The sequence below is a fragment of the Camellia sinensis genome, chromosome 6, assembly GCF_055761805.1.
Source record: "Camellia sinensis isolate YWXY chromosome 6, ASM5576180v1, whole genome shotgun sequence".
NCBI lineage: Eukaryota > Viridiplantae > Streptophyta > Magnoliopsida > Ericales > Theaceae > Camellia > Camellia sinensis.
The window spans coordinates 44,970,057-45,042,145 of NC_138966.1; the positions used below are offsets into that span (position 1 = coordinate 44,970,057).

The 72,089-nt window shown below is 40.3% G+C and overlaps 2 protein-coding genes and 1 long non-coding RNA gene across 3 annotated transcripts in view; all 3 read left to right on the forward strand.

Moving 5' to 3' along the window:
* LOC114317579 (GEM-like protein 4) overlaps positions 1-552 on the forward strand; it is a 2,140-nt gene extending 1,588 nt beyond the window's left edge. The window contains exon 3 of the mRNA XM_028264334.2: positions 54-552. Within this exon, the coding sequence (XP_028120135.2) occupies positions 54-475 (422 nt within the window). The 3' untranslated portion in view covers positions 476-552. The remainder of the gene's footprint in view (positions 1-53) is intronic.
* A 2,031-nt stretch (positions 553-2,583) lies between these two features.
* Positions 2,584-6,094, forward strand: LOC145793284 (putative GEM-like protein 8). Its single transcript, XM_082876073.1, has 4 exons — positions 2,584-3,065; positions 3,388-3,624; positions 5,604-5,668; positions 5,730-6,094. Exons 1-4 carry the CDS (start codon positions 2,780-2,782, stop codon positions 5,934-5,936), a joined length of 795 nt encoding a protein of 264 aa, XP_082732199.1. The 5' UTR covers positions 2,584-2,779; the 3' UTR covers positions 5,937-6,094.
* Positions 6,095-34,558: 28,464 nt separating this feature from the next.
* LOC145792644 (uncharacterized) lies at positions 34,559-39,675 on the forward strand. The gene is made up of 2 exons (XR_014332325.1): positions 34,559-34,894; positions 38,982-39,675. It is a non-coding gene; the product is annotated as an uncharacterized LOC145792644 (long non-coding RNA).
* Positions 39,676-72,089: the final 32,414 nt, after the last annotated feature.

A 72,089-nucleotide genomic window follows, 5' to 3' on the forward strand; every position in this document is an offset into this window, starting at 1 on the left:
ATGATCATGATATGCCTCTTTGTGAGTCTTATATTATTTTGTGAAAATTGCAGTGAGATTAGGGCCCAAGATCACTGAAATTGTGAAGGGGAAACTGAGTTTGGGGGCTAAAATTATTAGAACAGGCGGTGTGGATAAGATTTTCAAGCACCACTTCAGCAGTAGAGAAGGAGAGAAGCTGCTAAAGGCTCCCCAATGCTATTTATCAACAACAGCTGGTCCAATAGCAGGCCTCCTCTTCATCTCCACCGACAAGGTTGCCTTCTGCAGTGACAGATCCATGAAATTGTCTTCTCCAACCGGCGAGTTTGTTAGAATTCGTTACAAGGTGTTGATCCCGGTAGGAAAGATATTGAGAGCCAATGGAAGCCAAAATGTGAAGAGACCATCAAAGAAGTACATAGAAATAGTTACCGTGGACAATTTTGATTTCTGGTTCATGGGATTCTTGAATTATCACAAAACTTTGAAATAACTTCAGCAGCACTTTCACAGGCTCAATACTTCCAACTTGATCAGAAGTGATTAAATAGATGTATTCCACCCCCCAGCCCCCCTACTTCATTAGATGTGTATGAATTAGGAGAACAAACTTGTATAAATATTGTAACAACTTTGTTACTTGGGCTTTTCTTCAATGGAAAAAAATTCTATCATCAGTAAATGGATCATTGATTGTGTCTGCTATATATCATTTCAGAATCGTTTGCATTATATATAAAGAATGCAAGGTGGAAAAGGAAACTGGTAAATTGCCATTAAAAATAATTTGAGAAGTACAAAATTCATAATCAACAAAGGATCAGTGGTTTTGCGTTGTGACATTTAGTTATTGCAGATAATCTTGACTGCTGGTTACAGGATTCCTGAATTATCATGACCAGCAATTTTCTTAGGTTTTGTTTGGATTTTGGATTTGAGGAGGAATTTCTGGAGGGGGAAAAATGGAAGAGAATGTGATAAAAATTTAAAATTTTTTCCCCTTTTTTTCCATTCACATTATTCTACTAAAATTGACAGAAACTCTCTTTCAATTTCAGTCCCTCATCGCTCATCTTCTCTCCTATTATTCAGTGATCTTCCTCTCAGAGCAATTCTGATTGATACTTTCAAAGAGTTGTGAGAAGTTTCCCCATTTTCCAGTCCATTTGGTTACAAAAACTTTCCAGTTCTTTCCAACAGAACATTGCTAATAGAATCCTTCTAGTATCCCTCATATTCTTACTCAATATTTGAAGTGCACTCAATTCAACAAAATCTTAATATTGATAAAGTGTTACTATAATTTTTACATTGAATTATATTGTCCAAGATACACAACACTATAAGGAGTCATCTAAATCCTTAAACCTTAAATGTGGTTCTTCTCTTTTAACATATTACATGTTTTGCTAGCTATCTTCACCTAGAACCATGTTTTCTTTCCATTTGACTATGTTTCAATTTATGTTAATTGAATCGAGTGAACTAGAAAACAAATTTTGAACCAAATCAAGACTCGTTAACCTAGAAAGTTCAAGAGCTGAAAAGTTGTTCAACTTGTGGGAAATTCATGCTGATAGGGATATGATGTGTAGATTCTCTTTCCCACTAACAATATAAGCATGAATATATATATATAATATATATAGTATTAAGACGTAGTAGTGTGCAAGGACGGCCTACAATCCAATCCATTCCACCTCAGGCTAAGATAAAAAGGAATGCCAAAATTGAGGATTGCAATCCAAATATAATGCATTTGAGTGGTTTGATCCTATCAGATTCTGATTTTCTGAACTGTCACTTTACCTCCCAAATTAAGTAACACATGATTGATTTCAAGAGTACTAATTTCATTTCAATTACCTTTGTTTTCCCTCAGTCTCACAATGCGATTGTACAAAAAACTTGAATTCTGGGGTTTCAATCTCAAAGTATGAAATTTACTTTGAATGATGAATAATTGCTTTGGAATTATAATTTGACAACTAAATTCTTATCCAAAATGGCCTGGATTGCACTTATTTCTGTTTTTTATTTTTTTATTTTTGCTTAGCAGATCAAGGCACCACCCACCATTATTAAGCATATATGAAGAAGGGAGAACTAATTGAAGGGTTTAATCGGAGACTTTCGATAGTGTTGTTAGCTAAGCGGTTATGGTATTTTTTGTAATCTCTCACAGATGACATGTTATTGTCCATCAAATCATTAAGATGACATACCACTGCATAATTTATATCTTTCGTAATGCTGTTTGGTTTACTTAACAAGTCTGGAGCCTATAGCCTTTGCTTTGTTTACCACTAACAGTCTAAGAAAAAGGAATGGTGTCGTCACAAAGCCAAATTGCCAGCTCAAAAAGCTTAATTCACACCCTCACACACAGTAGCAAGCAGAAAATGCAAGGTTGAATGATTGAAATGCTGACCCAACTGATTCTACTATTTTACTTGCATTAACCAATTTCGCAAACAGTATGATTTCTTTTTCTTTTTATTTCTTGTTTTTTTCCTCTTTTGTAAAAGGTTCCAAAGTTACTTCAAAAATGAAAAAAGATTGAATGCTTGAATAACTTGATAGTCTTGTGAAACCTTAAAAACAGAAGACTTGAACCTCTCTGCAATTGTTCTTTCTCAAAGAAACCAGTCACACCATCACCTTCCCAACACCAATCTTTCGTTATGGAATTGTGTGCTTTTTATTAATGTGGATGAGGCATGCCTGACTCATCCAACTAAAGTTTAAGATCCACCAACTTACCTTTCTCCCCCTTATAAATACATTTTCTGAATCCATGGCTAGAACCATCACTCTAAGCATCCAACAATCTCAAAATATTCTGGGAATAGAAAGCAAAGCAGAATCACATCGGAGCAATAGCAATTCATCAAATATGAAGAAACAGCGGCTGGCACATGTTATTGGAACCCTGGTCAGCTCACCGGTAGCATATCCAGATGAGAGGGCACCAAAAAGAATTTTACAGGACCCTTCTACTGCTAGTGCTAGTGCGTATAAAGTAGATAGGATGGAGAAACTTGAAAGAAAAGAAGACAATCTTGCAAGCATCCAAGAGCACGGTAACTATTTCCTTGCCTCAATTGAGTCTTTGAATAACTAAATTCAAGAATATTATTTATTTTCAAGAAAAAGTACATAGCATTTTCAAAGCTATGGAAACCTCCATTACCAAATAATAAAATAAAAATAAATAATAGATATTTAGCATTTACTGGTATATGTCATATTAAGCTCTCAATTCTTTAGCTGCCATGAAGATGGCACAAAAATAAACATAAGAAGTTTTGAAATAAACTTTGAAACAGCTGTATTAGTGTCAAGTTGTCAACCAATACACCTCTATGCGAATGCGAGTCTTATTTGATTTTGTGAAAATTGCAGTGAAATTGGGACGCAAGATCACTGAAACTGTGAAGGGGAAACTGAGTTTGGGGGCTAAAATTATTAGAGCAGGCGGTGTGGAGAAGATTTTCAAGCACAATTTCAGCATTAGAGAAGGAGAGAAGTTGCTAAAAGCTTCCCAATGCTATTTATCAACAACAGCTGGTCCTATAGCAGGCCTCCTCTTCATCTCCACTGACAAGGTTGCCTTCTTCAGCGACAGATATAGCGACCCCGGTCTTTTCCCATTTCATTATTGTATCCGGACTGTTCCATAGATTCTGTCATTGTATAATGGTTGTTGTTGTTGTTCCTTATTTTCTCTTTTGGAATTATAGGATGTGTTGGGCAGGTTTGTTCAGGTTGGTTGGGTTTAGAAACCAAGTGTTGCTGTCCAGAATTTTGGTTATTCGCTCGAGCGAGGAGTTTGTCGCTCGAGCGAGATGTTGTTTTGGTTCTTCGCTCGAGCCGGGGTTTGGTAGCTCGAGCGAGAGTTTGCGTCTGGGTTGGACCTGTAGCTTTGCATTCTTGGCTCGAGCGAGCTTTTCTTCGCTCGAGCGAGTTAGTTTGTTCTTCGCTCGAGCAATAGTTCCTTCGCTCGAGCGTGAGTCTGGTTTCAGACCTGAGGGTTTGAGTTCTTCGCTCGATCGAGCTTTTTTTCGCTCGAGCGAGCTTTTGGGTTGTTGGCTCGAGCAAGGCTTCCTTGGCTCGAGCGTAGATTCTCTGTGTCTGGTCGCTCGAGCGACCAAGTCTTCGCTCGAGCGAGCCTGTCCAGTTTAAATACACAGCAACGGGATTTGATCAGTCTTTTTCATATTCTTTTGATTCCAAACCCTAGGTTCGACCTCTCTCTCTCCCTACTCACCTTCTCTCTTAGGTTTGATCTGTTTAGAGAGTGTTTCAACCCTAGTTGCTTTATTAAAAAGATAGAGGGAGTCGAGAGCTTTCATTTAATCTGAACATTTGGCAATTTGGAGCATTTTGGTCTTTGGGCACTCATCTCTGTCTTCACCATTTGGGTTGTTTTCTCTGAGGTAGGGATTTCCTACTCCAATTTATAGGTTACGTTCTAAGTTTTGGTATTTTAATATGTTGGGAATACTTTGGTAAATTTTGGGAAAAACCCTAGTTGAATTATTGAATTGATTTGTATAAGTAATTCATGGAATTGGGAAAAGATGGTTAAATTCATGGAATTGGGGAATTCATTGATTAAATGGCATAATTGGATAATTTGTATCATTTGTCTATTGAATTGTGGACATAGTTATTTTCAGTTTAGAAATAACTGTTTTGGGCTATCGGTGGAGGATAGTCGTGATTGTTGTAGACATTGCATGTGGATTAGGATTAACTGAAACTAATCACATTGGTTAAGTCATAAATTTTGACTATTGCATTGATAGAGAATATGTGTATTGATTGAGCATTGCATTTGCATACATTGTTTTGTGTGTGGGAGGAGATAGGGGATGTACTCCACGGTTTAGGGGAAGATAGGTGATGGACCTCTAAACCGGATTTTGTTTGGGAGGAGATAGGGGATGGTCTCCATTAGCATCACTTTTATGTGTGCTTATTTATATAGAAGTGTTTTATTGATACAGCACTAAAATGTGTATCAATCTGGAAGTATGAAGTGTTTTGATTTATTTGAGCTTGAGTCTCATTTGTTTGTTGATATTGGAAGGATGTGAATACGATATATGTAATTCACTGTTGTAAGTTTGGCCAGGTTCTGTGCCATGTTGATAAAACTGGGAAGTAAAACGTATCTTAGACAATAGTGTCATGAGATTGTAAAATGAAGTAATTGATTATCCTGGTTAACCATCTGTTGAATGCTATTGCTTTATTCGTTACTTATATGTGGTTTAGTATATTTCTACTGGGCTGTGGCTCACCCTTTATGGGAACATCATTTTCAGGTTCAGGGGATAAGCTACCTCCAAGGACTTAGCTTGGAAGGACTTGGATTCTGAAGACTATTTTTCTGTTGTTTGCTTTTATTTGTTAGTACATGTAAACACTCAAGCCTAGGGCTTTTCTTGTATTGAGTTAGAACTCGTATTTTTTTGTATCCAAGTGTTGGCTTGGAAAGATGTAAGCCTGTAGGGCATTTTATTCGATTATTTAGTAATACTCTGATGAATGAATTAATAAAATGTCTTCTTTAAATAATGCATGTCAATGATATATAATGGGTTAATTTTTAGGGCATTACAACAGATCCATCAAATTATCTTCTCCAACTGGCAAGTTTATTAGAATTCGTTACAAGGTGAGTCAACACACATCTATATTTACAGCATTTCCATATTGTTAATTAGAAATCAAAGTAGCTAAGTAATGTGTATTGCATACAGGTCGTGATCCCAGTAGTAAAAATAAAGAGAGCCAATGAAAGCCAAAATATGAAGAGACCGTCACAGAAGTACATACAAATAGTTACCGTGGACAATTTTGATTTCTGGTTCATGGGATTCCTGAATTATCGTGGAACTTTCAAACATCTTCAACAGGCACTCTCTCAGGCTCAATACTTATAACTCGATCAGAAGTGATTAAACATATGTATTCCGCCTCCGCCCCTCCTGGTTCATTAGATGTGTGTATGAATTAGGAGAACAAAGTTGTACAATCACAACATTGTAAAAAAATTGTTACTTAGGCTTTTGGTTCAACGGAAAACGATTTTTATCCATCTCTTTATTTCTTTTTAACACATTTGGTGTGAGACTGAAACATGGCTGTTTGTTTCCTACTCTTTTGTTCTAAGCATTAAAAAGAGGTGGTGTGGTGTCAAGAAGCTAAAATGCCACATCAAAATTTTTAAATCACTCACACACACACTAGTTCAAATTCAACATGTGAAAAATTGTGATGCGCTGATGGGGCAATGATGTTGAGATTATCTTTCCAACTGACTATAAAATTGAGCATGGAATTGGATAATCTTATAACACATCAACACGTACCTACGAACGTAGTAGCATACAAGTCTGGCTTTAGATTCCGTCACCGATTCACTTGGTCATGTATAAATACATTGCTAAATACACAGTTTCACACATCATTCTACACATCTCCTTTGCTGCATACACCTCTGACAGTCGAAGAACGGAATCAAAACAACTATCAAAGCAAACGTGAACTCACAGTTTCAAAGAAAGGGATTGCGGTCTAGGGTTTCATACAATAGACATGGAGAAAGGGGGAGAGAAAAAAGTTGCAGAGAGAGAGAGAGAGAGACATACCTTCAGGCGAAGTCGATGGTGGGTCGTCTTCGCAGGGATGGCCTTCGAGGGATGGTCTTCGAGGGCGAAGAGGAGGGTCTGCGTGCTGTCTCAAAAACAGAGGGGTTTGGGAAAAAAACTGAAAAAATTTGAAAAAAAAAGTAACCGGTTGAAGGGGTTGCCAATATTCCTAATTAAATTATTCGGTGGCTGAGATTCATTTGTAAAAATCTAATGGCTTAAAATAAATGTGTATATGATGTGCACATCTTATTGAGGTGCACATCTTAACAGCTCCCTATTTTTAGTATTAACACTTTTAACCAACACATTAGCAATTCAGTAATGTTACAAATTTTTTTTTAAAAAAATTATTAATAGAAAAAAAAAACACAATGGCTTATAACAAGAGCAATACTACAATTCCAAACATAAAAACTTAGAAAATACTTAAAATTTTATGTTAATAGTTTTGATTTACTTTAGGTATGGGCCCACAACATCAATTTTAAATATCAACTACTCCCTCCATCCCAAAATATTAGTCATTTATTTCATTTTTCATTGTCTCAAAATATTAGTCCTTCTCCAAAAATCAAGTACAAAAATAATATAAATCTTCTATTTTGCCCTTCTTTTAAATTCATAAACAATATAAAAAGTACAATTATGATATTGATATTCTCCAAAAAATATACTATCAAAGGGTAATTTTGGAAAATTAATTGTTTTAAAGTACAATAATAGTACCACCAAAAAAAAAATAGTTTCCCCAAAATGAAACATTATTTTGGGATGGAGGGAGTATAAATTTATTTTTTTTTATTTTTCTTAGTTATATTTCTGGGACCATAAAATTACTGTTATATCAATTGTGAATGTAATTCATATCCTACCAACGTTAAATTTATATAATACACTCACTTTCAAAATAAAAATTCATAACACATAGTATTTTTGTTAGCTAAAAAACAGAAGATTCCGCCAAGCAAACACGCCCAAAGGGGGGAGTCCGGATCCCCTCCTTGATGCCTCTCATTTATTTCCTCCTTGCAACGACTGAGATCAGCCGTTGCAAATCCAATGGCCAAATTAAAAAAAAAAATTGAAAACAAATTCAATTCGTTTTCCCGCCCAAACCAGCAACAGCTTATACAGCTTTTTTACACTCACTCACTCTCACTCAGCCCCCTTCTCCTTCACTCCTCCACCCTCACCGGTGACCCACATTCACTGGCGACCCACTCCAATGACGGCGAGAAGCTCTTGAAACAGGACTAACCGACGTCTCCTTACAAAGGCAAACAGACTCTCTCACTCTCTCTGTTTCTTGATTGTGTTTTTGATTATGAATGCTTGTGTTTTTCGAAAACAAAATCAAAAAACAGAGACAAAGAGAGTTCACATTATTATATGTAAACTAATTAAGAAACTTATATGTTTTCCCCTCCTCTGTTTTAGGTTCACATTATTATATGAGTTTTCATGGGTTTTTGTTGTCAAGCTTTTTGTTTGATTATGCTCTGGTATGTTGCTGCTGGTGGTGGAAAGTGATGAATCTTGTTGTAGTTGCTGGAAAGTTGTTGAAATTGTTCATCTTGCTGCCCATCTGTTGCTGAAAGTGTTGTTGCCCATTTGTCCATATGAAACTGCTGTTGAAACTGTTTTTTATCTTGTTTTTTTTTTATGTTGCTTAAGTTCGTTTTTGTGTGAACATGTATGAGGTTGGTTGGTGTGAAACCAAAATGTTGCTAACATTGTTGAAGATTGGCTGTTTTTTATTTTTGCTTCTTAGTGGCAACGGGAAGAATGTTAATTCAGTTTTTTTTTTTTTTTGGTGCTTCTTATCCATTGTTCTATGTTCTTTATGGTATTTTTGCTATTTTTTTTTATGCCCTTTACAAATTAACTTCTCGAATATTTTGGTACTGGAGGTACCTTGGAAATCTTGATGGCATTAGTGCCAATTTTGAAGTGGGGTTCAGCCAAGGATTTGCTGATTCAATCTCTTCAAAGAGATTATAGTATTATATGCTGCTAGTTTTATGAATCTTATTGCACAAGAGAAATAGTTTAACTTACTGATGGTGAGAAGGGGCTTAGTATGTGACATGGGTAAGTCCATAAAGGTCATAACCCACCACTTAGGGCCCAATACATAATTCAAATAGTAAAGCCCAACGTTGCTGGAGCTCAACATGGCATTAAGAACCAATGACATCTAAACACGTGGCAAGAGAAGGACAAGCCACATAAGCAGACAAAGATCCGACAAAGTTATTGCACTGCACATTAGCCATTAATGAAGCCCCTTATAGCATTTATAGTGATTACCCCTCCCCGTCGAGATAGAACGGCCTCACCATGAACAAGGCAAGCTAAAGTATAGACTTTGAGCCAAGATGACAGGTCAGAAGAGACAACGAAATGATTACCAAAGGATATAAGCAGACGTCGAAGACAAGAAGAAGGTTAAGCTTTCTATCACTAATCTCTCTCTACACTCCATCTCTCTTTCTAACTTGCTCGTTGGAGGGTTCGCTGGAGGACTCCCCGTTCCCCGTTGAACTCGTGTGCAAGTTTCTCTGTGGGCTTGATACCTTGGACACTGGTTTGGGAAGCGTGTATCAGTCTGACCCGTTCCATCTGGAACACGCTATATCATCAGTTGGCGCCGTCTGTGGGAAACATTTTTGCTTCGCGCGCCAGTTGTGCTCATTGTCGCCGGAAACCCTTTCCCAATAACTCTTTCCTGCCACCCACCAAGACCACCAAGCCGACCCTCCCAATCCAAACAACCCACCGCAGTATTTCACCGAGCTCACCAACAGCATTAACCGCCTGGCCGAGCAAAACCAAGCCCTAATTAATGCTCTACTCCAAAGAAACCTTCCTATGCGCCCTCCACCACCCCCAAATATCCCACCCAATCAAGAACGAGACCCGAGCCACACTATCTAGCGGCCCCATCCACCCAACTTGGAAGGTTTGCGACCCCCTCCCCCGGATATGAACCTGCCACCCCGGGCCCCACATCCATCGGTTCCGGCACCAACCCCCGAGGGAGAGGCCAGTAGCGTCCAGCCTCCGTTACCTTCCAGTGGTGACAACATTCCTCTCTGGGATGCAGAACTCCGAGCCATGAAGCTCCAGCTCCAAGGAGTCATGCAGAACATACAGAATAAATCATCTACCACAGCCAACTCACCATTCGTTGCCTTCATCAGGGACAAACCCTTACCCCCTAAGTTTAAAATGCCCTCGATCGACTCTTTCGATGGTATAACGGACCCAGTTGATCACTTGGAGACCTACAGGACCCTCATGATCCTCTATGCATTCCTTGATGAAATCATGTGTCGAGCTTTCCCTGTAACACTTAAGGGGTCGGCCCGACTCTGGTTTAATCAGCTACCGACGGACTTTGTCTCTACCTTTCAGCACATGAGTGACTCCTTCCTCAGCCACTTCATTGGTGCCTAGCGCCAATGGCGTCCGGCAATTCAGCTCCTCAACATCCGTCAGACGGAAGGAGAGTCACTGCGCAGCTTCGTCACCCGTTTCAACACCGAGGCCTTACAAGTGGTAGAAAATGATGACAAGGTCATTCTCACAGCTTTCATGGCCGGCCTACGATCATCTGATTTCCTTTTTTCCCTCTCCAAAAATCCCCCGACCTTCATAGCAACCCTACTTTCCAAAGCCCAAAAATACATGAACACCGAAGACTCCCTAGCCACCCGACAAGATCCTATAGCCAAAAACCCGACCCCCAGAGAGAAGAAAAAGGACTCAGAAACTAGAAACACCCAATACCCTCACCAAACACCTCAGTATACCGACCGACCACCCCGAGCTGACCGGCCGGCGTCAACCCGACCTCCCAGTCGGTTCAAACGATACACACCCTTCAACTCCCCCACGGAACAAGTCTTGAACCAGATTCAACGAGATTATCCCCTAAAATGGCCCCAACCGTCACGGTTTTCTTCCAACCGGCGAAACCAATCCAAATACTGCCTCTTTCATTAGGACGACGACCATAACACAGAGGAGTGTGTTAACCTCAAAGACCAGGTTGAGGGCTTGATACGTCAAGGACACCTCAGTTGGTTTACAGAAGCCCGTCCTCAATAGAGGTAAAAGACTGAACCCACCAGAAACAACCGCTGGCGCACCCTCCCTCGACAACTCGCACAACCTAACCAAGGTCATGATCGCCCTCCACAGCAACCCCGGACACAAGGTAACCCCGCCCCCCCTATTGGAGAGATCAAAATTATTACTAGCGGGCTTGCTTGTGGGGGACCATCCCGCTCGGCTCAGCGGGCAAAACTCAGGAAAATAAGGCAGGGCTCAGACAAAGAAGTTGTCACATTGGACCGCCCTTCCAAACAGCCCAAGCAGTGGATGGAGCCTATCACCTTTACGGAGGTCGACTGCACAGGCATCCATTACCCCTATGACGACCCCCTCATCATCTCTGCCTTCCTCTCCAATTACAAAGTCAGACGGGTTCTCGTCGACAACGGCAGTTCTTCTAACATTATCTTCCTAAATGCCTTTCGCCAGCACAAGGTCGGGAAAGAAAGTCTGCCCCCTCTCTAAACCCCATTAGTCGATTTTACTGGAGATTGGGCGACCTCCATCGGCTCCATCGATCTTCCTATCACAATCGGAGAATATTCGCGGCAGACTACAAAGTTACTCACTTTCCTCGTCGTCGACTGTCCCTCTGCTTACAACATCATCCTCGGCCGCACCGCCCTATATGCTTTTCAAGCTATCACAACCACTTTCCATCTTGCCATCAAATTCCCCACCGACCTTGGGGTCGGTACGGTGAGGGGAGAACAACCCGTAGCCTGAGAATGTTACGTCGCATCACTTAAAGAGGTCAAGCTAAAGGAGGCTATGATCATTGAAGGGCTCGACGTCAGAGACGAGGATGAGCTGGTCAGAGAGGAACCAATGGAAGAGCTTGTCGAGGTCCTCATCGACCCCACCAACCCGACAAAAACTGCCAAGATCGGCAACCAACTATCCTTCCAGGCCAAGGTCGGCCTTACTGCCCTCCTGATTGAGCACAACGACGTATTTGCCTGGACCCACTCTGACATGCCGGGTATTGACCCCTCCTTCATCACCCATCGTCTCAGCATTGAGCCCTATTTCTGACCCTTCCGCCAGAAGCAGCGCATCTTTCATCCAGAGCGCAATACCCTTATTGCTTCTGAAGTAGATAAGCTCCTTGAGGAACAGTTTATCAACAACGTGGATTACCCCAGATGGCTGTCAAATGTGGTCCTAGTCCGAAAAAATAATGGTAAATGGCGACTCTGTGTCAACTACTCCAACCTCAATCGAGCTTGCCCCAAAGACAGTTATCCCCTCCCTCACATAGATCTGCTTGTTGACGCCATGGCCGGTCATCAAATGCTCAGCTTCATGGATGCCTTCTCTGGGTACAACCAAATTCTGATGCGCCCGTCTAACCAGGAATACACCTCCTTTATCACCGACCAAGAACACACCGTATTTCATCATCAGATAGGGCGGAACATGGAAGTATACGTCGATGACATGCTAGTCAAGAGCAAACTCCCCATTGATCATCTGGCCGACCTGCGAGAGACTTTCAACACCCTACGAAAGTATCAAATGAAGCTCAATCCGGAGAAATGCGCCTTCGGCGTAGGATTTGGGAAGTTCTTGGGTTTCATGGTCAGTCAGCAAGGCATCGAAGCTAACCCCAAAAAGATCAAGGCCTTGATAGAAATGCAGTCGCCCAGAACGGTTAAGGAGGTTCAGAGGCTTACTAGCAGAGTCGCCGCCCTCAACCACTTCATTTCCCACACAACAGAAAAGTGCTGTCCTTTCTTCAAAGTTCTTCAGCAAACTTTCGAGTGGACGACCGAATCCGAAGAGGCTTTCTAGCAATTGAAACAGTGCATGGCCAACCCCCTTTACTCTCTAGGCGCTCACGAGTGAGGCCCTTTTTCTCTATTTAGCTGTATCAAGCATCGCAGTCAGTGCGGCCCTCATCAGGGAGGACGACTCAGTATAGCGCCCAGTTTATTACATTAGCCGGGCTCTCAGAGCCGTAGAACAGAACTACCCATTACTAGAAAAAATGTCCTTGGCCTTGGCCATCGCCTCAAGACGACTCCGTCCTTACTTCCAAACTCATTCCATAGTGGTCCTCACTGACCAACCCTTAAAGAAGATAATGCAACAACCAGAGCTGTCCGGCAGACTTATGCAATGGTCGGTTGAGCTCAGCCAATTTGACATCTCTTACCGACCTCGAATGGCGATCAAAGGGCAGGCTGTTGCTGATTTTATCCTAGAATTCACTAATTCCACTTCAACCACTGTCCTCCCTCCCCCGCAACCTCACACTGAGGTAGAAGACCCCCACTCTTGGACCCTCAACATTGACGGATCATCTCGCAAAGAAGGCAGTGGGGTTGGTCTCATCCTTACCGCCCCCGAGGGTAGTTATTTCAAGTGTGCTCTGCGTTTCTTGTTCGACGCAAGCAATAATGAGGTTGAATATGAGGCATTGATAGTAGGTCTCCGCCTAGCCAGAGACATTGGTGTTAGCCATATCCAAGTGTTCAGCGATTCCCAGCTCATTGTTGGACAAATCACGGGGGAATTCGATGCCAAGAAAGACACAATGCGGGCTTACAGGGATATTGCACTCCCACTCGCTCGCCTCTTTAACACTTTCCACATCAAGCACATCCCTCGGGTAGAAAACTCCAAGGCAGATGAAATGGCTCAATTAGCTTCTGCAGACCAGTCAGACCTTAGCCATGGTGTCCGCCTCGAATATCTGGCCCACCCTGCCATTTCCCCAAACCAGCAGGAATTCCACTTCCTTGAAAACGAACCTATTCCATGGGCGGTCGACATATTTCTGTTTTTGAAAAAGGGGGAACTGCCAGACAACAAGAACCAAGCCACTAAAGTCAGGGTCCGGTCATTGAACTACATTCTTATTAGTGGCCTCTTGTACAAACGTGGCTTTTCATGCCCATACCTGAGATGCCTCAATCCTGCTCAAGCGACCTACGTGATGAGGGAAGTCCATGAGGGTGTATGTGGTAATCATTCGGGTGCCAGGTCACTAGCCCACAAAATACTTCACACCGGTTACTTCTGGCCCACTCTCAATCAAGATGCCACTGAATTCGTGCTTAAATGTGATAAGTGCCAATGCTTCGCCAACATCCCTCATGCTCCTCCTACCGAACTGATCACACTTTGCAATCCTTACCCATTCGCCAAATGGGGGATCAACTTAATTGGCCCATTGTCCACCGGCCAAGGCCAAACCAAATTCTCAATCGTCGCCATTGATTACTTCACTAAATGGGCGGAGGCAGAACCCCTCGCCACAATTACCGAGCTGAACACAACCAGATTCATCTGGCGGTTGATCGTGTACCAATTTGGCATCCCTCAAGCCATCGTTTCTGACAATGGCAAACAATTTGACAATGCCAAGTTCAGGAAATTCTGTGCAGAACTTCAAATTCAACCATGTTTCTCTTCTCCAGGTCACCCCCAAGCCAACGGCCAAGTTGAGGTTACCAACCGTTCTCTTCTGAAGATCATCAAATTTAAGTTGGAAGCTGCTAAGGGACTCTGGGCTAAGGAATTACCAAACATACTTTGGGCCTACCGCACTATCGCCCGGACCCCTACTGCGAGACCCCATTTCGCTTAACATACGGTGCTGAGGCGGTCATCCCAGTGGAAATTGGTCTGCCTGCCCCGAGGGTTCTGCACCCGAATCCAGAACTAACTAAAGAACTGTGTCGGGCAGATTTAGACCTCATTAAAGAGCTCCGAGACACTACTCTGTCAAGCGGGCCTCATATCAGCAGAAAATGAGAACACACTACAATCGAAAAGTCCGACCGAGGGAATTCGTCGTGGGGGACCTGTTTTGCTCGAAGCAACTCTCGCCACCAAAAACCCGGCCGAGGGCAAGCTTGTAGCCAAGTGGGAGGGACCTTACGTTGTGAAGGCTAGACATCGTCCGTGCACTTACCGACTTCAATACACGGAAGGTCGAGATCTCCCCCATGCATGGAACGCCGAACACTTGAAGCGTTACTTTCAATAAAGCCCTATTGTTGTATTGATCAATTACTGTATGTTCTTTTTGACAATCTACACACTTGGATGTTTTTGTACTTTTCTCACGTGGTGTAAATTTGTGATTAATGGGCTACGCTTTAAATGACAGTGCTCTTATATCTCAGTTATCTGCATGGTATTTCAATAACACTTTGATTGCAACTTCAGCCAAACTGAGTTACTTGAAGCCTCAGCCAGACTGAGCACGAAAGGCTCAACCAGACTGAGTTACTTAAAGTCTCAGCCAGACTGAGCACGAAAGGCTCAGCCAGACTGAGTTACTTAAAGCCTCAGCCAGACTGAGCATGAAAGGCTCAGCCATACTGAGTTACTTAAAGCCTCAGCCAGACTGAGCACGAAAGGCTCAGCCAGACTAAGTTACTTAAAGCCTCAGCCAGACTGAGCATGAAAGCCTTAGCCAAATTGAGTTACTTAAAGCCTCAACCAGACTGAGCACGAAGGGCTCAGCCAGACTGAGTTACTTAAAGCCTCGGCCAGATTGAGCACGAAGGACTCAGCCAGACTGAGTTAATTATGGCTCAAGCTGAACTGAGCACGAATGCAGAGTTCGGCCAAGGCCATCCTTGCAACTGCATGGTTGTCGCAAAGTTTCCATACTTGGTTAAAATCCACGTCCATGCTTTCACGTCTCTTAACATTCTTTGCATTTTCAACTTTCATTTTTAATTCACACTTTATACTCTTACAACATGATTTAAAACTTCACACTTCAAGACCTTTACCTTTAAACATTTTTTATTGTTCACATTCCTTGCGTCATGGTTTTCTCACAAGTTAGACAGGCTTAATACTTCTCAACTTTTATTGCGATTTACACACAAGCCTTATTTACATGACCATTCTCATTCTTTTTAGATCCACAAGAAATAAAGACAACAGTATGAAAAAACACAACTCATAATTTTATTTATTCACAAACTTACACATACATTTACTACAGAAATTGCACAACCAACAAAAATAAAAAGAAACAACAACAACAAAGACTTTATTTACAAAATTTTATTTACAAACAATAACACTCAAAACGCAAAATTTTCACATCAATCATTCATCCTCGCTCGAGGGAAGGTCTTCTTCGTCAACACCCTCATCTAGGGGGGTCTGGGCCACATCGTCTTTGTCTATTCTTACATTGCTGAAGTCCAAGTCTGGGAACAACTCTTCTGCTTTACGCTTGAAAGTCTTCTAGCCACTGTCCCAAAACTCAGCCATCTCATGCTTGTAGAAGTCCGACTGCTGGAAGCTCTGGATCACTTCCTCTTCACTCCTGCTTCCAGCGGTCGCTCCCGATGGGCCAGCCCTCCTATCCCCCTCTCTTGCCAAGCTGCTGGCGATGGCGGCATCAATGGCCATCTGGAAGTCGGCAGACCCCTTGAACTACTTTACCGCTGCAACACATAGGTTGGGGTACGCCGCCCTCTCAGATGCTAACTTGGCTCTTTCCTCCTCCAAGGCCTTCTCCAATCCTGCCTTCTCAGCTACAGACCTGGCCCGCTTGTCCGCCAACACCCTCTCCAATTCAGTGATCTTCAAATCTGCTTCTTCTTTTTCTTTGATCGATTAAGCACAAAGATCTTCATTGCAAACCATGGCCTCATCCTACCTTTCGTTGGCGACGGTGCAGGCTTTTTAGGCCTTTTCCAGCTTCTTCTGCTCGCCATCCAACTGGAACTCGAGTGACACCACCTTGCGGCGTTCTACCTCCAGCTCTAACTTGATCGTGAGCAGTTCAACATTAACACGGTCGGCTGAATAGCCCTCACCATCGCCAATACCTTAATCTTCTTAGCGCTTTGGGCATACTCCAGCCCCTAGCACACGCATTCCGCGCGGCTCTCCTCCACCCCCCGGTCTCCTTCCTTAAATTTTCAAGCTGGGCCCTTCACCTCCTCCAGCTTTGCCTTCAATGGCTCAACTTCGCCTTTTGCATACACCGCTTTCTTCAGCAAGGCTCCTGCTAAGGTCGTCGCCTCCATCTGGGCGAGCAGAGCCCCTTTAGCAGCTCGGCCTCTGTAAAACTCGCCATCGAGCGCACTGTCGCGTCCTCCACCACACCCAAGAGCCGATCAGCAGCAGTCCTAGCTGGGCCTCCTTCTCCCTCCAGTCTCCCGGACACCGCTGGAGCGTGGTAAATAGCGGTCTTCAACCTGGCCCTCTCTCCTTCTCCTTGGGGTACATGACCCCCCTTGGGCTGCTGCTCTGCCCCCTCCTCAGGGCCAATCGCCCCACCTTCCACTTGTTTTTCAGGGCCAGTCGCCCCACTCTCCATCTCCTTCGCCGTTCCCTTTAATCCCACTTCGGGGGTCTCCTCTGCCATCACCTCCTTCATCCTCTTCAAGGCTGGCCTCTCCTCCTTCCCCTTACTCTTTTCTTCTTCTTCAACATAGCCTTCACCTCCTTTTTTCTCTTCTCCTTTAAAGGATCCACTGGAGGTGGTCGTGGCTCAAAACCGCACAGATCCTTCTTCCCCAGCTACTTGGGGCGTGGTCGGACTCGTTCTCTCTCGCTCGGTTTTGGAGCAGGCCCCAACTTTGCCTCTTTATATTTGTCCGCTCTAGCGAACAATCTCCTATCCTCCTCCTTCCTCTGCACCTCCAGCTTCTCCCTTGCCGGATTCTCCCCCAACGGTTGCGGTCCCAAGGTCAGGGCAAACAACGTTGAAGGAAGGACCAGCTCGTCCCACCTCACTCCCTTCTCTTCCCTCAATTCCCTCACCTTCTTCACTCGATCTTCGGCTGCCCCGTCCAACTTGGGCTTGATTAATTTGGTGGGGACCTTCCACGTTGTCCGAACTCCCCTTCCACCGTTCGTCGACATAAAAAACCATCTCGACCTCCATCATTTCACCGAAGACGACAACCCCGCCACTACACCTCTCCCTACTACCACCTGCAGCGTTAACCACGTCTCCTGTTGACCGGAGGTGTTGTAGCAGGAGAAAAATTCCTCCACAGTCATGGCTACTCCTTCGGTTGCTTGCTGCCAGGAACTCGCACAGGCCATCAGAATTTTCCAGGCGTTTGCCATCAACTGCCCTGGCGTCACTTCTAGCTTATTCAGCACTTCCATCACCACTTGAGGGAGAGGTAGCCTCAAACCTCCTCGCAACGCTTCCTCGTAGAGACTAAATTTGTTCGGCCGCATATCCGACGCCCTCTTCCTAGATGTGGACAGCCTCAGCCCTATTTCCGAGGGAATTTCGTACTTCCTCCTTATTCCCTCCAACTCCTCTGTCGTAAGTATGGATCTGTCCGGTTTGGTGTGCCAGTGGTCCAACTCCACTTGACTAATAGGTCTCGCGGCTGCAATCATTGTCCTAGGGCGAGCCCGCACTGCCTGACTCACTACCTTCCCCTCCCTTCGCTCCATACGATATTGCTCTGCCAGGTCCACTACGTCGTCGTCCCCCAACGCATCTAGTCTCACGGTGGGCGCATCCTCTCGAGCCATCTCTCTGGTATGCCTGTGTATAGCTTCAGACACTGGTACAAGATAGTTCACAAAATGTTGCAAAGGTGTATCACTCGACACAAAAGAGGTTACTTCTGGAATGATTTGGTTTTTGAAAAAAGAAAGATAAAGCGGATAAAACCAAACGTCCAAGGCTTGCCTATATTCCAAGGGTCAAGGTCAAACTTTGCCAGTTTGAAAATTTTCAAAAATCGCCTTTTCAAACACCCTATATTGACCTATCGTTTCATCTCTTGCTCAACGCCTAACCTTCCCCATCACAGGATTCCGCCACATGTACGACCACGATCTACTGCCCATTTTCCCTTCCCTGTCTATTCCACTTCTCCTCACCACGTGCCCCGCCGCCCCTCGAGCCCCGCACGCCACCACTCACCCTTCATGGTCGGCCCTCCTCATGGTCGGTCTCTCCACTCGATCACCCTTCGCGTTCGGCCCCCCTCATGGTCAGTCCCTCCACTTGGTGACCCTTCGCGGTCGGCCCTCCTCATGGTCGGCCTCTCCACTCGGTCACCCTTCGCGGTCGACCCTCCTCATGGTCGTTCCCTCCACTCGGTCACCCTTCGCGGTCGACCCTCCTCATGGTCGGTCCCTCCGCTCGGCCACCCATCGCCGTTGGTCCACCTCTCGGTCGGTTTTCGCCCCGCTGGTCTCTAACAATCATCATTTTCTTCATTATTCCCTTCGTTGGACTAAAGCTGCACTCAGGAATGGGGGACTACTAACATGGGTAAGCCCATAAAGGTTATAGCCCACCACTTAGGGGCCAATACATAATTCAAATACTAAAACCCAACGTTGTTGGAGCTCAACATGGCATTAAGAACTAATGACATCTAAACACGTAGGAAAAGAAGGACAAGCCACATAAGCAGACAAAGATCCGGCAAAGTTATTGCACTGCACATCAGCCATTAATGAAGCCCCTTACAGCATTTATTAAGATAACCCCTCCCTGTCGAGATAGAACGACCTCACCATGAACAAGGCAAACTAGAGCATAAAGTTTCGGCCAAGATGACAGGTCGGAAGGGACAACGAAATGATTACTAGAGGATATAAGAAGACGTCAAAGATAAGAAGAAGGTTAAGCTTTCTATCACTAATCTCTCTCTACACTCCATCTCTCTTTCTAACTTGCTCGTCGGAGGGTTCACTGGGGGACTCCCCGTTCCCCGTTGAACTCGTGTGCAGGTTTCTCTGTGGGCTTGATACCTCAGACACTGGTTTGGGAAGCGTGGATCAGTCCGACCCGTTCCATCTGGAACACGTTGTATCATCAATATGTAAGCCAAAATTGCAATATGTAATATATCATGCAAGAAGTTTGATTTTTATTTGTTCTTAAAAAATTTCCACTATAATGCTGGAGTAAGGAAGTTGAGCAAGATAGAATATCTGTTTGGTGAAAATGAATAGAACTTACCCATTTAATGCTGCTGAGTGAAAGGTTAAGTACATTCAAAAATTACCCATGAATAACTACATTCATTTAATGCCGTTTCTTATCCAAAAATTCCATGAATAAAACTTACCCATTTAATTACCCATGAACTTACCCATGAATAGAAATTACCCATTTAATTCCATAACCTGTTCATTGACAGAAGCTTAATTTATAATATATATATATATATATTAAAATAAAGTGCAGAAACTTTATACAAAAACAAAACTTTAGTGGACTATTGCAACCACAGTTCTATTTTAATTTGAAGAATCCTACATCTCATTTGAAAGTGTGTCAGTTGGAATAGGTGGGTTTTGCTTTAGTCTAGAACGATGATTCAAACATTGTAAAAATTCCACTGAGATGTTTAAACATGGTGAGATTTGTCCTGAAAGATTTCTGAATTCTTGCTGATCTCAGTGGTTTGAATCTACTATGATTGACAGTGAGGATTGGTTCCTTGGGTTAATTCTCATTCATATAAATTTAGGACACATGCATTAATCGATTGCTCACCTTCATTGGAGTTGACGTGGCTAGCGAAGAACAGGAAACTAAATGTGAAGATCAACAACACAAATGAGTTTGAGGATCAACTTCAAAATTGTTTATAGTATTTTTCTGAGTTTTGGTTTTCCACATATAATCCTGTTTGTACTCGCTCTTTGTGATTGGTTGCATAATCCAGAATACTAGAGTACCATAATACCAGAATATTTGTGAACACACAGGTTTTTAATTTTTTTTTTAAAAAAAAATTACAATTACACAAAACAATGGTGAACATGAAACATAGCACAATCCAAAATACCAGAATAACATAGCACAATCCAAAAATTACAATACAACAACCCATATCCTAATCCAGAATACCAGAGCACAACAAAAAACACAATCAAGAAACACACACACACACACACACACACACACAGAGAACTGGTGAAGGTGTATCTACTCTGTATAAGCTTGCTTAAATCAGAGCTTCTCGTCGTCTTGAATCAGAGCTTCTCGCTGTCGTCAAGAATGGGTCGCCAGTGAAGGTGGGTCACCGATGAGGGTGGAAGAGTTGAGGAGAAGGGGGCTGAGTGAGAGTGAGTGAGTTTAAAAAAGTTGTATAAGCTGTTGCTAGTTTGGGCGGGAAAACGAATTGAATTTGTTTTTAATTTTTTTTTTATAGCCATTGGATTTGCAACGGCAGATCTCAGCCGTTGCAAGGAGGAAATGAAGGAGAGGGATCAAGGAGGGAATCCGGACTCCAAAGGGGGTGGTGTCTTGCTATCTTTGATCGGATGGTACACAAACCGTGCAAATAGAATGTCAATTGGTTACCACAGCCGTTGATCTTCAATATATGTGGTTAAGTTCAACGCTAGCTCTGAATTCAAAACATTGCGGGGTGTTTTGGGAAGTTGGTAAAAAGTAATTTTTTGGCTTTTAATCAAGTTTCTGGCTTTTTTAGACAAATGATTTAGGAAGTTGATAAAAAGTTACTTTTGACTTTTTTTTATTAATATTTGTTTATGATGTCAAATCACAATAAAATGACCAAACTACTCCATTTAATTTAAAATATTTATAACTTCACCTATGTAACATATTTTAACCCATGAGAAGTAGAATTGTAATTTTACCAATGGCTAAAAACCAACTTTCCAAATGTCTTTAAATACAAAAAAAAAAAAAAAAACTAACTTTTAACTTTTGCTACAAATTCAAAAAATTACTAAAAATTATGTTCCCAAAATTGGCCTGCATAATGCGAGATCTCAGTGTTGAACCATTATTGGCCCCGTTTAGTATAGCTTATAAGCAGCTTAAATCAGCTTTTGGCTTAAAATAAGTCATTTTGGAGTGCTTGGCTGAGCTTATGAGAGATAGATTATAGCTTAAATTAATTGATTTTGAGCTAAAAGGTGTAAGCTGCCTTAGAGGTGCTTGTTTTTTTTTTTTTTTTGAGCTTATGCGTGCAACTAGTTATATAAGGGCGAAATGACTTAAATACCCCTTCAAAAATACAAAAAATACCAAAATTCCACTATATAAACTTGACATTCAAACACTGTTCACGTCTAGAGAGAGAGAGAGAGAGAGAGCCTGAGAAGCAATTTTCGATGTCTAAGAGGCGATTTCCGTCGACTATTTCCAACTTTCTCTCTCTCTCTCTCTCTCTCTCTCTCTCTCTCTTTCAGACTATTTCCGGCGACATTCAAACGTTGTTCTCTCTTTATCTCTCTCTCTCCGGCGTTGATTTGTCCCATCGCGATCTGTCTGTCTGTCTGTCTCTCTGAATCATCGCGATCTGTCTCTTTCCCCCCATCGCAACCTGTTTGTGAACCATCGCCATCACGATCTATCTCTGAACCATTGCAATCTGTCTCTCTCTCTTTATCTCTTGTTGTTGGTCTCTCTCTCTCTCTCTCTCTCTCTATGCCTTCGTCGTCATCTCCCATCCCTCTTCGCGATCCCTCATTAATTGATACTCAGTAATTTATAATGAAAAAATGAAATAATTTTATATTAATTGATTTATAATGAAAAAATGAGAATAATAATTTATGTAATACTAATTATATTAACTTTTATTAATGAAATAAATTTTTTTTAAACTAAAACTGAAAAAAATGAAAAAATAATCATTTTATATTATATAAGGATAAAAAGGACAATTATACATCAAAAAGTTATTTCACACCTTATCACCCAAACACTACTCTGCTGCCTAAATTCATAATCCCACAGTTGCACCAAACAAGTTAACAGCTTATGTTCACAGCTATAAATTATAATCTGTTAAGTTATAATCTATAATCATTTTTTCACAACTCTACCCGACGGGGCCATTATATGGTAGACTCGGGAGTACTAAAGTCAAGCACCGTAGGCACGTGGGGGTCCTTGAAAGGTTATCACTTTTCAAGTTTTTAATGGACTCGTCACGGAGGAACTTTCTAACCATAAATGTTAGTTTGTGGATCACAAAAAATATTTTTAAAAAAACATGTAAAAATAAAATTAAAATAAACGATTCAAATTCAATTTGAGACTCCTTATACCATAGTCGAATCAGAATCAAACATCTGTTAATTTTGAGTTTTTAAATATGTTTTTTGAATTTTTTATTTTTTCATAACTTTTATATTTTTAATAATTTTTTAAATATTTTAATTATTAACTATTTTTTATTTTTTAAATACATTTAACTTAAATGCACCTAAAAAAATAAAGTATTTGAGAAAAGTTTTTTTATTTTTATTTTAAATTCACTGATATAAGAAGTCAATACATTTTCGAATTGAATTTTTATATTTATAAAAAAAAAATTTAAAAATTTCTCCACAAACATTTTATTTTTTAAATGTATCAAAAAACAAAATTAAAAAAACTACTAAAACATAAAAAAGTCTATTGAAAATAACAAAACTCAAAAATTTTATTTTAAAAACTCAAACCCAAATATATTTTTCAAATTTATAACTTCGTTGTCTAAATATCTTGCAATTCTTTATATTACCACAATAATGCATATGAGAGAGGTTGGAAATTTTTACAAAGTAGAGTGAAGGGGAATTTTTCATTCTGCTTCCTCCGTTGACATGAATGCCAATTTATACGCATGGTTGATAGATACATACAAGACTAAAGATTACAAACAATCATAAAAATCTATACGTCAAAAGTTTGGACTCAAAAGTCTAAAAGACTACTTAAGTCAAGGCCATAGTCTTTACAAAAATTTCTATGCCATAAATGCATAGATTTTGACTCAAATTTCCATTCTAGATATGGATAATAACATTTTATCAATAAAAGATTAGGATAATGATATCGAGTACTATTTTAGGCCCCATCGTATATCATTCAATCCTTCTTTTTTGATAAAATTTTGGCACTATAATTTATTACAAGACACGTATAGAGTAGGGTAGGGTCATCTGCTCTATTAAAGTAGTAAGTGTAGGAAAAACCTTACTACTGACAGACACAAATAATTGCAGACATAAATATCTATAATAACTTTGTCGTTTCGGGCGTGCTTTTCTCTGATTGTTGAAGAGAGGCTTTGTAACGCCCTCAAAATAAACCCATAAATCATACATTCATGACATCCATACAGCTAAGAGAAATAAACGTATTTCCATTCATTAGAGTATTTAATCCAAAAGTATTACATGTTGACAACAAAAATAAATGCCCTATAGGCTTACAACTTTCCAAAGCACAAAATAAGCCCTTGGCTTGAATTACATGTAATACACAAAATAATTACAAAAGCAAGCTTTCAGCTTCTACAACCTCACAAGCTAAGACCTTGGAGGCGGCATATCACCTGCACCTGAAAATGATGTCCTATATAAGGTGAGCCAACGCCCAGCAGAGATATGTTAAACATAATATGACCAATAACTAAAACATGTGCGTTCGATAAATGTTAACACTAGTCGACCAACTTACAACACAATCCAATTCCATGACAAATATGTTCATGTTTCATTTCACTTTCCTTTACTTAACCAATTTTCAATTCATAAACATGGCTGAGAACCTGGCCAAACAATTAACTGAGATTACAACTCATGTCCAAACACTTCCATTTCAAATGAGATAACAACTCATATCAATAATACTTCCATACTTCACAATAGATACACATATTCGCTGTATTAATAGAGTCTATCCCCTATCTCCTCCGAAACAATATCCGGTTTAGGAGTCCATCCCCTATCTCCTCCCAAACCGTGGAGTACATCCCCTATCTCCTCCGAAACAATACCATGTATATAAAAAATTATCATATACAATTATCAAGCAATGCACATATTCAATGTGTTATTCCATCTGTCATGTTCAATGACATATTCAATTGATTAGTTTTAATTCACCTAATCATCATGCAGTGTCTACAACAATCAAGACTATCCTCCACCGATAGCCCAAACCAATTATTTCTAAACAGATAATAAATGCATCAACAGATAAACTATCAACAATTTCAAAAGTGAGTGATTAATTAATCCAACTCCACCATTTATTCTCATATCTTCTCAATTTCATTATTTCCATCTCAATTTCATGTTTCCATCACCTCCTAAATTAGTTATATAAATTAATTTATCACAATAAATTAGGCTTTTTCTCTCACTGTTTCCAACATTGACCCAATGGTCCAATATTATCAACAAACATCAATAACCTCATTTTAAGACCCAAAATATACATAGACAGTTTAAAAGGAACAAAACTCCTCTTTTTAATATTTCAAATCTCAAACCCTAACTTCCCAAATCAAACCATTTATACAAATGCCCAACATCTATGTTAAAGATCATAAAAATGAGTAGTTATCCCTACCTCAAATGGAGAGACCCAAAGGGATGATGAAGAAATTCGAAAATGCTCCAAACCTCAAGATTTTCGGATTGAAATGAAGATCAAGGCAAGCTTCACACTTTATATAAAGGAACTAAGGTAGAAGATCACTAGAGATAGATGATTTCTTAGAGAGAAGTTGTAACCTAGAGAGAGGAGCTCTCAAATGGAGGTTTTGAAAAGGTAGAGAGAGAGAATGGCCCGAAAAAGTGATCCAAAAAGCTAAACTTCGGACTGATATACAAACAGGTCCGCTCGAGCGTGGAACGTCCCGCTCGAGCATCGGATACAGACTTACGCTCAAGCGTCAAAAACGCCACTTGAGCGCCGGATGCACACTTCCAGAAGTTTTGCAGACGATGGTCCCCGCTCGAGCGTGAAAGTGGACGCTTGAGCGTCCGATGACCTGCAGAACAAAATATTGAGGGATGAATAATCCCGCTCGAGCGTCAAAATCCCCGCTCGAGCGTTGAAGGCCAAAATCTGGGCATCAACTCTTGGTTTCCAAACACAACCAACCTGTTTCAAACCTGCCCAACACAACCCAAGACTCAAACACAAAGAGTAAAGGATGGAAATGAGAATACGACAACAACACATCCACGGAACCGAGTCCGGAATACAATAAACAAAGAAAGGAAAACCGGGATCGCTATAACCTCCCTCTCTTAAAGAATTTCGTCCCCGAAATTAGATACAAGTTTTCAAAACATGATTTCTCAATTCTCAACAATATTACAATTCAATACTCAACAACTTGACCCATTACCGGTCATTCCATCTCTTTTCAAGAGGCAAATCACAACATAAGCTACAACATGCATTATCAACATGCATTCCTTGAAATTCAATAAATTCCAATACCATATTCCACAATTCTATAACATATTCAATGCCAACAATATATTTACATTTCCAAAACATAATTAACATATGCAATGTTAAAATAAACTTCCATTTCCGAACCATATTCGGTGGCTATAACCTTTCCACAATCTAAAACATACATAATGTTTCCAAAATTCATTCACAAAACAAAATTCCCAATACATGGTTAAACATTAACAAACAAGTCCGGATATTTCTCTCGGACCTCTAACTCACGTTCCCAAGTGGCTTTCTCCACTCCGTGATGTTTCCACAAAACTTTTACCAAAGGTATCGTCTTGCCTTACAAGACTTGATCCCGCCTGTCCAAGACCCGCACCGGTCTCTCCTCATACGTGGCATCCTCATCTACCTCTAAGTCGGTCCAATCCAATACATGTGACGGATCCGGCTCGTACTTTCGAAGCATACTAACATGAAACACGTCATGCACCCCGGACAACTGTAGCGGTAAAGCTAAACGGTATGCAACCTCCCCAATCCTCTCAAAGATCTCAAAGGGAACAATAAACCGAGGGGACAACTTCTCACTCTTCCCAAACCTCATCAAATCCCGCCTAGGTGATACTTTTAGAAAGACGTGATCACCCGCCTCAAATGCCAAAGGCCTCCTCCTACAGTCGGCATAACTATTTTGGCGACTCTGGGCTGTAACAAGCCTCCTATGGATAAGCTCAACTTTCTCCGTCGTTTCCCTCACCAAATCCAGGCCCAACAAAGGTGCATCACCCACCTCGGCCCAACAAACTGGAGACCTACAAGGTTGACCATACAAGGCCTCAAACGATGCCATACCGATGCTCGACTAGAAACTGTTGTTGTAGGCAAACTCCACCAAGGGCAAGTGCCTCTCCCACGACCCACTGAAGTCAAGGACACAACCTCGAAGCATATCCTCAAGGATCTGAATAGTACGCTCGGACTGCCCGTCAGTCTGAGGATGATAAGGCGTGCTAAAGGTCAATCTAGTGCCCAAGGCACTCTGCAAACTCTGCCACAACCTAGCAGTAAAACGTAGATCTCTATCTGAGACGATCGACACTGGGACCCCGTGCAACCTCACTATGTCCCGAACATACAAGTCGACAAGATGATCTACCGAATCTCTCACGCACATAGGGATAAAGTGCACCGACTTAGTCAACCGGTCTACAACCACCCAAATAGCATCACTACCCCGCTGAGTCCTCGGAAGACCTACAACGAAGTCTATAGTGACATGCTCCCACTTCCACTCGGCAATAGGCAAGGGTTGCAACAAACTCGCTGGCCTCTGATACTCAGCCTTAACTTGTTGACAAGTAAGACACCTCGATACAAAAACTGCTATATCTTTCTTCATACCCCGCCACCAAAACTGGCGACCCAAATCACGATACATCTTAGTGACTCCCGGATGCACTGCAAGACGTGAATGGTGAAACTCTCGGAGTACCTCTTCTCGGCAAGACTCCGGCATAAACAAACGGTCTTGGTATCTCACACTCAGGTCGGGATACACACTCAGGTTGGGATACACAGTCAAACCCTTCTCAACCTTCCCACCGGAGATCTTCTCCCGGAGGGATTCTACCTCAAGGTCATCTCTCTGTGCCTCTAACACTTGATTCACAAGTGTAGGCTACGCAACTACAGAAAATAAGGCCGCAGCCTCAACCGATTCACCCAAAAGAAATCAAACTCGCCAAGTGCACCCAACATCTCCCACTCTTGGATGGCTATACAAGCTACATCACTAATGGATTTCCTACTAAGGGCATCGGATACAACGTTGGCCTTTCCCGAGTGATAATGCAACTCGAAATCGTAATCCTCAATGAACTCCATCCACCTCATCTGCCTCAAGTTCAAGTCTCTCTGTGTAAATAGATACTTCAGACTCTTATGGTCCGAGAACACCTCGAACCTCTCGCCATAAAGGTAGTACCTCCAAAGCTTCAAGGAAAAAATTACAGCTGCTAACTCTAGGTCATGTGTAGGATAATTCTTCTCGTGTATTTTCAACTACCGCGAGCCATAGGCTACCACTTTTCCCTCTTGCATCAACACACAACCCAAACCCTCTCGTGAGGCATCACAATAAACCGCATAACCCAAGCCTTTCTCTGGAATAATCAAAACTGGAGCGGCTGTAAGTCTAATTTTCAACTCTTGGAACAACTTTTCACAAGTCTCACTCCATGCAAATTTGACCCATTTTCACGTCAATCTAGTCAACGGCAAAGCTAGCCTGAAAAAATCTTTCACAAACCTACGGTAATAACTGGCCAATCCCAGAAAACTGCGGATCTCAAAAACACTCTTAGGCTGTGCCCAATCTTGCACTGCCTCGATCTTGGATGTATCAACAGACACCCCTTCCCCGGAGACTACATGGACTAAAAATTTAACATCTCTTAGCCAAAACTCACACTTTCCAAATTTAGCATATAGTTTATGGGCTCTAAGCAACTCAAGCACCACTCTCAGGTGTTTCTCGTGCTCCTCCTCATAAGGCGAATAAACCAGAATGTCATCCACGAAAACGATCTAAGAATTCCCAGAATATCCGGTTCATCAAGTCCATAAACACTGCCAGTGCATTGGTGAGCCCAAAAGGCATCACCAGAAACTCATAGTGGCCATACCGTGTACGGAATGCCATCTTCGGAATATCCTCCTTCCTGACCCTCAACTGGTGGTAACCCGATCTCAAGTCTATCTTAGAGAAACAACGGGACCCCTTCAACTGGTCAAACAGATCATCTATACGGGGCATAGGGTATTTGTTCTTAACCGTAGCCCGATTCAATTTTCGGTAATTGATACAAAGTCTCAAGGCACCATCTTTCTTTTTAGCAAAGAGGGTCGGTGCTCCCCACGGCGAAGTACTAGGGCGAACAAAACCCTTATCTAGCAACTCATGGAGTTGAACCTTCAACTCACTCAACTCGGTTGGGGCAAAATGATACGGTGCCATAGAAATCGATGCCGTGCCAGGCACTAAGTCAATGGAGAACTCGATCTCTCGATGGGGTGGTAAACTAACAAGATTCTCGGGAAAGACATCCAAGTACTCACAAACCACTCTGGGTAACTCAATCTGGATCTCATCACACTCACTACTCGTAAAGCTAGCGAGAAGACCACTAAGCTCACTCTGTCCACGTGGATCATATGCTGGTGGCAACACTCTACCAACCCAATCCCTCAAGAAATGGAAACAATCCCCGCTCAAGGTACATACAGTGACCCTCTAGCGGTAGCAATCAATAATAGATCGGTATGACGATAACCAGTCCATATCCAAAATCACATCAAAACCCGACATAGCCATTACTACAAAAGAAAATGGAAGCCGGCGGTCGGCGACCTCAATATCACACCCTCTACACCCTTGTTTCAAAATCAACTCACCTCCAACAGGTGATGCAACACAAATAGGAGATGCTAACTACGCCAACTCCAACCCCAAAACAGATGCAAATGTAGCAGATATAAAGGAATGGGATGCACCGGTATCAATCAACACATTAGCAACCGAGTTGCAAAACAAAAAGGTACCTCTCACAATAGATGGAGTTGGTACAAGATCTTGCGCGGTAACAGCATACATGTGTCCAGAAGGTCTCTGATCTACCTGCTCACCTCTCGGAGCAAAAGACTGTTGAACAGACTGAGATGATGACACCCCCTGATTGGCCCTCGAGGCCTGAACTGACTAAGCTGGCTGATGGCTTTGAGTCTGCCTTAAACCAGATGCACCAGATGTGCCACTCAACTACGGGCAAAACCTCTTCAGGTGCCTCGCCTGACCACACTGGTAACAAGAGAGTGGCTAGCCTCTGCCCTGACTCTGGCTCTGAGGTCGAGCCGAAGATGAAGCTGCTCTCTGCCCTCCACCCCTCTACGGGCAAGCTGGAGACTTGTGGCACAGCTGACCACACTTATAACAAGTAATGTCTCCCTGACTGCCTCTTCTAGAGCCTGAATTCGACACTGGAAAGGTAGATCTCACAAAAGCACCCTAGGACTGCTGAGGGTTAGGACCCCTCTACCTTCTAGCGTCCCCCTGACCATCTTGACTCCTTTTGGAGCCCCTCATCCTCTCCACCTCCTCCTCCTCCTGCATAATAATCTCAAGATGCGCCGCCGCATCCACAAGGCGTCTATACTCCCGAGTCATGGATCCAGCAACCTTAGTCTTGAGCCTATGTCTCAACTTCTTCTCGAACTCGAGACAACGGCGTTCCTTAGACGCCACAAGCTCAGGTGCAAACCTAGATAAATTGGTAAATGCGGCCTCAAACTCGGCCACTGGCATGCTCAACTACTTGAGCTGACAGAACTGGTCCCTCAGCTTCTCCCTGACAGCTGGAGACAGAAACTTCTCCTGGAAAGCATCTACAAAGGCCTCCCATGTACCACCAATACGACCTCGCACGAACTTCCACCACTGACCCGCATCTCTCTTCAGTTGGAAGGACGCCAAGGTCACCTTCAAAGCTTCGTCTTCGATGCCAAGCATCTCAAACATTTTCGTTATCTGCTCAAGCCACTAATCAGCCTTAAGTGGCTCTTTCGGATCACCTACAAACTCGTCCGGGTTAGCCGGAAGAACTCCCTCTTCAGAAAAAAAGGCCCTACCTCAGCAACGTGGGCCTGGACCTGATTCTCGGCTCTGAGAATGTCCATGGATTCCCTCAAAGCTCCTGCCATCTCGCGGGCTAAGGCGCCCATGGCTTGTTGACTTGCTGGCTCGACCACACTGGCCTGACCAACACCCTCTTGCTGCCCCGGAATCTCATCCGGTATAGGCATCTCCTGCCTCCTAGGCCTACCTCGCCTACCTCCATGTCCTCATCCTGACATCCTAATAAAGGTAACGAAGAACATTAGCACATTCATAAATGTGCCGAAGCTATTTCACTCGCGTCCTAATACAGTAGACAACTGTAATTCACTCTACGTAAGCACATAATTATATAAGCACCTACGAATTTCATTTCCGGATAATGACAGTCCCGTGGCGTTGCTAGAGTTCTGGTTAGAAACAGCATTGATCAAGTGCTTTTCCAACAGGACTCCCAAAAACCCAAGGATCCAATCAATATCCTAGAAACTAAATCCCATACCCATATAGTCACATAAGCATATTATCACATAAGTACATAACATTGCATTTAAGTCTTTAACAAACGAGACAAACCCATTGTGATACTAATCACTTCCCACATACCCAAAGTATTCAAACCCGGTACGCTCTGATACCAAGTTGTAACGCCCTCAAAATAAACCCATAAATCATACATTCATGACATCCATACAGTTAAGAGAAATAAACGTATTTCCATTCATCAAAGTATTTAATCCAAAAGTATTACATGTTGACAACAAAAGTAAATGCCCTATAGGCTTGCAACTTTCCAAGTCAACACTTGGGTTACAAAAATGAGAGTACTAACTCAAAACACAAAATAAGCCCTTGGCTTGAATTACATGTAATATACAAAATAATTACAAAAGCAAGCTTTCAGCTTCTACAACCTCCCAAGCTAAGACCTTGGAGGCGGCATATCACCTGCACCTGAAAATGATGTCCCATATAGGGTGAGCCAATGCCTAGTAGAGATATGCTAAACATAATATGAGCAATAACTAAAACATGTGCATTCGATAAATGTTAACACTAGTCGACCAACTTACAACACAATCCAATTCCATGACAAATATGTCCATGTTTTATTTCACTTTCCTTTACTTAACCAATTTTCAATTCATAAACATGGCTGAGAACCTGGCCAAACAATTAAATGAGATTACAACTCATATCCAAACACTTCCATTTCAAATGAGACAACAACTCATATCAATAATACTTCCATTTCAAATGAGATAACAACTCATATCAATAATACTTCCATACTTCACAATAGATACACATATTTGCTGTATCAATGGAGTCCATCCCCTATCTCCTCCCAACCAATATCCGGTTTATGAGTCCATCCCTTATCTCCTCCCAAACCGTGGAGTACATCCACTATCTCCTCCGAAACAATACCATGTATATAAAAAATTATCATATACAATTATCAAGCAATGCACATATTCAATGTGTTATTCCATCTGTCATGTTCAATGACATATTCAATTGATTAGTTTTAATTCACCTAATCATCATGCAGTGTCTACAACAATCAAGACTATCCTCCACCGATAGCCCAAACCAATTATTTCTAAACAGATAATAAATGCATCAACAGATAAACTATCAACATTTTCAAAAGTGGATGATTAATTAATCCAACTCCACAATTTATTCTCATAACTTCTCAATTTCATTATTTCCATCTCAATTTCATGTTTCCATCACCTCCTAAATTAGTTATATAAATTAATTTATCACAATAAATTAGGGCTTTTCTCTCACTGTTTCCAACATTGACCCAAAGGTCCAATATTATCAACAAACATCAATAACCTCATTTTAAGACCCAAAATATACATAGATAGTTTAAAAGGAACAAAACTCCTCTTTTCAATATTTCAAATCTCAAACCCTAATTTCCCAAATCAAACCATTTATACAAAATGCCCAACATTTATGTTAAAGATCATAAAAATGAGTAGTTATCCTTACCTCAAATGGAGAGACCCAAAGGGATGATGAAGAAATTCGAAAATGCTCCAAACCTCAAGATTTTCGGATTGAAATGAAGATCAAGGCAAGCTTCACACTTTATATAAAGGAACTAAGGTAGAAGATCACTAGAGATAGATGATTTCTTAGAGAGAAGTTGTAACCTAGAGAGAGGAGCTCTCAAATGGAGGTTTTGAAAAGATAGAGAGAGAGAATCGCCCGAAAAAGTGATCCAAAAAGCTGAACTTCGGACTGATATACAAACAGGTTCGCTCGAGCGTGGAACGCCCTGCTCGAGCGTCAGACATAGATTCACGTTCGAGCGTCAAAAGCGCCGCTTGAGCGCCGGATGCACACTTCCAGAAGTTTTGCAGACGATGGTCCCCGTTCGAGCGTGAAAGTGGACACTCGAGCGTCCGATGACCTGCAGAACAAAATACTGAGGGATGAATAATCCCGATCGAGCGTCAAAATCGCCGCTCGAGCGTGAAGGTCAAAATCTGGGCATTAACTCTTGGTTTACAAACACAACCAACTTGTTTCAAACCTGCCCAACACAACCCAAGACTCAAACACAAGAGTAAATGATGGAAATGAGAATACGAAAACGACACATCCACGGAACCGAGTCCGGAATACAATAAACAAATAAAGGAAAACCGGGATTGCTATAGGCTTTATCTTCTACAAATTTTATCTTTTTCTTCTGAGACGCCAATAATTGAGACTCATATAATATTTTGAAAATATTGTAGTAGTTCCGTATTTCAAGATTTTTGGCTCTTCAAAATTTTGTAAATCTTCCACAAAGAATCCTCTTTGAAGATTCAGCATCCAAGCGTCCACATCAATTATTGGTGTCTCAGAAGAAAAAGACAAAATTTGTAGAAGATAAAGCCTCTCTTCAACAATCAGAGAAAAGCACGCCAGAAACGACAAAAGTTATTGTAGATATTTATGTCTACAATTATTTGTGTAGTAAGTTTTTTCTTTCACTCATTACTTTAATAAAGCAGATGACCCCTAATTCTTTATATTACCACAATAATGCATATAAGCAAATGATATAATTTAATAGCTTGCAATAAAATAAAATAAAATGGGAATAAAATATTATTTTTTATGTCAAACTATATCTTCAAAATGAGGTCATTTTAATTTAATTTTAAATTTGAATCGTTAAATTATTTCAACAAAATTATCGTAGAGAAATAATTATAAATAAACCAACTTATTTTCTCGCAACACATTATATACATAATAAATTTTGTTCCTTAAGAATAAATAGCTGTACATGTGAATATAAAGAAAAAAAATTACGAGTATATTTAAAAACTTCCATTTGTTAGTATGGGTTGTTTTGAGAAAATGATCAAAATCTAATTTTTTGACTTTTTAAATTTTTTTCACTGATTTACATGAGAAATGATATGATTCAAAATTAATTAAAAATTGACTTTTAACTTTTTTGTTGTGTTACCAAAATAGCCCTATATTACTTTTTATTTTATTTTAGTTTTTTGGTGACGTGGAATCTTTGTAGAACTCGGGGTGCAAAATAAATTCTATGTACCTAGCTAGAATCAAACTGAGGTATCTTAAATTGTTTGTTCATTTTCATTATTCTTGACATTTTAGGACATTTCTAACGGTTTATTATTTTTGTTTTTTTTATCAAATCTAAATAAAAAAAAAGATGAGTTTCTTAATCTGATATGAACCACTCTAACGATTCAGTAATGATTTAGAGATCTAAATAGGGAGCTCTAAATCTACCACTAATGAGGTGGAAATTGAAAAAAAAAAAAAAAAAAAAAAACCAAGGCACAATACACATGTGTTAGTGGGTGAAACCCACTGCCACATCATTAGAGGCACCACTAATTAATGGTCTAAAGCATTTTTGCCAACGATTTATTGTAACTTTGATCAAACCTAAGTCAACGCCAGGAGAAATGACCGACCGGTCTACCAAAAAGTGAAAATGAATTTTCTGAATTTAATCCGTATGTGTATATTGCTCAACCAAACCACGTTCTTGAACCATGAAAAGCCCAACTAGTTAAATCATTTTCTTGTTTCTCTCTCTCTCACTGTGTCCTTTTTCTGTATATCAGTCTCTCTGGTGTTGGGTCTACCTTTTTCTTGAGCTTTTGGTACACCATCTCTCCGTCTCTCTGCTTTTTCTACAGAGAGGACATATGGGTTGGTTTCATTGCTCTGGACAATCGAACCACACAACTAAGAAAAAGAGAAAGAAGAAACAGGTTCTTGATTCGATCCAACCCACTTCAGGTAATTGATATATATATATATATATATATGAAAATCTTTCACACTCACTTATATCTATGTAAAATAAATTGATGTATTATTATTGATTGATGTGTATTGAATTACAAGATTGTTGTATTGTTATTTGTATCTGTATATTACAAGTCCTATATATAGAGAGGTTTTGGGAGTAGTAGGTGTAGAGTGGGTGGTGGTAGTAGGTAAAGTGGAGGTGGTAGGTGGAGTGGGTGAGGAGTAGTGGAGGTGTGTAGTGGTAGTGGTAGGTTTTAGTGGTGTAGGAGGTGTACATTAACAGCCCCCCTCAAACTCAAGGAGGATAGGAACTAACCAACTTGAGTTTGAAGAGAGTAACAAAACAGAAAAATAAACTGATAAATAAAACAGGATAGGAGACACGGTATGGTCGTGTCAGACCGATGTAGCAGACAGTTTATGGGGTCATGTCGGACCGTTGTAGCAGACACTGTGTGGTCGTGTCAGACCGATGTAGAAGACAGTTTACGGGGTCATGTCGGACCGTTGTAGCAGACAGTTTATGGGGTCATGTCGGACCGTTGTAGAAGACAGTTTATGGGGTCATGTCGGACCGTTGTAGCAGGACAGTTTACGGGGTCATGTCGGACCGTTGTAGAAGACAGTTTACGGGGTCATGTCAGACCGATGTAGCAGGACAGTTTACGGGGTCATGTCGGACCGTTGTAGAAGACAGTTTACGGGGTCATGTCGGACCGATGTAGCAGGACAGTTTACGGGGTCATGTCGGACCGTTGTAGCAGAAAGTTTACGGGGTCATGTCGGACCGTTGTAGCAGACACTGTGTGGTCGTGTCAGACCGTTGTAGAAGACAGTTTATGGGGTCATGTCGGACCGTTGTAGCAGGACAGTTTACGAGGTCATGCCGGACCGGTGTAGAAGACAGTTTACGAGGTCATGTCGGACCGATGTAGAAGACAGTTTACGAGGTCATGTCGGACCGATGTAGAAGACAGTTTACGAGGTCATGTCGGACCGTTGTAGAAGACAGTTTACGAGGTCATGTCGGACCGATGTAGAAGACAGTTTATGGGGTCATGTCGGACCGTTGTTGAAGCTTGTGGTGGTGCACCAAGGGGGCGACTTAGGGAGTGCGCCATGGGGTGACTTGAACATGATACATGATACTGGTATAACCCCCCCTCAAACTCAAATAGGTGTGAAGATAGAAACCTATTTGAGGTTGAAACAAAGGGATGGATAAAGCTGACCGGTGTAAAAGACACTGTATGAGTGTGTATATAGGCTGCCCAAAAAAATATATATGGATGTAGATATCGAGCCCTCAAAAGTCGTGCCCTCAAAAGGTGTGCCCGCATCCTCAAAAGGCGTGCCATCAAAAGGCGTGCCCGAATGCATCAAAAGGCGTGCCTGTTTGTCGGCGAGAAGAGGCGCGCGATGCGCGTGGCTGCCTCGGCTATTTAACCAAGACAGAGCTGAGGCAGAGGCGAAGACAAACAATTGGCGAAAATCCTCTGAAAAACTCTTCGTTTTGCTGAGAAGGTTTTGCTGAGAAGATACTCTGTAACACTCTCTATAACACTCTGTTGCCCAGAAAAAATGGCTTCGTCTTCCCGCGGGCTGCTTACCCTCTTTCCCGACCTCAACGAGTCTACAGGAGAGAGAACTGGTGCGGTGGCCAGTGAACCTCAACCAAACACTGCTGGGTTTGCTCCGCTGAACTTTCCGATGCGGTCTGTGGAGCAAAAAATGGCGTTGCAGTCGGATGTGGAGGCCAATCAGTATACGTTGAAGGCATGTGTGGAGTCCATGACGGCGGTCACAAATCTGTCGCACCGGCTACAGAGTAGGACAAATGAGGTGCAGCAGTTAAACTCCCAGCTGGCTCTGCTCCAACGCATGTATAAGGATGCGCGAGCAGAGATGAGCGTGCTAAGGGCAGAAAACAAGGAGCTGAAGCGGAAGGCCACCGTGATGTTCCGATTTGGAGGTCCGCCATATGCTGCAGTGGAAGAGTTTGGGGGAGTGAACGTGCTCGGTGGACAAGGAAACACGGAGGCAACACCGTCAAGGGCTGCTCAGGACGGAGGCAAGAAGAAGAGACCTGCAGCAGAGTAGAGAAGCAAAATCCCGCCTGTGGATGTGGTTGTTTGGTTGTGTGATATATTTGTTTTTTTTTTTTTTTTTTTTTTTTTTTTTGTGTGTGTAAAATGGTGATCGGGGTGAGCCCCGACATGAATAAAAGGAAATGAGTTTGGTGTTCGTTTTCTTCTTCTTCTTCTTCTTTTTTTTTTTTTTTTGTGCAAAGAAATAAAGAAAATAAATAAAAATAATGAATTGGGAATCAAAACGGAGGAGAGAGGGGACAAGACACATGGGTGTCGTGGTGTAAAGGAAATAAAAGAAAAAAATAAAGAAATTAAGTGGGTGACTCAGTGGATGGCCGTGAGGAGAGAGGGAGAGATTCGAAAAAGGTGAGAAAAAATGTGAGTGGTGTGCGTCTTTAGAGAGAGAGAAACCGTGAGTGGTGTGTGTGTATGAATCTGAGTGTGTTTGTCGGGTGAGTGGAGTGTATGTTGTAGGGTATTGGGGTGAGAATGTGAGGTGTGTATCTGGGTGTGGAAGGAGAGAACCAGCCCTAGAGAGAGAGCTTCGAAAAATGTGTGTTCTCAGTATCTCAGTGTGTGAGTGTCTTGTGTATGGTGAAGCTGCCGTGGTGAAGCTAACATGTGGTGTGTTGTTCTGTATGTGGGTTCTTCCCCCCCCTCCTCTCTCACCCGAGTGTGCTGTGTGTCTCTGTGGAACGCCAACCGGATCGAGGTGTGCAGAAACTCCAGAGCCGTCAGGATCGGCAGCAACCCCTCGTCAAATCTCACATCGACGACGGCGCCGATGACCTGGCAGAACTTCCCGATGGAGCCAGCACTGGTGAACTCGTCGGTGATCGTTCCGCTGGGGCCGCCTGTTTTCGGGAGAGGTGGTGTCGCCGCCGTCGGCGACGGAGCGGCCGCGGTGGTGGCGTAGTCGAGGATACGGTTAAGGAGGAAGCCCTTGGGGGAAGGGCGGTGGGAGGTGCGCGGTGGGAGGTGCATGGTGAGGGAGCTCAGTCATGGTTTCCACTGAGCGGAGCAATACCATGGACGGGTCGGAGCTTGATCATCCGAAAAGAAATTACAAGCCTTACAAGTATGATTTCTATCTATCTGGGAACTTGTGTGTTTCAGTGAGGTGCCGAGAGGGAGAGGGAGGTGTGAATGGGTTGAGACCCGGCGGGCGGTCAAGGCAAAGTTGCCGCCCGCCAGAAGGCGAAGAGCACCAAGAGCTTAACCTATAGCTCTGATACCATGTAAAATAAATTGATGTATTATTATTGATTGATGTGTATTGAATTACAAGATTGTTGTATTGTTATTTGTATCTGTATATTACAAGTCCTATATATAGAGAGGTTTTGGGAGTAGTAGGTGTAGAGTGGGTGGTGGTAGTAGGTAAAGTGGAGGTGGTAGGTGGAGTGGGTGAGGAGTAGTGGAGGTGTGTAGTGGTAGTGGTAGGTTTTAGTGGTGCAGGAGGTGTACATTAACAATCTATATATATACATGCACATAAAGATGAAGCTTCTTCCTCATCTCCAACTCTATCCCAATTACCTGATTATTCAATTAGTCATAAATTCAATAGAATTGGTTGATTCGGCTGATATCATGTATAAGTGTGCATATTAATTTCTGGGATTTGTGTGGATGCTAAGAAAGAATTTGGGAGAGGGGCTTTGTAGTAGAATTCATAGTCTTTTTTCCAATCTAATTACACAAACATCTGATTCTAGGTGCTTGTGTACATTGTAAATGAAAGGCAAAATTAAAATTAAAAATAAAAATAAAAAAATAAAAAACCATCTTTGCTCTGTCTTGTGCAATTAGTTGGCCAAGTCTTTCGAATTGTTCATCTTCCTCAAAACATAATAGTTGATGGTGGCTTCAAATGGTGGTTTCGAACTGTTTGTCTTCCTCAAAACATAACAGCTTTTAATGAAGCATACTTTACTGGATTGAGAAATGAACTCAAGTTCAATTTGTCTTGTTCAAATTCTCAGCAGGTGAAATTTGTGGAGCTTCCGAATACAGATTATTATGGGTTTGATCTTAATTATAGCCCATCAGTTTTAATTCAAGATTGCAGGAACCTCTGCTTGGACGATTGCCGTTTCGAAGCGTTTAGCCATGGCTGCTGCTCTTCATTTTCCATGTATTTCGGATAGACCTGTAAATGGATCAGATTCGGATCGGATCTGTCAAAATCTGAATCCGAATCCGATTAAGACAGACCAGAATCCAATCCAAATCCGTTTAGTATATATCCGATTATAGATATCCGAATCCGATAATCCGATCCGATCCGATCCATTTATTTATTTACTGAGCTACAATTTTATATAATTTGATTTTTTTTTTTTTTGCATTTTATGTTTTTTCATTCAAATTGAGAATAGTCGGATCGATTATCGGATTATCGGGTCGGATCGGATTTTTACATATTCAATCCGTTTAATAAACGGATTCGGATTATCGGATTACCGGATCGGAATTTTTTTGTAAAGAGATTCGGATTATCGGATCGGATTCGGGTCGGATTCGGATTAAATCCGATCCGTTGACAACCCTAATTCTGGATGATCGGGGAGACAACTGGCCGGACGTCCGGCCCATCCCTACTTTCAATGTACACACAGTAAAATGGTGAAATCTGCCCAGTTCCTCAATTTGGTGAAAATTTTGAGCCATTCTCAATTTGATATCATTTTGATGAAATTGTTAGAGATGAAAGAAAGTTGCATTTTTTCACCAAATTCAAATTTGGTGATGGTTTTGGTGAACCATTGGAGATAGACTTAAAAATTAAAAATTGTCTAATTTTTTAATCTATTCTTTTCTTAATGTTTTTTAAAACTTCATCTATAAAAAGTAATTCAAATATATTTTTTTTAATGAAAATTATATTATTTATACACCGATTGAAAGATGAAAAAAAATGGACAAATAATTTAAAATAGAAGAAAATAGAAGAAAGGAGTAACATTATTAATCTAAGCCTTGGTTTGGTTTTCACATTGGGACTAAATAAGCACATAAGGACAAAAAAAAGTCACAAAATCACAAAATGACAAAATACTTGACTTTTGATGTAAAATTATCAAATTGACCCATATACAAACAAAAAGTCAGGGCAATTTTGCCATTTCAAGCTAAAAAAGCCAAACAACAAAACTAAACGAACAAAAAACTCTCAGACTAAAAAGTCAAAAAATCTAAAAAGGCAAGTTTAACTAATTCTAGTGGGTGAATAATATCCATTTCACGTGGTATAAAGTATCAAAATAAATGCTTTGATGATTAGAAATTCAATATTTCCCAAAAGAATTCAGGCTTTAAATGAATGCTTAAAGGTGACTTGATGAAAAGAATTTTAGACTAGTGTACTAATTGGTGCATGTGGTACCATTGTTTCAATTAGAATAATACTATATGTGTTAATTGGTATATTAACTAGTATACTAACAGATAATGTAGCACAATTTTAAATATTTTGGACATTTATAATTTGTATAATAGGTGGGATCAGTAATAACGGTATACTACTAGTTGGTACACTAGTTAGTGCACTAATTGGTGCATGTAGCACCACCGTTTCAATTAGAATAATACTACATGTACTAATTAATGTACTAACTAGCGTACTAACAGATGATGTATAATTTAGATATTTTGGGTATTTGTAATTTTTATAATAGGTGGGGTCAGTTTTAATGGTATAACACTAGTTGGTACACTACACTATGTAACACCTCCGTTTCAATTAAACTAATGTTATATGTACTAATTAGTTTACTAACTAGTATACTAATAGATGATGTGACATAATTATAGATATTTTGGGTATTTGTAATTTGTATAATAGGTGAGGTCAATAATAATGACATAACACTAGTTAGTATACTAATTTGTGCATGTAACACCATCGTTTCAATTAGAATAATGCTATATGTATTAATTAGTATACTAACTAATGTACTAACAGATGATGTGGCATAATTTTAGATCATTTGGGTATTTATAATTTGTATAATATGTGAGGTTAGTAATAATGACATAACACTAGTTGGTACACTAACAAAAATGCTAGAGACTCCAAAAATTCAACCAAAAATTTTACCAAATGTCTCACATGGGTGTGGGACCCACATGTGAGACATTTGGTACAAATTTTGGTAAAATTTTTGGGGTCTCTAGCATTACTCGTACACTAATTGGTGCATGTAACACTACCGTTTCAATTAGAATAATGCTATATGTACTAATTAGTGTACTAACTAATGTACTAATAGATGATGTGGCATAATTTTTTATCTTTTGGGTATTTGTAATTTATATAATAGGTGAGGTTAGTAATAATGACATAACACTAGTTGGTACACTGGTTAGTACACTAACAAAAATGCTAGAGACTCCAAAAATTCTACCAAAAGTTTTACCAAATGTCTCACATGGGTGTGTGACCCACATATTCTACCAAAAGTTTTACCAAATGTCTCACATGGGTGTGTGACCCACATGAGACCCACATTGTGTGGGTCCCATACTTATGTAAGACATTTGAAAAAAATTTTGGTAAAATTTTTGGGGTCTATAGTATTATTCGTACACTAATTGGTGCATGTAACACTACCGTTTCAACTAGAATAATATTATATATATTAATTAGTGTACTAATAGATGATGTGACATAATTTTAAATGTTTTGAGTATTTATAATTTGTATAATAGGTGGGGTTAATAATAATAACATAATAGTAGTTAGTACACTAATTGGTGCATGTAACACCACTGTTATTATAAAATTATGTTGGGTAGTAAGTAATCACTTGTTTAAGGTTCAAAATAGAGTCAATAATGGTTAGACACAGAAAAATAATAAGTATGAGAAATTGCTCAATATTTTCGGAGCACCACGTGGTCATACTTCAAATCAATCACTAATTACTTAACCCTATATCATTCCCCCATCCCAATATAAATTATGGACCCTTATACTTCTTTACCAATCAAAACCTTATAAAATATCACGTATCTATATTCTGAGAATACTGAATAATTATCCGAAAAGTATTATGTTGTTCTAATTCAACTCTCATATCGTAAAATCAACGCTTCGAATGCTTTTGGATTGTATATTACTTTTCTTGCTTTATATATATATATATATATGATTTCTTGGTTTATAGTATTAATAAAATAAGGTAAATTACATTAGCGTTTTCTATTTTTGGTTCTTAAAACTTTATTTGTTTATTTTTCACTTGGATCCTCAATAATGTTTATCATTAGTCCTAGTTTACTCCCACAGTTGCCAATGGCCACGTGATGCCATGTCTACAGACACAAAAATTAATAATACGTTATTCTACAATTTTAGATAATTTACACTTTATCCCTTTAAGTTTCAATATTTTTTTGCTTTGACACTTTATTTATTTATTTTTACATTTTGGCTCCTAATATTTTAAATTTTATTTTTTTATTCATTTATTTATTTCTCAATTTGCTATAGCAACCAACATGTGTCCAAAATTGAAAGAATTGCAATAAGGAGTAAAGTTTTTAGTGGCCGTATTGTGCTTGTGAAGGGAATCAATAGAGAAAGCCGGTGGAAGGTAAGAAAATATTAAGACTTAAGAAGGTAAAACATAATTTACTCAAACTTGAATAATAATGGTATATTATAGTCCTATGATTGCTGACGTGAATTTTTTTTTATGATGAGGAGGTTATTATTAAAGATTTTTACTTAATAGAACAATATATATTATTAAGGGTTCTAAAAACTTGAGAAGCTTCTCAATTTCTAGGACAATAGGCGGTTAACTAATTTTTCTAATAGTTGAACCATTCTTAATGAGATGCATTTAATATTGTGTCTAATGCATATATTTATTTGGTTAGCATCAGATGTTCTAAAGAGTGTGAACTTTGTTAATACAAATAATAACAACGAACACATTAAGAATCCTTAATTGGTCCACTATTATTTGGTGAATGTTTTAGTAAGATTGTTAATTTTAACATTTTTCAAATAATAAAACCTCAAATAATACTCATGGAGAGAAATTGAAATTACAAATTTGCCCTCTAAGTTAGTGGAAAATGACAGATCTTTGTCGGTGGATATATATCACAATTGGGTGTGAAAAGTAGAGGCAACCTTGTCAACAAAATGTATATGTTCTTTAATGACGTGTAAGTGTTACCTAACCTGTTCTCGTCCTATAATTTAAAGTTTATCTGTTTCCTCTTGGCCTCTTCTCTTTAGGACAATCTTTTTGTTTCACATCCTCAACAAATTGTTCTAAATTCAAAATGGGTTTGGCTTTGGTCCAATTCAAGATTAGACTGGACCATACAGTTGGGCTTGTGGGGGTCACCATAAGTCTCGTTTTAATAATCTAAACCGTTGAATGTGTAGAACTCGTCGAGTACTATATACTTATAAAAAATCACGTTGATAAGATATCAATAGCTATGTGATCAAATCAGTTTTTGTCAAACATTAATTAATTCATCGTTTATTTTTTTTTTATACAAAACTGATTTGATCACATAAACTATCTATGTCCAAATAATAATAATGATAATTTGCAATAATGACAGCTGTGATTTTTATTTTAAATGGACACATGTGCTGCGTTGATATCATCCTAGATTCGGTTTGATGATGATAATTACAACATTCATAGTTGTTAGCCATGTAAGCATACATGCATTTTATCACAATATATATAACATAATTAGAAGGTTTATTGTAACTTTTTTTACTCACGGCAAAGAAGTTTATAATATAAATACAATGTTCATAGCAATTGAAGATAAAATCAACCAAAATCAAGTTTTAAGTCTTATTAAATGGAATCGATTACATGAATCCTTATTCTCCATTTGACTCTATTTAAGCCATATTGTTAGTCAAATTAAGAAAATTCTGCATGAGAGGGTTCAGGAACATCGTTGGAAAATTCGAAGATTTTCGAAAATCTTTGAAGAAAAATTCGAATTCTCTAGAGATGATGAGAGGGTTCAGGAACATCGTTGGAAAATTCCAACGATGTTAGTCAAATTAAGAAAATTCTGTATGAGAGGGTTCAGGAACATCGTTGGAAAATTCGAAGATTTTCAAAGATCTTTGAAGAAAAATTCGAATTCTCTAGAGATGATGAGAGGTTTAGATTCTTCAACTGTCACAACTAATAACACAAAAGTAAAGACATGGTGGAGATAAAAGATTGGGTGAAGAAGATGGCAAAATAGTTAGAGAGAGAATAATGGCAATGCTCTCCCATGGATCTCCCACTTTCACTCTCAAGGTTGATAATGGAGAAGGGAAATTAATTCTTTCCCAAGAGTAATCTCCCCAAAATCCATTCCTCATAAAGCTATGGGTGGGTGCTATTTATAGACACCTCATGATATAGGATGGAGCCCATGTGCAAGGCACATGAAGAATATTCTCTCTAACCACCTTGTTCGAGGAGGTGACCTCTCCGAGGATAAGGAAAACCCTCGAACAGGAGATCAACCTCTCGACGAACCCTTCTTTTTAGCCACACTTAACCAATGATCCCCAATCATCCCAAAGGGTCAGGGGTAGTCCCAGAGGACGCCCTACCGCAGAAGGGTCAAGGGTAGTTCAAGAGAACGCCCTGCCGCAGATATTGCTGAGTCTTAGGGACCCCCTAGATCGTGCCACCTCGACCCGGGTATAGGCTAGTTCAACCGAAGAGTGGATTTATCTCCACTCACCGTCCTCGGGATCGAGTCCTTTGTTTGGACTCCATTACGTCCATGGTTCTGTTACATAGATCCCGGAAAGCTCTAAGTCCGCAAGTGTTCTAGGACTTATTAATGGAGCGACTTCTAGATTGCGTCTAGATCCGTTCAAAGCCAAGTGCTTCGAATCTCTAGGTTCGTGGATCCGAACCCTTTCGAGTCCGGGCTCGAGTAAATCTCTAAGTTCGTGGATCCGAACCTTTTGAGGCTTAGAGCGATTCGGTCCGTTTGACGACCATAAATCCGAGCCCACCAATCTTGGACTTGCGATAAATTCAGGCCCACCAACCTTAAACTATTGGGTCTAATTAATTTAGTGGGCTCAAATTAGCTCATCTTACAAATTCATATCTTTATTTATTACATTAGTCCACATTAATTTAGGTCTGCCCTTTCTCTTAACACTTTCATTTACCGTCATTGTATCGCATTTTTTCACTACTGCTTCTATTGGTCTCCGTTATATGTGACCAAACCATCTCAATTTATTTTCCTACGACTTATTTTCTATCAGTAATACTCCTACTCATTCTCAAATATACTAATTCCTAACTCTGTCTTTTCTAGTTTTGTCACACATCCACCTAAGCATTCTCATCTCAGCAACATTCATCTTATCTACATGTTGTTTCTTGGTTGCCCAACATTCCATCTCAAACAATGTTGCTGGTCTAATAACAGTTCTATGAAACTTTTCTTGTAGTCTAGTAATTGAAGATACACATCATAAATTAATTTTTATCACAACATGATATAATATGACCCCATAAAATGAAAAATTTATTCAATTTAAAAAGCTAATTGACTATATAAGTCCTATAAAATAAACGATTCAATTTCACTGAGTAGACTCCAAAAAAATTGTTTGGATACTTCATATTCTAAGCCTTGATTACGAAACTAATACTTCATGTTTAAATAGTTTAGATTATAAAAATATGTTTAATAGTTTAGATTATAACAATAATTTCAAGGTCAACCCACAAAAGACGAGAAATTATTCAATGTTTCAGGAGAATTACTCTATTCCATTTATAGATTGACTTTCTTAAGGAATATTGAATGGGTAATGTTGGAATATAAAATTTTGTACCAAATAAATAACCAAATATCTCGCATAGGTGTAGGGTTCATAATTTTGTGAACCCCACACCTATGTGACATATTTAATAATTCATTTGGTAAAAAATTTAGGACCTATAACATTTTTCATATTGAATAATTTCTCAAAAAAGACACAATAAAGATAGAGCATCTGGCTTCTATTTAATGAATGTGATTTCACAGTAATTAAAGAAATTTCCAGTGTGGATCCAGTAACATTCATAATTAGTGTACAATATGTGTACGAGTAATATAATTAGTGTACAATATGTGTGTGCTTTGAACCAATATAATTTCTCAAAGTGCTTCAAGATTGTAACGAAACTGCCCATCATCATTTGATCATGTATTCATGAAACTTCTGTTTTCAATCTGTTACAGGACATAGTGATGGAAGCAGCCATCTTAACAGATGTGTAAGATGCTCATCTTTAATGCAATTTTTTTTAAAACTTCTTTTTAACAATTTGTTATGAATTCTTATTAAAGATTAGTGCTAGACACAAATTCCGTTCTCAGTTGTAATTAGCAAAACAAATGCAATTTGGATGAATCTTGATCATTATTTTGCTAACCTGATCACAAAATTTAAATTTATCAGGAACAAAAAAAAAAGGACAATGACTATTCATCTTTCGAATGTGATTTACTGGTTGAATGAAGCATTGCACAAAATATGATCTCAAAATTAATAATGAGATTGTGTATTTTTGCAATTATAAATTTATTTATGTTAGATGTTTAGTGATGCTTTGTTGTACTTGACGTTAAAGGAAATGGGTTAATGATAGATAATGCATATATATTAATTGCTAGGTTGCGTGATGGGTTAGTGATAGATTTTACAAATTTACTTACTGGGTTGCATGACGAATCATTTTTGCGCAATAGCCCTTTTAAGATCATCATTTTTTAGTCTTCAACTGATAATGGCAGGCTCAATGGCTAATATTTATTGGGTTGATAGTCGATGGCTGCTGTAAGAATCTAATTATCCAGTCTTTTTTTTTTTTTTTTTGCCTAACTTCTGTCTAATTAGATTGAGTTTGTCTTTTTTTCCTTTTGATTATAGTAAAAAAAGCTTTTATGATCTTGAGAATAACAAAGAATGGAAGGATGATTCAGGTATATATCGTCATTTTGCTGAAGAGGATTGGATGACTGGAAGATGAAGTTATTTTCAGAGTTTGGCGAGCACACTCCATATTTTTTTTATTTATTAAAATGTAAAAATATTAGTAATTTTTATTTTATTATTATTATTTTTTGTATTGAGTTAACCTATTGTGTTTGAAGGTTTTATTTTATTTTTTAAGTTATGGAAAATTGAAAAATGGATACTGACTCTCATTATGGTTAATATTTTGAAAATGGTGATGGTGATGGAAATAGGAATAGGTTTTTTTTTTGATAACCGAGTGTCCGGGCCAGCTGTGGACACCCCATTTTTGACCGACCTTAAGACTCAGATGTCACTAATTGAGCGCTCAGTGATATTGCATATTGTGCTCATTCAGAAGTTTCAGAGTCTCGGCTGCAAGCCTTGCCTCCGGACTTCCGGACTCTTTCGTGCCTTGCCTCGGTTTGCGAATCAGACTCTGTTTTCTCTATTTTCTCTTCCCAAAGGGAGAGAGAGGTCTCGTAGATCATCTCTCAGTGGCCGTAGGCTACGTTTCGTGGTCGTAGGCCATTTTTTCCATTTGGAGCCCGGTTTTTGGTTTTTCGGAGCCGACGGCCGTGTGCCTCGGTTCGGGACCGCCTAACTACCTCCGTTTGCTCCGATTTTTGGTACACACCTTGTTTCCTCCCTTTTGAGGAACACTGTGGCTCGAGAGACCAACTTCGTGGTCGAACGCCACCTCCGGTGCTTAACAGCCTGTTTTCGGGGCCCCCGGGCCGCGTGTTTCGGTCCCCGAACCTTCGCTTTGCATCCATTTTGGTTCATTTTTGGTGGAGACCTTATTTTCATTGTTAGGAAGCTTGTAGGAGGATGGGAGGCCAGAAATTTTTCTGAAAAGCCAGCTTTATTTCTTCATCGCTCTCCATCGCCCGTTTTCCTTACTAAAAAGCTAATGTTGACCACCTTGGGGCCACTTTCTTTAGCCCTAAACCCCATATTTGTGTTGTACACACCTGGGAGGCCACCAATATGTATAGGCCAGCCAGTAATTGTCCTTGACCCTTTTGAACCCCTCTAAAAAGTTGGCTTTTCTCTCTTATGGGTCACATTTTCTGGGTTTTGACCACATATTTGTGTTGTGCACACATGGGAGGCCAGCCAGCAATTTTGATTGACCCTTTTGACCCCTGGCCGGCCGGCCACCTGAACCTTTTGAACCTGGCCGGCCAGAATCCTCTCTCCAAGTGCCTTCCAGTTGTACCCTCTGTTTTCCCCTAGATTTTTTATCCGGGGGGCTGCCTTTTGGGGGGGAAATTTGAATTTGATTTTCCCCAACATTCCTCCACTCTCCTCCTCTATATAACCAGCACCCCTCCTTCATGTTTGAGGGTTACAAAAATTGTTTTGAGCCTTGCATACAACTCTCCCTCTCTTCCAAACCCTTCAAACCCTAAGGTTCTTGCCCCCTTTACACTACCACTCATCGCACCACACCTCCACCCTCCATTCCAGCCCTTTGAAGCTGATTTCCAGAGGCTAGGAGCACCATTTCTTGGACCAAAAGTTGTTGAAGACTTAGGCTACAAGGGTAAGTCTCTTTTCCCTCTCTTTTAGCTCTATTTTGCATGCTTTCTTAGCCTTTGTTGCTTGCATTTTTGGGCTCCGACCCAAACTGGAAATAGTCATATTTCGAGCTCTTGTCCATGTTTGATCAAGGGTCTTTCTCTGTTTGAGGTTTCCTCCTCCCCCTTTGTGTTTAAACTCTCTTTTAGGCATATTTTTGCATGATATTTTAGGCTTATTTGTGAGCTGTTTTTGACTTGGTCATAAACTGTGAAATGTCTTTTTTTGAGCCCCTATTAAACTTTGTTGAAGGGCTCTCCTCTGTTTGAGGTCAGCTGCTACCGCTTGCCTCTTTATCCCTCTTTTAGGCCTTTTTCTTGCATGCTGATTTAACCTCACTTTTGTTCATTTTCGAGACTTGATATAAACTGTAAAGTGATTAATTTTGAGCCCCTCTTCAACTTTGTTGAAGGGCTCTTCACTGTTTGGGGCCATCTGCTGTCCCTTGTCTCTATTCTCTCTTTTAGGGCCATTTTTACATGATAGATTAGCCCTATTTATGTTCATTTTTTAGACTTGTTATAAACTGGAAAAAGGCTTGTTTTGACATCATATTCATGTTTTATTAAGGGCATTATTTTATTTGAGGTCACATGCTTCCTTGTATGCTTGATTGTCCCTTGTTTTGAGCCTTACACCTAAGCCCCAATTGCATGCTTTGTTTGGCCTTCTAGCCACTGAAATCCAGTGGATTTTCAGTGGCTGTAACACTGTTTTGAGAGCCAAGATTAGAGGGGGGTGACCCCCTCTCTCCTTCTCTTGTTTGGTGGCCTTTTTGGCCTTCCAAAGAGACCCTACCTTGAATGCTTCAAAGTCACTTTCCAGGGTCAATTTGGTGAGTTCTAAGACTACCATATTTGATTTTCATAGTTTCTTATGCCATGCTAAGTGTCCACCTTGTATGTGCTTAATAATCCATTGCATGGCCTTCTAAAGGAGCTCATCATTTTTGCATGTATTGGTTGCATCTCCATGGTTATTTGGGAATATTTTCACATATTTTATTCATTGATTTTTGTTGGTTTGGTAAGATTCCATGTGCATCCTACACTTGCCATGTAAACCATGATTGCTAGTCAAGATTGCATGCTATTTTGTCCACCATGCTAGCATCTTTTGGCCATGATTTGAACTGGAAATGTTCATGTTTTGGGACTGCGTTGGCTCTGTCTTCATGCTTCATGATCAAATAATGCATGCTTTGTATAGCTATAAGTCATTCCATGTGCATAGTTTCGAGTTTCGGGTTTCATCTCATGCATCGGGTGCCATTTTTCCATGTTTCGGGGCTGTTTAGCATCATGTTTCAGCGCTGGAAATTACATGTTTGTATGCCATCTTTCATCCCTTGCTATGCTTTGGTAGAGTGGTATTTTATGCCTTAGGTTCGGTCCTCGGTATGCGTGCACGTGTGCACGCATTTCGGTTGTCTCTTTTCCATCTCATGGCTACTGATGTGAGTGTGCCTGAGGTCCACTCATGTTAGTGTAAGTCCATTATGCATTGTGTATGCCATTTCATTTCATAGCATTGTGTATGCAAGGTTGTATGTTAGAGCATTGTGTATGCCTCGTTACATCGTGCATTGTGTGTGCCATTTCATAGCATTACGTATGCTAGGTTGCATGTTAGGATTGCATTCATGCATGTCATGCATATTGCATTGTGCTTGGGATAGGAGTTAGCCCAAGCACGGGAAACGAGGGACGTTTCATACTCCGAGTGACGGAACGTGTCTCAATTCCCGGTCGCCGACACTCCGGATTATCCATGATGGAGTCTAGGCCTTGTTGTGTCCATATGTGTATTCATTTCATATTGAGTTATGCAATTCGACTTCTCGGCCATCATGCACCGAGAGGCATGATTGGTGGCACGAGGATCGAGGACTACACTCCCTGAAGAGTAGTCATGCATACATATGTGAAAATACTTTGCCATGCCCCTTTGTTGCTCTCTGTTGCAGCAAATTAGAAATCAGCAACCTTCCGGAGCCTGGCACTCATCCCAAGAATAATTGCAAACAGAGGCAAACCGGGGCATCGCAAGGGATTCTCTGCACAAGGCAACCCGAGCATGCATCATTCATCATTTGGAAAAGAGCTGAGGCGGTCCATGGATTTGCGTGTCAATCTACTACTTTCCTAGATTAATTTGTTAATTAATTAGGCTTCTGTATTCATTCGGGACTGTATTATTTATTCATTTGGGACTGTATTATTTATTCGGACCCTCTGCGCGAGGGCAATGTTGTAATAAATGTGCGTGTGTGTGATATATGTCTTCCAACTCCACGTCTTTCTCCCTTTTATTTATCAGCTTATGATGGTTAGATTAGGGCATGTTTCAATTAGCATACAGTATGATAGCATGTTTGCATTCATTCATCTGTCTTGCATGCACCGGGCTCGGCGCATCATACTAACTGCATTTGTATCTCAATTCCAAGTTGAATACATGTTAGTTGTAGCATTTCACATGCCATCTTTAGAATAGCCGAGCCTATCTTAGTTGCATTTTGCATGTGTTGCATTAGGCATTTCTGTATAGTTAGGATCATGCATGGATTTCTAACATAGCTTTTGTTTTGGCTTGGAGTACTCGGTAAGTGTTTATGCTTTAGCATCCTTGCATGTGTGTGAGTGACTGTCATGATAGCATGCTTGCCATGAGGCTATGTGCTTATGTGATATAAACTGCTTGAATGCCTGTGGGTGAATGCTGGGTTATTTGAATTGGAACAATTCGTTGACTGTGAGTTTTAAGCCCACTAGATAGTGGCAAAATCATGTTTTCTAAGCCCATCCGAGGGTGGAAAATCCACGCCTTAGCCTACTTGCGGGTAGCACCATCAAACCATTTTCAAATAAACAAACATGAAATGTTTTGTTCCAATTCAGGCGACCCAGTCTATACTTGTATGCTGTGCGCATCACATAGTAAATCTAGGCTAATAACCGAAATAAGAACGCATAATGTTTTCAAAAATAGATATCATGGTTAGTAGAGGCTGAACTTTGATCGGGCGAGCGGGGGTGCTCACAAAGTGACCTTCCCCAATCATACCTAAGTTCCCGAGCCGAGACAACTTTGGTGATGATGGACATGTGGCCTTAGGCAAACGAGTCAGGGTTTCCTAAATTTCCCCAAAATAAAACATTTAGGTGGCGACTCTGTATCTGGTAAAGCAGTCCATGTTTAGCACTTCTTTCAAAATCTGTTTTCTCAAAACGATTTGCCGGATTTGGACTCTTTGATTCAGATTTAGAACCGTGACAATTTGAGAGTCCGAACATGTAGTGAGCCCAAAATGAACAGAATGGGACTCATCCTCCCGGGACGTTCGGGGACGTCTACAGTTTCTGGCGACTCTGCTGGGGACTTAGAGAACTTGACTCGAACTCATGATATCTGTTTTTGACTACACTTATGTGTTTCTTTGCATTTCTTGTGCATTGGTGCACCTAGGACACCGTGTTTGCCATCTGCTATTCCTGAACGTTTTGCCGGAGGCTTGTCTTGTCAAGGCATGACCATAAGGCTGACCGGTTATGGGCTCTGCCAGTATGGGAACACAAACCCCGGTTTTACCGGGGCACCCTTTTGACCATTCGACCTAGTGCATATTCGGAATCCGTAGTGACCATTCCAAACTTGGACAGGTTGTTTACCTGATAGGTTGTTTGAAACCGCTGCGTGCGTAGTGAAACCCTAGCTCCTGACAGAATAGGACCGGGAAACCTTACCCCAACTTAGGGGTGTTTTGGCTCTCACTTGTTAGTTATGTGCTTTTAGAGTGCGTCTCTATACGAATGCATGTATCAGTTTGCAAGTTTGGGCATCAGGCCTGCGGGCACCAGTTCAGTGTTTCTGGGTATCAAGGGCCTGCGGGCACCAGTTCAGCATTTTTAGAATCAGTTATTTGCGGGTATCAGATTCGGTTTTGGGCAGTGATTTGAGAATAATGATCAGTGGTCGAATACAGTTATTCAACTTTGTTTACATCTATTCTGGTAAAATTGGGCTGAGATGCTGCCTGTTTTCTCTTTAGGGGGGGATCAGAGATTCAGTTCAGAGCAACCAGTGTTCTCCTTCGCTGAGGTAGGGCAGAAAGAGGCTAGTCGAGGCCCACCAGTCCATCAGATCCGTCAGTCACCTGTCTGGTCCATCAGATCCATCAGTCACCAGTCCAGTCCATCTGATCCGTCAGTCACCAGTCCAGTCCATCTGATCCGTCAGTCACCAGTCACATCACCTCTGTTCAGTTCAACAAAACTCGTGATGACGCACAATTCGAAAGAAATTGTGGTTATGGCAGCCGCATCAGACCAAGGAATCGCATTGCAGGGTGAGACCGACGTTGAAGTACCACACCCACCTAGGTCACCTGCCGCGCACCCAGTCTGGACACCCCAGTTGTTTCAAGCTCGTGAGCCCACCACGTTTGAGTTGATGGGAATGATTGGCGACCTTCAGAGATCCGTGGCTGATCTAGCCTACGGAATTGTGGCTCCGCCACCAACCACATCATATGCCGGGAACTTCATACCGGAGGAGCCCCCGCTACTGGGACGAATTGTAATCGAACTTAGCCAACCTGAAGCCATCCCAAGTTCCGGCAATGGCGTGTCGACAACAACGGGGCTCCACTCTGATGTAGCAACTCAAACCTTCTACCAAGCCGAGGCGAGTGGTAAGAACAAGATGAAGGTGGACACGGATCCCTATGAACAACTCCTGTGGGCTGTTGAGGCTTTGAAAGCCGGAGGATTGAATAAACTGCAGGTGCTCGCTGTTGCTGTAAAAACTGTGGATGACATCTTCCCCACTCAGGCCGAGAGCAGTTTAAGCCAGAGGGAAAATCGAGATGGGGACCGTCGTACCAGAACTGTTCCTTTCAATCCTAACCCTGCACCTGGAAAAGATCAGAGAGCCAAGGCAGCACCTGGCGACCCTTTTTCGAGTGCGTCCAGCAAAAGTCAGCAAACCTCGAAGTATCCGCCCCGAGGTCGCAGGGTCTTCCATGCCCTTTACATGCCTTTGTCTAAGGCCCTTCAAATCCTCGTCAAAAAAGGGCATCTCAAACCCCTCGAGCCTCGGCCTCTCCCGAGTCCCCTTCCAGCTAAGCATGATGGTACCCAGTACTGTGCATACCATCAACAAACCAATCACAGCACCGACAACTGCTTCGTCTTCGCCACGAAGTGCAAGATTTGATTGACAATGAAGTCATCCTCCCTCCAAGCTCGGCAAAGTCTGTCACCACCGGGTTGGTGGATTTCGAGGATAATGCAAGTATGTGATCAGGGGTTCGACCACCTACGGGCGGCACGCAGTTTACCTTGGATGTGGCGTATGGCACGCACTATTTTGAGCATTTGCGAATGCTAGTTTTGTAGTTTCTGACTTGGGTGTTGAGTCAGTTCTGTAGTTTTGTTTTGAGTCTGTCTCATTGTCTCGAGTCAGTCTTCTTGATTAAGGGTCTGTCTTGTTGTATCGAGTCAGTCCTGTTGTACAAAGGTCAGGTGATTCCGGGGGTGTTACCTCGGGCATCACCATTTTGTTTTGTGTTTGTCTTTTCGTTTTGCTTTGAGTCCGTTCTCGCTTGGAGCCAGTTACACCAACAAATTTGAATGGAACAGCGGTAATTTTCACGCTCTTGTATTTGTTTCTGCCGTGTGCCAGTTGTACCAGAAGTTTTGATTGAGATGGCAGTATTTGACCAGAACTGTGTCTTTTCTGTGCCTTGAACTCATTGCATTGACCTAAGTTTTTAAAACGAACACTGTGGTGAAAACAAAGAGGAAGGAATTCCTCAGGATTTGCAAAAATTTGATCAACTGAGAGAAAGAGAGGCGTGCTAAGCCCTTAATGAATGAGATCATGCTTGTTAATGTGAGTATTGAGAAGGATCCTGGCTTGATCCAGATTGGTGCAACATTGTCTTCAGCGCAAGCGACTAGTCGCTTTCTTAAAAGATTTTAAAAAATGTCTTGCGCGGTCCTGCAAAGACCTGTGTGGAATCGCTCTTGAGATTGTGCAGCCTAGGATCGCTCTCAGCCTCGAGACTCGACCCCTTGCTTTCAAACCTCGAACTCGGACTTAGAAAGTTCAAAGGTCAACCATAATGTGAGGCCTGCGTGGCTAGATTCGAAGCAGCCCTCGAACTAGGGGCAAGAAAAGTCAAATCAAGAAGATCAAGTGTTTTCAAAGGAAGCTTGCGAAGCTAGATCCAAAGCCTTCAAACTAGGGACAAAACTGTCAGATGAGCTCGAAGAGTCAAAAAAATTGGGATGTTTCTCAAGCTAACAAAGATCGGCAAGAATGCCAAATCCCAGAGGGGAAGAGAGAAGAAAGTATTGCTGAAGAAAAACTGAGTTCCGATCTACAACACTAGGGCAAATTCAGCCTCCACGGGATGAACTCCTGCATCGTCAGCGAACAACAGCCACTCTCTTGGATTCAGACGGATTCGAGATCTCAGAACCATTTGACATGGACTAAGCTACACTTTTACCCTTGAGAGGCTCGCTGGGCCAAAAACCCGGAAGGGCGACCCAGGCAAAAGTTAGAGCAAGAAAAAGAACAAAAAAAAAAAAAAGAGAAGAAAAATGCAAAGAACAAAAAAAAGAAATGAAGAAAAAGAAATGAAAAAATTCTGAAAAAGAATGAACAAAGTAGAAAGAAATGAAAAGAATAGAAAAGAAAAGAAGAACATAGCTCGCAAGGTTGAAAACCCGGAAGGGCGGCCTTGGCAAAAGTTAGAGCGCAAAAGGAGAGGTTAAATACCCGAGTGTACCTTAATCCCGAACTACGTAAGGCTTGATTCCCATCTTTGGGATACGTAGGCAACTTCATTCTGAAGTCCAACTGTAAAACACTCCAAACTCAACTATGTCCATATGATGGTTCTGGTCATCTTTGTCTTTTTTTGTATCCGAGAGTTCGGTTGTGATCGTCACTCTGAGGATTGACTACAATGCGCTGCGGTGCCATTCAAACAAGGGGCAACTTTCCGTTGCCATTCAATGCGCCGTGGTGCCGTTCAAACAAAGGGCAACTTTCCGTTGCCATGCAATGTCCTCCAAGCAAGGGGCAATTTTCCTTCGGATCTGAGGTTGTGCATCTCAAGAGTAGGTTCCGTGCTCGTTGAGCAGCGGTCGTTTGTAAGAACAGTTTTGAGATTTTTTTTAATGAAGTTGACTAATTTTCTCGAAAAATTATTCTATTTTTCCAAAACTGGACCATTTCTTGGACCCAAAAAGGAAAATTTTTAGCGCTCATAACCTAACTTGCATGATTTTAAATCAGAAAATCGAACAAGCATGTTAATCTAACTTTCATGTTGGTCAAAATTGTTTTAACAGAACGTCAAAAACAAAAAATGGTCAAAATAATGAACTAAGGGCAAAGTTAAGTTAGGTGTTCTGTCTTTTTCCCGTTGTCAACATACTTGCCAGAAAAGGGCACTCTACTTGCCAGAAAGGACACTCTACCCGCTAGAAAAGGGCATAACTGAAGTTAACAACAAAGGGCTGAAAGCTCTCTCATCCTTCAAGCAGCGAGGTATCAAGCCGAGTGCGAAGCACGAATTGGAATGGATCAAGACAATCCATTCCCTCATCCGGCGCATCGACAGATGTCACTGGGGGAAATAGCCGCGAGCTGATTATGTTGGGCGTGAGCCCGCAACTTCCTGTTCATCCATCAACCACCCAGGGGAGGGATAAAAAATAAGAGATTAAAGAATAGAGAGATGTGCGTTGAGAGAAAAAGTGAGGAAAATGACTTTTTTAGCAAAAACAGAGCCTGAGGGCCGGGTGATGTGAGAATCACAAATGAGAAAGGGTGGGAAACAATACCCGAAGAAACTGGCTCCTCGCGTACTGAGAGGTCTCTCATCTTTGTAACACGTCTGTGTGTCGTGTCTTTTGTTTTGTTTGTCTCGATTCTTGCCTTGAGTCTTTCCGAGCGTGTCTCATTGTGTTCAGGCTGTTTACCTTTTGTTTTCCGTTGTTGAGTCTTTTTCGCTGTGTTCAGTCGTAGGCTCAATACCCAGTTAAGAACACATTTCTTAATTTCAAAAAATTGTCTTGTGCTCAGAGTGCCGGGTCGTTCTCTACATTTGTGCAAAACAAGATTTTGTTCTTTCAAAAAAACCGCAGGGTTCAACCTGAGTCATGTGGGAACAGTAAAGCCAGAACCCATCTGAAGCTATAAAGGTTCCAAACTTCGAAGCAAAAGGAAAAGCGGAAGATGTCGGACATCTGAGTTTGTTTCAACTTCTGCAAGTTCCGTCATCGCATCCTGTATGTTCAGAATGAGCTGTGTGTTCACAATTAAAAGACTACTGAGTTATGAGCCGTGTGTTCAAATTGAGCAGTGTTATGTTATGAGCTGCGTGTTCAAAAATTGAAGTATATGAGCTGTGTGTTCAGAATTACAGTACGTGAGCTGCGTGTTCAACATAAAGTATATAAGCTGTGTGTTCAGAATTGAAGTATATGAGCTGTGTGTTCAGAATTGAAGTATGTGAGCTGCGTGTTCAACATAAAGCATATGAGCTATGTGTTCAGAATTGAAGTATACGAGCTGTGTGTTCAGAATTGAAGTATATGAGCTGTGTGTTCAGAATTGAAGTATGTGAGCTGCGTGTTCAACATGAAGTGAATGAGCTGTGAGTTCAGAAGTGAAAATTTATGAGCTGCGTGTTCAGAATTAAGAATGAGCTGCGTGCAAATGAAAATAAATGAGCTGCGCGTTCAGAATTGAAATATGTGAGTTGCGTGTTCAAACTGAAGTGAATGAGCTGTGAGTTCAGAAGTGAAAAATGAGCTGCGTGTTCAGAATTAAGAATGAGTTGCGTGCAAATGAAAATGAATGAGCTACGTGTTCAGAAGAGAAATGTGTGGGCTGCGTGTTCACAAGTGAAATGTGTGAGCTGTGTGTTCAAAGTGGGATGTATAAGCTGCGTACAAATGAAATGAATGAGCTGCGTGTTCAAATTTTAAAAACTGTGGGCTGTGTGTTCACCATCAAGAGTTCGGACTGCGTGTTCAACTTTCAAAAATGGGCTGCGTGTTCAGAAGTTCAAAAGTTTGAGCTGCGTGTTCAACTTTCAACAAGTGTGTGCTGCGTGTTCACAATCAAAAAATGGGCTGCGTGTTCAGAAATTCAAAAGTTTGGGCTGCGTGTTCGACTTTCAACAAGTGTGCGCCGCGTGTTCACAATCAAAAAATGGGCTGTGTGTTCAGAAGTTCAAAAGTTTGAGCTGCGTGTTCAACTTTCAACAAGTGTGTGCTGCGTGTTCACAATCAAAAAATGGGCTGCGTGTTCAAAAGTTCAAAAGTTTGAGCTGCGTGTTCAACTTCCAACAAGTGTGTGCTGCGTGTTCACAATAAAAAAATGGGCTGCGTGTTCAGAAATTCAAAAGTTTGGGCTGCGTGTTCGACTTTCAACAAGTGTGCGCCGCGTGTTCACAATCAAAAAATGGGCTACGTGTTCAGAAGTTCAAAAGTTTGAGCTGCGTGTTCAACTTTCAACAAGTGTGTGCTGCGTGTTCACAATCAAAAAATGGGCTGCATGTTCAGAAGTTCAAAAGTTTGAGCTGCGTGTTCAACTTTCAACAAATGTGTGCTGCGTGTTCACAATCAAAAAATGGGCTGCGTGTTCAGAAATTCAAAAGTTTGGGCAGCGTGTTCGACTTTCAACAAGTGTGCGCCGCGTGTTCACAATCAAAAAATGGGCTGCGTGTTCAGAAGTTCAAAAGTTTGAGCTGCGTGTTCGACTTTCAACAAGTGTGCGCCGCGTGTTCACAATCAAAAAATGGGCTGCGTGTTCAGAAGTTCAAAAGTTTGAGCTGCGTGTTCAACTTTCAACAAGTGTGTGCTGCGTGTTCACAATAAAAAAATGGGCTGCGTGTTCAGAAGTTCAAAAGCTTGAGCTGCGTGTTCAACTTCCAACAAATGTGTGCTGCGTGTTCACAATCAAAAAATGGGCTGCGTGTTCAGAAATTCAAAAGTTTGGGCTGCGTGTTCGACTTTCAACAAGTGTGTGCTGAGTGTTCACAATCAAAAAATGGGCTGCGTGTTCAGAAATTCAAAAGTTTGGGCTGCGTGTTTGACTTTCAACAAGTGTGCGCCGCGTGTTCACAATCAAAAAATGGGCTGCGTGTTCAGAAGTTCAAAAGTTTGAGCTGCGTGTTCAACTTTCAACAAGTGTGTGCTGCGTGTTCAAAAGTTCAAAAGTTTGAGCTACGTGTTCAACTTTCAACAAATGTGTGCTGCGTGTTCACAATCAAAAAATGGGCTGCGTGTTCAGAAATTCAAAAGTTTGGGCTGCGTGTTCGACTTTCAACAAGTGTGCACCGCGTGTTCACAATAAAATAATGGGCTGCGTGTTCAGACGTTCAAAAGTTTGAGCTGCGTGTTCAACTTTCAACAAGTGTGTGCTACGTATTCACAATCAAAAAATGGGATGCGTGTTCAGAAGTTCAAAAGCTTGAGCTGCGTGTTTAACTTCCAACAAATGTGTGCTGCGTGTTCACAATCAAAAAATGGGCTGCGTGTTTAGAAATTCAAAAGTTTGGGCTGCGTGTTCGACTTTCAACAAGTGTGCGCCGCATGTTCATAATCAAAAAATGGGCTGTGTGTTCAGAAGTTCAAAAGCTTGAGCTGCTTGTTCAACTTTCAACAAGTGTGTGTTGCGTGTTCACAATAAAAGATGGGCTGCATGTTTAGAAATTCAAAAGTTTGAGCTGCGTGTTCAACTGTAAAAAACTGTGAGCTGTGTGTTCATGACAACAAGTTTGAGCTGTGTGTTCAGATTTCAAGAAAATGTGGGCTGCGTGTTCACGACAAAAGTTTGAGCTGTGTGTTCAGGTTTCAAAAATGTGGGCTACGTGTTCACGCCAAAAGTTTAAGCTGCGTGTTCAGAAATTCAAGTGCTTGAGCTGCGTGTTCAAAATGCAAACTAAATGCTGCGTTACGGACTGAGTGTTCAGATTGAACAGTGTTATGAGCTGTGTGCCTGAAAATGAGCTGTGTGCTCGAAAAAGGAGCTGTGTGCCCGAAAAATAAGCTGTGTGCCCGAAAATGAGCTGTGTGCTCGAAAATGAGCTGTGTGCCCGAAATGAGCTGTGTGCCTGAATGAGCTGTGTGCCCAAAACAGCTGTGTGCCCAGATAAACAGAGTGCTATGTTTTGAGCTGCGTGCCAAATGAACAGAATATTGTGTTGTGAGCCGCGTGCCAAACAAACAAAGTGTTGTGTTGTGAGCCGTGTGCCAAATGAATGGAATGCTATGTCGTAAGCCGTGTGCCAAGTCTTGCGTTGTGCATGCATTTTATCGCGCTATCTTGCGCACCTCATTCGCACTGTTTTGTGCATTGCATTCATCGCGCTATTTCGCGCATCGCACTGTCTTGTGCTTTGCATATCACATCGCGCTATCTTGCGCACCTTACCTGCACTTGTTAGTGCATTTTATCGCGCTATCTTGCGCACCTTATCTATATCGCACTGTTTTGTGCATTCACCCTGCTCGTACTGGTTTGTACACCTTTAGCATCGCACTATTTTGTACATCTGTTTAGCACTGTTTTGTGCATTCGCTCTGCATCGCACTGTCTTGTGCACATTGTTTTTTTGTATCATTCGCACTGTCTTGTGCACTTTCTGGTCTGGGAGATCTTAAATCCTCTAGTCTAGGAGACCTTAATTCCTTTGGCGGTCTGGTATAGCCACCTGCCTGTGTTTACGGTGAGTTCCTAGGAGACCAACTGAGACGGTGGAAACTAGAGTTCGAATGGCTCACGCCTAGAACGCAAAGGTTCGGGATTTCCGAGACTAAAGTCTGGTTTAAATACCCAGGGGTGTATCCTTGGCTTGAAATTTGTATGGCAGCCCCATAGATTGAGATAGCATGTGTATGCACTTCAATTCTGGATACTGAACCAACCTAGTCTGTCACCCTGTTGGAGAATAGGGAAAGCTGTAACCATAGTCAGGGAGAAAAGTAGTACCTGCAGTTCAACCGAGAAGAAGCAAAAGATCCCCAGCAGCATGAGGCACGATATTGTATGTACGGTTCATTTGAGGCTGGTACGACCAGACGAACCGCGCAGGTATTGTATCTTCTCCGTGTGAGACGTGGCGAGAATTGAATAATTCTCCACATTCTTAACTGCACGAAATGTAGTTGTTGCTTTGCATTCTTGCTTAAAACTATTGCATCTATTATGAATATGTGCTTCATTACAGCTTGCTGCATTTGCATGATCATTGAGTTACCTTCGGCTTCTTGCATTGCCAGTTGCATTTTGCCCCCCCTGCCTGCGGGCATGCCTGCGGGCACATCTCTGTTTGTCTTGTCTATTTGTCTAAGTCTTCGGCCTTGTCAAAAATGGGTCGTCTCTGGGCTTTGACATTCACTCCCGTCACTTATGACTTCCGAGTTCTGTCAAAGAGAGGCAACTGTAGACATCCCATTTTTGACCGACCTTAAGACTCAGGCGTTACTGATTGAGCGCTCGGTGATATTGCATATTGTGCTTGTTCAGAAGTTTCAGAGTCCCGGCTGCAAGCCTTGCCTCCGAACTTTCGGACTCTTTCGTGCCTTGCCTCGGTTTGCGAACCAGGCTCTGTTTTCTCTATTTTCTCTTCCCGAAGGGAGAGAGAGGTCTCGTAGATCATCTCTCAGTGGCCGTAGGCTACGTTTCGTGGTCATAGGCCATTTTTCCCATTTGGAGCCCGGTTTCCGATTTTTCGGAGCCGACGGCCGTGTGCCTCGGTTCGGGACCGCCTAACCACCTCCGTTTGCTTTGGTTTTTGGCACACACCTTGTTTCCTCCCTTTTGAGGAACACTGTGGCCCGAGAGACCAACTTCGTGGTCGAACGCCACCTCTGGTGCTTAACAGCCTATTTTCGGGGCCCCTAGGCCGTGTGTTTCGGTCCCCGAACCTTCGCTTTGCATCCGTTTTGGTTCATTTTTGGTGGAGACCTTATTTTCATTGTTAGGAAGCTTGTAGGAGGGTGGGAGGCCAGCAATTGTTCTGAAAAGCCAGCTTTATTTCTTCATCGTTCTCTATCGCCCGTTTTCCTCACTAAAAAGCTAATGTTGACCACCCCGGGGCCACTTTCTTTAGCCCTAAACCCCATATTTGTGTTGTACACACCTGGGAGGCCACCAATATATATAGGCCGGCCAGTAATTGTCCTTGACCCTTTTGAACCCCTCTAAAAAGTTGGCTTTTCTCTCTCCTGGTTCATATTTTCTGGGTTTTGACCACATATTTGTGTTGTGCACACATGGGAGGCCACCTTTTTGGGGTGCCCAGCCAGCAATTTTGATTGACCCTTTTGACCCCTGGCCGGCCGGCCACCTGAACCTTTTGAACCTGGCCGGCCATAATCCTCTCTCCAAGTGCCTTCCAGCTGTACCCTATGTTTTCTCCCAGATTTTGTATCCGGGGGGCTGCCTTTTGGGGGGAAATTTGAATTTGATTTTCCCCCCCATTCCTCCAATCTCCTCCTCTATATAACCAGCACCCCTCCTTCATGTTTGAGGGTTACAAAAATTGTTTTGAGCCTTGCATACAACTCTCCCTCTCTTCCAAACCCTTCAAACCCTAAGGTTCTTGCCCCCTTTACACTACCACTCATCGCACCACACCTCCACCTTCCATTCCAGCCCTTTGAAGCTGATTTCCAGAGGCTAGGAGCACCATTTCTTAGACCAAAAGTTGTTGAAGACTTAGGCTACAAGGGTAAGTCTCTTTTCCCTCTCATTTAGCTCTATTTTGCATGCTTTCTTAGCCTTTTTTTCTTGCATTTTTGGGCTCCGACCCAAACTGGAAATAGTCATATTTCGAGCTCTTCTCCATGTTTGATCAAGGGTCTTTCTCTGTTTGAGGTCTCCTCCTCCCCCTTTGCGTTTAAACTCTCTTTTAGGCATATTTTTGCATGATATTTTAGGCATATTTTTGAGCTGTTTTGGACTTGGTCATAAACTGTGAAATGTCTTTTTTTGAGCCCCTATTCAACTTTGTTGAAGGGCTCTCCTCTGTTTGAGGTCAGCTGCTACCACTTGCCTCTTTATCCCTCTTTTAGGCCTTTTTCTTGCATGCTGACTTAGCCTCACTTTTGTTCATTTTCGAGACTTGATGTAAACTGTAAAGTGCTTAATTTTGAGCCCCTCTTCAACTTTGTTGAAGGGATATTCACTGTTTGGGGCCATCTGCTGTCCCTTGTCTCTATTCTCTCTTTTAGGGCCATTTTTGTATGATAGATTAGCCCTATTTATGTTTATTTTTGAGACTTGTTATAAACTGAAAAAAGGCTTGTTTTGACATCATATTCATGTTTTATTAAGGGAATTATTTTATTTGAGGTCACATGCTTCCTTGTATTCTTGATTGTCCCTTGTTTTGAGCCTTACACCTAAGCCCCAATTGCATGCTTTGTTTGGCCTTCTAGCCACTGAAATCCAGTGGATTTTCAGTGGCTGGAACACTGTTTTGAGAGCCAAGATTAGAGGGGGGTGACCCCCTCTCTCTTTCTCTTGTTTGGTGGCCTTTTTGGCCTTCCAAAGAGACCCTACCTTGCATGCTTCGAAGTCAATTTCCAGGGTCAATTTGATGAGTTCTAAGACTACCATATTTGATTTTCATAGTTTCTTATTCCATGCTAAGTGCCCACCTTGTATGTGCTTAATAATCCATTGCATGGCCCTCTAAAGGAGCTCATCGTTTTTGCATGTATTGGTTGCATCTCCATGGTTATTTGGGAATATTTTCACATGTTTTATTCACTGATTTTTGCTGGTTTGGTAAGATTCCATGTGCATCCTACAGTTGCCGTGTAAACCATGATTGCTAGTCAAGATTCCATGCTATTTTGTCCACCATGCTTGCATCTTTTGGCCATGCTTTGAATTGGAAATGTTTATGTTTTGGGACTGCCTTGGCTCTGTCTTCATGCTTCATGATCAAATAATGCATGCTTTGTATAGCTATAAGTCATTCCATGTGCCTAGTTTCGAGTTTCGGGTTTCATCTCAAGCATCGGGTGCCATTTTTCCATGTTTCGGGGCTGTTTAGCATCATGTTTCAGCGCTGGAAATTACATGTTTGTATGCCATCTTTCATCCCTTGCTATGCTTTGGTAGAGCGGTATTTTATGCCTTAGGTTTGGTCCTCGGTATGCGTGCACGTGTGCACGCATTTCGGTTGTCTCTTTTCCATCTCATGGCTACTAATGTGAGTGTGGCTGAGGTCCACTCATGTTAGTGTAAGTCCATTATGCATTGTGTATGCCATTTCATTTCATAACATTGCGTATGCAAGGTTGTATGTTAGAGCATTGTGTATGCCTAGTTACATCGTGCATTGTGTGTGCCATTTCATAGCATTGCGTATGCTAGGTTGGATGTTAGGATTGCATTCATGCATATCATGCATATTGCATTGTGCTTGGGATAGGAGTTAGCCCAAGCACGGGAAACGAGGGACGTTTCGTACTCCGAGTGACGGAACGCGTCTCAATTCCCGGTCGTCGACACTCCGGATTATCCATGATGGAGTCTAGGCCTTGTTGTGTCCATATGTGCATTCATTTCATATTGAGTCATGCAATTCGACTTCTCGGCCATCATGCACCGAGAGGCGTGATTGGTGGCACGAGAATCGAGGACTACACTCCCTGAAGAGTAGTCATGCATACATATGTGAAAATACTTTGCCATGCCCCTTTGTTGCTCTCTGTTGCAGCAAATCAGAAATCAGCAACCTTCCGGAGCCTGGCACGCATCCTAAGAATAATTGCAAACAGAGGCAAACCGGGACATCGCAAGGGATTCTCCGCACAAGGCAACCCGAGCATGCATCATTCATCATTTGGAACAGAGCTGAGGCGGTCCATGGATTTGCATGCCAATCTACTGCTTTCCTAGATTAATTTGTTAATTAATTAGGATTCTGTATTCATTCGGGACTGTATTATTTATTCATTTGGGACTGTATTATTTATTCGGACCCTCTGCGCGAGGGAAATGTTGTAATAAGTGTGCGTGTGTGTGATGTATGTCTTCCAACCTACGTCTTTCTCCCTTTTATTTATCAGCTTATGATGGTTAGCTTGGGGCATGTTTCAATTAGCATACAGTGTGATAGCATGTTTGCATTCATTCATCTGTCTTGCATGCATCGGGCTCGGCGCATCATACTAACTGCATTTGTATCTCAATTCCAAGTTGAATACATGTTAGTTGTAGCATTTCACATGCCATCTTTAGAATAGCCGAGCCTATCTTAGTTGCATTTTGCATGTGTTGCATTAGGCATTTTTGTATAGTTAGGATCATGCATGGATTTCTAACATAGCTTTTGTTTTGGCATGGAGTACTCGGTAAGTATTTATGCTTTAGCATCCTTGCATCTGTGTGAGTGACTGCCATGATAGCATGTTTGCCATGAGGCTATGTGCTTATGTGATATAAACTGTCTGAATGCCTGTGGGTGAAGGCTGGGTTATTTGAATTGGAACAATTCGGTGACTGTGAGTTTTAAGCCCACTAGATAGTGGCAAAATCATGTTTTCTAAGCCCATCCGAAGGTGGCAAATCCACGCCTTAGCCTACTTGCGAGTAGCACCATCAAACCATTTTCAAATAAACAAACATGAAATGTTTTGTTCCAATTCAGGCGACCCAGTCTATACTTGTATGTTGTGCGCATCACATAGTAAATTTAGGCTAATAACCGGAATAAGAACGCATAATGTTTTCAAAAATAGATATCATGGTTAGTAGAGGCCGATATTTGATCGGGCGAGCGGGGGGGCTCACGAAGTGACCTTCCCCAATCGTACCTAAGTTCCCGAGCCGAGGCAACTTTGGTGATGACGGACACGTGGCCTTAGGCAAATGAGTCAGGGTTTCCTAAATTTCCCCAAAATAAAACATTTAGGTGGCGACTCTATATCTGGTAAAGCAGTCCATATTTGGCACTTCTTTCAAAATCTGTTTTCTCAAAACGATTTGCCGGATTTGGACTCTTTGGTTCAGATTTAGAACCGTGACAATTTGAGAGTCCGAACATGTAGTGAGCCCAATATGAACAGAACGGGACTCATCCTCCCGGGACGTTCGGGGACGTCTACACCAGCACTCCTTCGGAGTGTCGCACCTCGACTAATCTCGGGGCCCTGAGTCGATCGACCAGGCAAAGACGCAGTGGCCCGCCAGTAGTCAGCTGGGGATGGGATTCGAACCTGAGACCTAAAGAGGAGTAAACTCCTAGGTCCCTGGTCCCTTGCCCTCAACCAACTAGGCTACCCTTACGGGTTAAATAGGAATAGGTTTGTTTTGAGCAAAAGTTAAAAACATCATTAATTATGAATTTTTTTTTAAAAAAAAGAAAAGAAAATAAAAGAAAAGGTGGCGTTTTTCATAAAAACGTTGTAAAATATCGTCATGATTTCGTCACAGTTAACCCTTTTAACAGACATTGTTAACAGATGTTAAGAATTAGTGGCGCTTAAAAAATGTTATCTAAACTCTTTAGTGGCGTTTTTAAAATGCCACAAAGATATGAAGGCGGCCACATCAGCGATGAATTTTGTAAATGTTACTTTATCTTTTTGCGGTGTTTTTTTGGCCTATTGTGGTGTTTTACAAACGCGGCTAATTCCCAATTTTCCTGTAGGACAACGGATGGGGACAGATGGGTTCATGATTTTAATGCAATCTTCTTTAGTATCTCACTGAAAATGTATTTGTGATTGCAAGAGTAGGAAGTGGAGAGAGATTAATTTTATAGTTTTAGGTGATGAACTGTGACTCTCTTTCTCTTCATAAATTTGGGAATATCTTCCTTTAAAGAGACTGTTGGATGAATTTTAAAAGTTTTACTTCACACGCTTAACACTCTCTCACGTGTCATTGACCACCAAAAAAAGAAAAAGAAAGAAAAAAACAAAACAAATAATAAAAAAAGAGTAGGTTACACTTTGGCCCTTTACCATTTTCCTATTTGACTCTTAATTTTTTATTTTTTATTTTTTTTTTCACTTTGGCGTTTTACATTTCATTTTTTTTTAAAATTTACTCTAAAAATTAATTTATGTCTAAAATTAAATAAAAAATGATACATTGACAACCCCATAATATAAAAAATATTTTATTATAACTAATTCACAACTGTGATACAAATTCAAATCCCAATACGATAATATATTTTTTTTATGTTATGTGACATCTAATGTAATATTTTTTGTCTAATTTTAAATAGAGATTAGTTTTAGAAGTAAAGAAAGAAAAATTTGAAACATAAAAGGTCAAAAAAACTTGATGGCCAAAATGAAAAAAAAAAAAATCCTTCAAAGATCAAAATGGAAAAATGACCCAACATAAAGACAAAAATGTTATTTACCCTAAAAAAAAAACGTAAGCAATCATCCTAATTCTAAACTCTCATTTATGGAACATACCACTTCATGCGTTTTTTTGCTTTTCAAAACTTACATCCTGGTAGTTTTGTTTTGATTTTTTATTATTTTTTTATTGACAAATAAAATTTTATTGAGGTAAAAAGAGTATAAGGAGTACACAAAGGTAAAAAGAGTATGACTAACTAGTACACAAAAACATCAATAAGAGTGAACTATAGAGTAAACAACATCAATGTTTTGGTTGTATTTTCTGATGATATATATTTTCTGTCTTTTTAAATGCAAAAAATATTTGCTGGCTATAACAATAACACCACCATCACATCCATCGCCACAATCACACAACCGTTGCCGCTACTACAATTACTGTCACACCACTATCACTACAATCACAAATCACTTATAGATGATTTTTAAAATCATAACCAAACATAAAAATATTTTTTTACTGAAACAAAAAACAGAGCACTATTCTAAATGTGACAAACAAAAATACCTTAGTTGCTTTGTTTAGTTTGGTTTTCAAAATCTGTTTTTGATTTTTTTTTTTTTTTTTTTGAAAAAGTTATAAACTAATTAGTGAAAAAAATAATAAATGAAAAAGATTCATCAGTTACATATGATTTTACCTTTTTGGGGCACTAAAATAATTTTAAAAAAAGAATTTAGTGTTTGTTTTTGTCAAAATAATTTATAATTTTTCTAAAAAAATTTAAAAACCTGACTCTAAAAATAATAAAACGATTTCCAACCAGAAAGTTTATACAAAAAAACACATCTAAAATGATGTATTAAGTTGTAAGGGTAATGATTGGTGCAAGAAGAAGCCATTGAACTGTATAAAAATTATGTTCGTTTATCAATACTCATTCATTAATTAGTTCTTTAGTTATTTTTTTATTTTCCAGGTATTACAACCAATTTTATTTGCATGGGTTTGAAGATAGTGTTTGAGGTACACACAGCTAGGTCATGTTAGTCGAAACCAAGAACAGAAAATAGCTAAAAAAATAAAAATAAAACCTTAGGATGAGCAATTGTGATACTTTAAAAATCATTTATCTCTATTCACTACAACATATAAAAGTTTTAGAGATCAAATATTTTGGTCTCTAAAAGTGAAAATTTTGTTGCAAAAGCATTTAGGGATCAATTTCTATCATCATAAGGATAGTCGCTAAAAGGTTCTTCCTAAAAGTAAAAACAAGGCTTTTAGTAACAAAATTTTGAAAATGTCACTAATAAATAGACTTTTAGGGACAAAATAATTTGGTCTCAAAATGGTTTATTTTTTAAGATAAAAAATTTGGTCCTAAAAGGATAATAATGCATCACTAATATCTAATTTTCGTTACTAAAAATATAGTAATGACATTTTTTGCAACAAAAATATTTGGTCCTTAAAAAATAATTTTGTCCCTAAATTTTGGTCTCTAAAATCTTAATTTTTTGTATTGATTCTCGTGCTAAATAGTCTCAAATGACAACTAGAGTTTCCCCAAACACTTTAGTAGGACTAGGGCAAGTACCATTGAAATCTTAAACAAGTCCTAGTGAAGTGTTCCGGAGAACTCTAGGGGACAACTAACTTTTCTTTTCCTTCTGCTTGGATGGTAAGAAAATGCAGAGTTCACCGGCATTTTATAGCGAAGTTTCTGCCTTCGTTCAGTCTAGAATGATCCCCGATGGGCTTCACAAGAAGTAGCCGAGGATAGAAATTTTAGCTAGGTGAATGTTGAGGCTTGAACCTAGTCAGAATTGTGCATCAAGTGAAGGGTGTAGAGAATAATATTGAGGTGAGTGGTGATAAGTCCTTGGATTCTGTGGTGTCTCTCATCTCTACAAGAGCTATCCTTTTCAACTTTTCATATAAATTCAGAAGCAATGAAAATGACATCCCAGAATCATGTACTTTGTATTAGCTTATGTGAGGACAGCTAAAACTCGGATTAAGAAGATGATTTTAACCAATATTTACTTATAAGTTGTTACATTCGTGGATGGAATTGGGTTTTATTACTATAGAATTTGCAATTAACTTGGCATAAAGTTGCTATTGGCTTTTTAGTCTTCCACATTCCATAGGAAGCCTCTTTTGAATTTGCGATTGACTATTATATATTAAAACATCAGGTTTTTGTTTGTTTGTTTGTTTGTTTGTTTGTTTATGGGCAGAAGTATCTTTGTTTCTATTGAGTCACAAAAAAATCGACTTTTTTCTAACCAGTAATATCTCTGTTTCTATCATATTGCGAAGTTGAAAAGGAAAGGAAATAGAGAGAATAGAGAAAGGAAGATGGGGGGCGGATGGCCACTTAATGCATTATGATTCACAATCTTTCATCTAGCCCATATTTTGCGACTATATTCAATGCCCAAGATTTTATCGGATCGAATTTTTCATCTTTCTAATGGACTTGGTGCACATTTAGGGCTAAATGCAAAGAGAGCTACTCACTACAAATAGTAGACCTTGCAAGCATTGCATGACTAAGCAACCAAAGCAAGAAAGACTGAGCATCAGATGTTCCCGAGAGTTCCCTTGAACACTTCATTGGGGCTCTTGAATCTCTACTGAAGTGTTTGAAGGAACTCTTAAGCTCATTTGATACTACTATTAATTGAGGGAAAAAATGATGAGGTGGTGAAAAAAGGGAGTATTTCACTACAAATAGTAGGGTATGTAGGTATTTCTTGATAAAGCAAACAAGTAAGACTGAGTGAACATCAAGTGTTCCCTAGAGTTCCTCTGAACACTTCATTGGGACTTTTGAATCCTTACTGAAGTGTTTGGTGGAACTCCTGGGCTCATTTGATACTATTATTAATTGTTGGAAAAAAAATAAAAAAATTGAGATGTAGGTGATGGTTATATTGATTTTTCTATTTTACTATAAATCACAATCTTTGTTTACTGATCTTGGTAATGTAAGTATTAGGGTTTACAAACTTATGTTTTTGATATCTTGATTAAAGCTTTTAATTAGATTATGTGTTTTGTCATTTTTATTAGTAAGATTCTAACTTCACAATTCTTTTATGACCAATTATCTTGGAGGCTCTTAGATGAGGCTTAGTGGCTGTTTGGGAAGAACTAATAAGTCACTTTATTTATTTATTTCTTGTTTTTATTTTTTTGTCTTTAGTGACTTTTGTTTTATCAAGAAGTCTCTTTTTTTTTTTTTTTTTTGAATTTCTTTGGTGCTCTCTATTTTCCGGGTTTTTTTTTTGGTCTTTAAACTTGCTCTATCTCTCTTGACAACCAAAATTAATACGAAGCATACTCATAAGCTCAATAATTGTTCTCATGGGGTTATACATTTTGCCATCAAATAGGCTCAAATTAAAGTGATATTGAATACAACGAATATTAATTTTTAGTTATTCGGCTGGGGTATTTCATTTTCTTTCTTTTGTTTCACATTTTCATATGTTTAAAATCTAGTTGGAGAAACAGTGACAAGTTTGATCAATTAATATTCTCACTTGATGCTACAACAAATTAAGATTTTAGAAATAAAATTACTTTTTAATGATAAAATAATTTAATTGTTAAAAATGTCATTATTATACTTTTAGTGACGAAATTAGATATTTAATGATAATTATAATTCTTTTGGACCAAAATTTATCTAATTTTTTTTTTCTTTTGACACAGAATTATTTTGTTTATGAAAATACATCTATTAGTGATATTTTCAAAAATTTTTTTTTGACTTTTTGGCAACGACAAGAATCACTCAAATATTTTTGGCAATAAAATTAACTTTTGGGTATAAAAAAATTTAATCTCTAAAATTTTTGAGTTTTTTTTTTTTGGGGGGGGTCATAGATCTAGCCCTCTATGTTTACATAACCCCACAAGGGCAAAATAATTTTTTTTGGGGCATTTACATATAAGTCATAATTTATGAACTTATACTCCATTAATTTTTAAATAAGATTTTTTGGACCTTCAAGTCGTATTAAGTTTTAATAGTTGGAATTATGTTCCAAACAATGATTGTTCATCATTTATTTATTTTGATTTTCAAAACTTTAAAATATCAACTTTCAAATTGAAAAAGCTAAAAAAAAAAAAGAAAAAAAATGTGCAAAAAATAATTAATTTTTTTTTTTGAAAAAAATTTAAAAAACTGATTTTTTTTTTTTTTTTTTTGCAAAACTAAAAAATTTGTGTCTATAAAAGGGCATGATGATAGAAAATTGATGTGCAAAACTGAAAAAAAAAATGAAAAAGGGATAACGTTATCAGTTTTAAAACTGGAAAAATGATATTCTCGATTTTATTAGATAGTTTAATCAAACCAATAAGTAGAAGGGTAAAAACGTTTAATCTGTAACGCCCTCAAAATAGCAACATTAAACCCATCAGATAAGACATGCATTTACATATAAGCTAACCACATTCTTTTATTCATTAATGTTCCATTACATAAGTATTACATGTTAACATCAAAACAAAATGCTCTACGGGCTTACAGCTTTCCAAGTTAACACTTGGTTACAACAAAAGAGTACTAACTCGTTTACACATTAAGCCCTTGGCTTGAAGTTACATGTAATACATCAAAAGTTAAGCGACAAAAGTATGTCCGCCTCTAGCCTCCCAGCTATGTCCTTGGAGGTGGCATGCTTCCTGCACCTGAAAATGATATTCCCATATAGGGTGAGCCACAACCCAGTAGAAATATACTAAACCAACCATGAACAATGACTAAAAGATTAGCAATTGATAGATGGCTAACACAGATACATTCACATAAATTACACATTTATGTCATACAACTTACGAGTCTAAGTTACCTTTCATTTTCCCTTTTTCAACAGATAAGCATGCTAGCTCTATCATCATTTCCATAGATATGTATAAAAACTATATCCCACATTCAGATAAGCATATAAGCTGTATCCACACTTTACCAAGATAAGCATATAAGCTCTATCTTCACTTCTCTAGACAAGCATATGAGCTGTATCTACGGAGTTCATCCCCTATTTTCTCCCAACACTATCCGGTTTAGAGGTACATC

What these genes read in the sequence shown, in the direction of transcription:
- LOC145793284 (XM_082876073.1), top strand. Translation starts at nt 2,780, where the DNA reads ATGGCTAGAACCATCACTCTAAGCATCCAACAATCTCAAAATATTCTG. An exon ending in TGCAAGCATCCAAGAGCACG is followed by an intron (nt 3,066 to 3,387) that starts GTAACTATTTCC and finishes TGAAAATTGCAG; the next exon opens with TGAAATTGGGACGCAAGATC. An exon ending in CGACAGATATAGCGACCCCG is followed by an intron (nt 3,625 to 5,603) that starts GTCTTTTCCCAT and finishes GTTAATTTTTAG; the next exon opens with GGCATTACAACAGATCCATC.